Source organism: Schistocerca nitens, chromosome 9 (assembly GCF_023898315.1).
Source record: "Schistocerca nitens isolate TAMUIC-IGC-003100 chromosome 9, iqSchNite1.1, whole genome shotgun sequence".
NCBI lineage: Eukaryota > Metazoa > Arthropoda > Insecta > Orthoptera > Acrididae > Schistocerca > Schistocerca nitens.
The window spans coordinates 186050704-186122792 of NC_064622.1; positions in this window are offsets into that span (position 1 = coordinate 186050704).

Sequence of the window (72089 nt, forward strand, 5' to 3'; positions counted from 1 at the left end):
AGGCCTACAGTAACTTTGGTGTCCTACACAGCAAAAACGAAACCAAGTAAGAACTTACTGATGTTTGGCAACAGTACACCAAGATAAAGGCACTGTTGGAGGAGAGAAGAACAAAACCGAGATAAATGCATATTATAATTCCACTAAAGGTGGAATTGATACCATTGATCAAATGGCGCGTATGTACACCTGCAAGAGGGGAACAAAGGGATGGTGTCTATCTGTATTGTACTCTCTCATCGACATTTGTGCTATCAATGCAACCACCATATACATCCAGCAACATCCAAGATGGAATGAAAAGAAACACAACAAACGGAAACTTTATCTTCTGCAAGCTGGGATGGAACTAGTGAAATTGCAGTTAGAAGAAAGAAGTGACAATGCAAGAGGGTTATCTAACCAAATTGTTCAATCAATGGAGACTATTCTACAAAAGAAAATCAAAGAAGTGACACCAGAAGCACGTCAGCCTCCTGCAGGGAAAGGTCGATGCCATATTTGTGTAAGGAAAGCTAAAACAAAGAAGCAGAAGTGCAACAATCTAAGTAAACCAAAACAGTATTGTGGACAGTGTCATAAACATGTGTGTACACACATTCAGAAAAAATTGTGAAGTGTGTCTCTTGCCTTCAAGTTGAGGACTCAGAGTAGTCTTTGTATATGAACACATCTGTATTTTGTATTGCAATATGTCAACTTTTTATTCACTCAATCCAATATTTATAACAATTAACAACATCTATAAACCGATGCCTTAATTAAAATACATAAACCATTTTGAAAGTTGTAATTTTTCGCCAGTAAACTTACTAAATACCTGTGGGCTCGCCGAACCCTCCCCCCCTCCCCCTTCGGCATCCAAGTTGGAAAAAAAGGCTTGGGCGTCCTAGGGTGAAGTCGTGCCTTATACGTTGCGCTCGGTTCGCTACGTCCGGAAGGCGAGTCGAGATCGACTCCTGCCTCTTGACGAGGCGGCTCCCCAGATGGCGTGCGTCGCTCGGCCTGCCTCTGCGGCATCGCGTGATGAGACGCCAGGAGGCAGGTAGAGGACGCCCTAATGACGCGCTAGTTGATTTTAAATTAATAGTTTGCGAGGCTGATTTTAGATTAATAGTTTTCGCCGGCGACACCTGCTCGCGCTCCGGTCGTCGTTAGGACTGCCCCCGGGTCGTTACCGGCGCACTGAAATTGCGGGTTCACTGCCGCCCGTGGCCGGTTATTGAATTACGCTGATGACGACTTCCATAAGCCTTTGTTGGTTCTTCCACAAATATCCTTCTCGTTTTTTATTATTTCGCAGTTCGCCTCTTTCCGGAACAAGCGAGCACGCGCGTTTCCACTTGCATTCCGCTTCGGTGGTGGGTCTGAGAGGAGGGCAGCAAACGACTTCCTAAACATACGTCACTGAGTGGACGAACAGGTGGGGCTCACCTGCGAACCGGTCATTGAAGGAAAGCGGAAAGCAGCGGAAAACTGCTCTGAACCGTCCTGCTTAATGATAAATGAGTTAAAGAAACGCTGTTGTGAGCCTGATGGGCAGCGAAGTTAATTTCAAAAGCAAGCAAGAAATACTTATTCATAACAGTTGCTTCTGTTTGGTAGGTGATCATTATCAACAAACTTCTTACAAATGGTGCACGAAAAACAGATTACGTACAGCACCTAATACACAAATTGTGATATAACAGGTGTTCAGTAATCACAGTATAGCCCTCCAACCTCTCCGGCTAATTAGGCTTTTCTATATGACCGTGTAACTAAAGCCCCTAATCTGTGGGAAGAGGAATCTACTCCGAAGAATAATGCAAAATCGAGAGAAGTAGATGAAGTTATAACCGAATCGCCACTGCTCAGTTCTTTAGCAATGACTATTAGAAACGAAGTTCGGTTAACTTTATATATTTTTATTACGTAAACTAATTTTTAATTAACAGTAGTTAGTGGAAAATTTGAAAAAAATGTTTTCAAAGTATGTCATTAATGAAAATAACCAACGGTTACCAGTTCCTCAGCGGAATAAGCATAATTAAATTGAAACTGAACTTTATACTCGTAAGCAATCTTACGTAAGAATAATTACTGACGTCATGACGTAGGAACAGTACCTAACGCACACTTCCAGGTAATTCATACCACACATGTCGCAGTAGTCAGATAACAATCAAGAAGCAAGCACATACAACGTATTATATTAATTTTCAAAGATAAATTAAAGTAAGATTGTTGCAGAAAGATTGTTTGAATTTATTCATTGGTAAGGACTTTCATTTATCTATCAGTTACTCTGATATTTCATTGTAAAAAGTTTATAAATTATGCTACAAGCCATAAATTAGAAACCGTGCTTTAACAGTGAAATTCAGTGTCCAAGTTAGTAAAGTTTTACAACCAACTTTTTATTATGAAAGCTACTCTATTTTTAGCAAATGAATTAATACTGGCTTTTGCATCATTCCGTTTCTGACATTATTCATACAGCCAAAGACTTCATTGTTATGTAATCGTCCAAAATTGGGAAAAATTATGTTTTGATAATCTAATAAATTAATTTTCACTTCATTTTCAGTTTATTTTCTGATTATCTCTGTTCATAAAAAAAGGATAGGATGGATACTACTTCGATAATTATTATTTAAGTGACAATATGCACGAAAACAATGTTATTTAAGCAATAAAATTCCAACTACGCTGGTCAGCCTGTTAAACTTCTAGTTATGAAAAGTCTAGATCTTATTTCATTTTATGATGCCGTTGGTTAGTCGAGCAGCTTCATTTAGCGATAAGATAGGGCACAGGTTGATCATCTTGCCATACCATAGCCACTAACAATTACCCACAGTACTCTTGGTGTTATGTGTATTACTCTTTCTGCATTTGTACAGTGCCCAGTAAATGCCATACACATAGTTTGCCCATATTAAACAGCCACCAAAACCACCATTTCAGTTTTCACTGCTCCGCACTTCGGAAAGGGACTTTTTATCTCCGCACTTTCACATAGCCACATCGGCGAAAACACACAACCAACGACAACAACGCTCTCCTCGAGACCCCGAACTGCTACTTTTTAGGCGCACTAGCACGCCCAGCGATAATGCATTTACTTACAAAATGTTATTCTATTTCTTAAATAACAAATAACATTCGTAACTTGACAACATATTTGCAAGAATAATATTCAGCACAACTAATAAAACAAACTTCGTAAAACACGTGGAAAATATATGATCATCCCCGAGTTGTGGTAGTATAATAGGACTGACAGAAATTTTCAGACAGTGTTCATTCACATATAACCTAGTTATACTGGTCTTCGAGATAAACATTTGTATATGTTAATTATTATTATTGTTATGAATATGTTTTATTTCCATCCTCAAACTGTACAATGAAATGACGACATTGAAAATTTGTGCCAGATCGGGACTCGAACACTGATTTTCTGCTTGTCGCTAGCGACCGCCTTAATCGTCTCGGCTATCCGTGCACGCTTCACCGCTAGCCTCAAATTTTCATATGTCGTCGTCCATGCGTCATTAACTTGCACTCGTACACTTACTGTAATTCCCGCACAGGGCAGACATTGTGATCGAAAATCACTAGGCAGGTATCGGCGGATAATACGATAGTTCAGTACCTACGCATATTCTAAGGAACATTGCATCGTACTCATCACAAATACAATATCGTATAGTTTTATTTCTTTTCTTATCAGAAATTTACAATAACCTGTGTTTAATTTTCAGCACCTCACAATTCATTTCTGGCAGACCGGAATAAATTTAAGGTAAGTGCAACAATTTACAATATGTTTTCAGAAAACTTGACAGAACACGCTGAGCTGTATATGTTATAAAGGAATGTACATTAGTCATAAGGACAAAAACCAACATTAAGTAGCCCAGCTGTCCACGTAACCGACTATCTACACTACTGGCCATTAAAATTGCTACACCACGAAGATGACGTGCTACAGACGCGAAATTTAACCAATAGGAAGAAGATGCTGTGATATGCAAATGATTAGCTTTTCAGAGCATTCACACAAGGTTGGCGCCGGTGGCGACACCTACAACATGGTGACATGAGGAAAGTTTCCAACCGATTTCTCATACACAAACAGCAGTTGACCGGCGTTGCCTGGTGAAACGTTGCTGTGATGCCTCGTGTAAGGAGGAGAAATGCGTACCATCACGTTTCTGACTTTGATAAAAGTCGAATTGTAGATTATTGCGATTGCGGTTTATGGTATCGCGACATTGCTGCTCGCGTTGGTCGAAATCCAATGACTGTTGGCAGAATATGTAATCTTATCCGCATGGTTGTAACGGATCGTGCAGCCACGTCTCGATCCCTGAGTCAACAGATGGGGACGTTTGCAATACAACAACCATCTGCACGAACAGTTCGACGACGTTTGCAGGAGCACTGACTATCAGCTCGGAGACTATGGCTGCGGTTACCCTTGACGCTGCATCACAGACAGGAGCGCCTGCGATGGTGTACTCAACGACGAACCTGGGTGCACGAATGGCAAAACGTCAATTTTTCGGATGAATCCAGGTTCTGTTTACAGCATCATGATGGTCGCATCCGTGATTGGCGACATCGTGGTGAACGCACATTGGAAGCGTGTCGCCATACTGGCGTATCACCCGGCGTGATGGTATGGGGTTGCCATTGGTTACACGTCTCGGTCACCTCTTGTTCGCATTGACAGCACTTTGAACAGTGGACGTTACATTTCAGGTGTGTTACGACCCCTCATTCGATACCTGCGAAACCCTACATTTCAGCAGGATAATGCACGACCGTATGTTGCAGGTCCTGTACGGGCCTTTCTGGATACAGAAAACGTTCGACTGCTGCACTGCCCAGCACATTCTACATATCTCTCACCAATTGAAAACGTCTGATCAATTGTGATAGAGGAACTGGCTCGTCACAATACACCAATCACTTCTCTTCATGAATTGTGGTATCGTGTTGAAGCTGCATGGGCAGCTGTACCTGTACATGCCATCCAAGCTCTGTTTGACTCAATGCCCAGGCGTATCAAGTCCCTTATTACGGCCAGAGGTGTTTGTTCTGGGTACTGATTTCTCAGGATCTATGCATCCAAATTGCATAAAAATGTAATCACATGTCAGTTCTAGTATAATATATTTGTCCAATGAATACCCGTTTATCATCTGCATTTCTTCTTGGTGTAGCAATTTTAATGGACAGTAGTGTAAAAAGTTTTCCATTCCATCATGCAGGCTCCTACAGAAACCGGTTTAAAAGCGTTTCAGAACAAAAACAGTGTCGGTTGCGAAATTGTTAAATGTCAATGACGCGTCTCACCCTTTTGGGGCATCATCAGATTCTGTAGAAGTTGCTAGTTACGTGATCCATCAGTCATAAAACCACATATAACGTAAAATAGATACCAAGGTAACCGGATATATAATCCATCCGCCATGAAACTTCTGGACCTTGAAGGAGACTTCAGTGTACCAGCCGGCTCCGCTGTGGCAGTAGATAGGGTTACACTTACAAAACAACGGTACGAGCCGCATACGGCAAAATCTCTGTTTTCAAAAAAGAGTTAAACGCGTCATTGCCATTAAATAATTTCGCAACCGAGACTGTTTTTGTTCTGAAATAACCAACTACCCTTTTATATACTCAAGTCTTCATGAAATACCAGACAAAACAAATCTGAGAGTGTTGCCTCATATGTGGAGGGCCCACATCATGCTCAAAAAACATTACATTTCGTGTAGATAACGAAACATCCTCAAATTAATCAACTAAGTGTTTTTTAAAAAAGTGCAAGTAATCAATCCTGGCATTCTTACCCAAAAAAATTACATGATTTTAAAAAAATCACACCAGTCGTAGTGATTCGCTCTTTGATTGAGACTCGAACATGTACATTTGTTTCACGGCCCCATATGTGTTGTTCTGCCGTTATAAATACTTATTATGTTGGTTACTGAGTTCCCTCTGTAAAAATTTTGTTATGTTAAAATAAGCACATTGCGATTAGTATTTAACCAGTTATAAACTTCAAAAATTGCAGCACAACTTCAGTGTGAACTGGTCGTACACTTCAAAACAAATGAACTTTACTGCCTTTTGTTAATATAAAAACCACGATGTATCATGTCCGTGACTGGGTAAAAAAACGAAATTCTAAATGTAATTCATGCTCTTGTTATTGTGGAGATCACGTGCGCATACCTATGGTCCACATTACCGACATATTAATTTCCTAAGTATTTACCAAAAAGTTTAAAATAATATCTATTCTCCGCCAAAGGCGTTTGTGGAACAGATTCAATGTTCACACATCAGGACCGAAGAGGATACAACAAATGAATGACGAAATTTTTACTTCAAACATCCAGTTAATGCTCTTTGTAGATTATTAGTATTTCTTCCTCGTGTACTGTCTAGTGAGCTATGAAAAGGCAGTAATTATGTCTCACGGAAAACGAGATAAGTTACTTTAATATTGGAAGTGCAAAAGGAGGAGGCTCAACAGCTCGCCAATGACGAAATCGTGTGAGACAGGGCGCATTCACAGCGCTACACGGTATCGGGGATAGATATGGGACGTGTCTTTTTTCAAAGGTACCATTGCGGGTTTGATCTTAATTCATTTGCCGAAATTATGAAACCTAAATATAGCCGAGCAAACTAGATCTGAAAAATTAAATATGTTTTGTCTTTTTAAAACTGATGGTGAGGCCATTTGCCAAAACCTGTCAATGACACTTTCGAGAACTCAGCTTACAATTTCTTCTCTTTCTCTACGTATGCTTGAGTTGATTACAATACTGGTGTCATATAAAAGAAAAACTAAATCTGATTGTTGTATACTAGACGGAAGATCGTTTACATGTATGAGGAACGGTAGTGAACTTAAGATTAAACCTTGGAGAACACTCCAGTCTGAATTATGTCCCTGGACACAATTACTAAGTGACCCTTCCTGCATTCTTTTGATTAGATATGATATTATCGATTGGTTGTCCATTCCATTAATCCCATAAAACGTCAATTTATCTAGGACAATACTGTGATTCACAAAATCAAGTGCATGAGAGAGGTCGCAGGAAATACCATCCGGCGCAATTTTATTATTTACTGTTTCGATAATCTGCTGAGTGAACGTGTAAATGGCATTCTCAATAGAGCAAACCTTCTGAAACTCAAAATGTGCTCCGCTAAGGATACTGTCGTTGCTAAGGTGAGATACTGCTGTAGAATACAGAAGCTTCTCAAAAATTATGGAAAATGATATCAGCAGTGAAACAGGCCTGTAGCTATTGACATGTCTCTTATCACCTTTCTTAAAACAACGGTATATTTCAGTCTCTTTGGAAAAATACCTTGAGCCAGTGATATATTACGCGTTTCAGATAAGACTGGGCTTATTACGCGGGAGCAAATTTTTAATACTCTGTTGAGAACATCATGAAAACCAGATGAGCCTTTATATTTGAGAGAATGTATAATTTTCTTAATTTCAGCTGGTGCTACATTCATATGATTGAATTTTATGAATGTTACCTTTTAAACATACTACTGTGATTTTGCTCTTGAACTTTTTGTCCCTATGATTTCTACAATATTTAAGAAACGATTATTAAGTGTGTTTTCTAGTTGTGACTCAGCATGTATAACCCTTACAGTCAGTTCAATAATGGTATCGTCTTGCTCTGTAGCTGGTTGTCTTGTCTCGCATTTCAGTACATTCCATATAGCCTTAAGTCTGTTGTCGAAAGTACTAATTTCTGATATTACGTTCAGGTTCCTTGATCTTTTAATAACCTTTCGTAGCAATTTAGAGTGGTTTTTGTAGTGTGCAACTACTTGTTCTTGCCAAAAAATACATTTCCTTTTCCCTTTCACAAGGTACTTTAACCCCTCCAGTGATCCATGGTTTTTTACCTGGCTGTTTAGTGTCCTTTCTGATTAGCTTATATGGAAATCTATTTTCAAATAATGATATGAATTTATGATGAAATATATTAAACTTTAGGTTAGAATTTGGTTCATTATAAATTACGTCCCAAGCGATGCCCTGTAAATTATTGTTCAATACACCTGTCCTGGAGTCATTCATTATTCTGACTGCTAAAGAGGCTACGCTACGCTTATTCGTCCTTTGGCTGTCACATAAGATTGACGGAATACATCGAACAAAGTCCAATGAAGCGCAGCTCGTTTTGTATTATCTCGAAATAAAGGGAGGGAGTGTCATGGATATGATAAGCCAGTTGGGTGGCAGTCATTAAAACAAAGGCGTTTTTCGTTACGGCAAGATATTTTCAAGAAATGTCAATCACTAACTTTCTCCTCTGAGTGCAAAAATATTTCATCGATGTGAACCTAAATAGAGAGAAACGATAGCCGCAAGAAAATATGGTAAACAGAGCTCGTATGAATAGATTTAAGTGTTTAGTTTTCTCAAGCGCTATTGAAGAGTGGAATGGTAGAGATACAGTCTGAAAGTGTTTACACGAGTCGTCTGCCAGGCACTGTGAATTTCAAAGTAGTCATTTATATATAGATTTAGATGAATCAGATTACACTTGACGCCCTGCTGTTTCAAAGTAACAGAATACGTGTTCTCATTTGTTTACTGCCTTCTAAAGGGCGTTCGTAATAACAAAAAACTTCAGTGAAGAGATGTGGTCCACAGTAGCGTAGTTGGACAAGTGCTTATAGCTGTTGAGGTACTCATTTTAAAGTCCACGTCTACCGGATATATTTTCCACGTTTTGATCGATCCTACCATCTCTCGTTATACGCAATACTTTCTTTAACGCCTTGTATATACGAGGGCGTGCTGAAAAGTGGCAATGCCTCCAATTTTTTCGTGAAACTCTTAAGGGGCTCCGGAAAGGCTCAAAATCATGAAAAGTTCAATTTTTACTTTTTTGCGTTTTCTGAATCTGCAGACTATTACCTTTTAATAGATATATAATTTATTCAATTCCGAAGACTACAACTATTTTTTAATTTTTTTTGAAATGTGTTCTACATGGGCGTGACCCACTGTGGCGCTGTTAAACTGCTGTCAAATGGTGTTATTATTAACGTCCGTGTTCATCAGGTACATTTTAGTGATGTGAGATAAAGTATGTGTTGTGGCTAACCTGTGATGGTTCAATATATATCGCTGGTGTGATTGTCGATTGTTTCATGTTTATTTACTCGGTCGTTATCTCGAAAATATTCGTAATTAATTCTGTTTCTTGAGTCTCTGTTTTGTTGAAGTATAATAATGAGTAAAAGTAAAGTTATTAGAAATCCTCTGAAGGCTTTTAAGAAAAGGAGAAATGTTAGAAAGCCAAAGGTATGTGTTATTACTGTAAACAATAAAGACGATGAAAATCCCCAATGTAGCTTGTGTCCCAAAGAAGAAGACAGTTGGTGTAAATATAACAAAGGATTGCTAACTGGTGAAGTGTAAATTCATAAGCATAGTCTGCCTCATGCAATAATGGAGGTGATAAAACCTATTTTCAGAGACTTAGCAGCACCTGAACTGTTGAAAAAGTGTATTCACGGAAAAACTCAAAACCCCAATGAAAGTGTAAATAGTGTTATATGGTCGAGAATCCCCAACACTGTATTTGTTGGAATAGAAACACTTCACTTTGGTGTGTATGATGCTGTTGCGACTTTCAATGATGGCAACATTGTAAGGTGCAAGGTATTTAGAAATATGGGAATAAAGATAGGTTCTAACATGGTACGAGCGATGCTTGCTTTAGACAAGGAACGCCTTCGGGCTGCAGACAGGGCTGTAAAGAGTCTAGAAATACAAGCAAGAGTAAACAGGAGGAGGAACAAGAGGAAGCTGGAGGAGGAGTTTGCAGAGGATGAAGATAATCCATCCTATGGACCTGGAATGCACTAAAAAGTTAATCCAATCTTTGTCGATCGATTCCGAAAACTTTTATTTTCTCATACTAATTACATGTTTTCTAAGGATCTTCCAAACATATTTGTTTCAAACTTTCAGTAAATGTTACACAGTACCTTCTGCATAATTTAACACAGCCTTTTTCCAAAAAACTGTATATTTTTGAATATATAAATAAAAAATTGCAAAAAAATGTTGTGAATTTTCATTACAATTGGAAAAAAATCATCTTTAATAACTGAACTAAAATTTTGTAAAATCCCTGTGTTAAGTTGTAGCCCATATTCCAATAAATAATCTGTAAAAAGTTCAACTTCCTACCTCAAATACTTTGTGAGGAAAGATGTAATTTATAAGCGTTATTTTAACATTGCAAGTATAGGGCGTTCCGGAGCCCCTTGGCTTTTTAAATGAGACAGACTTTACTGAAGTTCTACATTTGTATTCTTCACGTCAACTTACTTTAAAAAAATGGTTCAAATGACTCTAAGCACTATGAGACTTAACATCTGAGTTCATCAGTCCCCTAGACTTAGAGCTACTTAAACCTAACTAATCTAAAGACATCACACACATCCATGCCCGAGGAAGGATTCGAACCTGCGAGCGTAGCAGCAGCGCGGTTCCGGACTGAAGTTACTAGAACCGCTCGGGCACAGCGGCCGGCTGGACTTATTTATCTCTCAACAGTCACCCAAATGAAGAACACATTTCTCCCAACGAATGACCAGTTTGCTGAGTCCTTGACCGTAGAATGTACGACTGTTGGCTGGGCCACAACCTCACCTCTTCTTGCACCGCATCATCACTATCAAACTGAATTCCTTAAGGCATTCTCCAAGTTTTGGAAACAGATGAATATGGGAAGGGACCAGGCAGGGATTTGTATGGAGGCTGATCGATGACAGCCAAATCAAGGCGATGGACTGACAGTTGCAGATGTCGAAGCTCTCGCGCGTGGTCTGGCACTGTCACGATGAAGGATAGGGTTCTCCGTTTGGGCAAAATTTCCTACTGTCAGAAACTCGATTACAGCACACTCACCGACATAGTCGCGTTACATAGTGACATGGTATACGCTACAGATCGGAGCCCTCTGGCGGCAAAGGGTTGCAACTTGGGTCAGCGAAGCGGGAAGGTCGACAGAGCAATATGCGTGACTTGTAACGCCGGAATCGTTATTGAGAACAGAATAAAAAATTAGGAAGCATTACTTTCCAGCATGCCCTCGTACCCACCGGTTACCATCACCTACTCTCAAAAGACACACTTAAGACATGGCTCACACTGAGCAAGAAAATGAGGCATTGCGGGCATGGGAAGAAATCCGTTTTCAATTTGGCGACTAAATCTACCATTCGGAGTCTTCCATCCTGCAGTATCATAGGACTCTGTTTATTATACCGAAACGCATTTGTATGTATAACTTTAAATTCTTGTCGTTTCCGGTTCAGAATGCCGCATCTCAAATACACTGCCGGAAAAAACTAATTAATATACGTGGAGAAACGACGTTGATTTTGATCCGAGGACGGCATATGCCACCTGGAGAATAGTAGATGTGTTGATAATGATTTCAGCGTCCTCCGCCAAAAAATTTGGAAATTTGTGGTAGGGTCTTATGGCACCAAATTGCTGAGGTCATCAGTCCCTAAGCTTACACACTATTTAACCTAACTTAAAAACTAACTTACGCTAGGGAAGACATACACACCCATCCATAGTTACCCCGTGTCGTCCGCCAACAGATAGCGTAGTGGCATAGTTACAGAGCTCCTGTTGTAAGTAACCTGTTTGTATGTTAGCAGCGCTATAGACTGTGTTAATATCGCTGACATCGCTCTGTGCCCTCGGCAAGAGATTCTGTGGTTGGACGGACTAGCAGTTAGCGAGTGGATAGAGAAGTGTATGGATATGTTTTTTTCTTAGTGGAGACTCTATGTTCGTAGGACACGCAATGTAAAGTGAGATGAAATTTTTTATAGGAAAAGATAGAAGGAAAGGTATGATAATGGATGTACGGTTGATAATGTTTGGGTAGTGGAATTATTTACAACTATATAATTTTTGGAACTGGATGTCACGTGAATAAGGTAAAATTTTCTAAATACATTGTTTGCTCTTCAACAAAATCTTTCATTTGCTGACCACATGCCTCCTAGTAGTTAGAGCCTATAGTAGTTAGAATCCTTTTATTCAGCTGGCTGTTGTGGGTACTTTCTGTAATTGCTGTAGTTCGTGATATGAAAATTTCCTGTTAGGTAAGTCACTTATAAATAAGAATGGCGTTTTCACTACAGGGATTCGTGATTGAAATGAGTTTAGGCAATTAACAGAGTTGGAGGTAGTTTCATATTTCTTTAATTTCATATTTTTGGATTTGTATTATTGTTAGGATTTCTTACAATTCAGGCTGTTTTTTGTGATAATTATTGGAAGTCAAGTTGTCAATGTATAGCAGTCAGACTTCATTGGGTTTGTATGTTGCGCCTAATAAATAAATAGGTTAAGTTTGAGTTGGCCGGCCGTTGTGGCCGAGCAGTTCTAGGCGCTTCAGTCTGGAACCGCGCGACCACTACGGTCGCAGGTTCGATTCCTGCCTCGGGCATGGATGTGTGTGATGTCCTTAGGTTAGTTAGGTTTAAGTAGTTCTAAGTTCTAGGGGACTGATGACCGCAGATGTTAAGTCCCATAGTGCTCAGAGCCATTTGAACCATATTTTTAAGTATGAGTTGTATTTGTCAGGGAAAATTCTGTTGGTCAGTACTTCATAAAAAAAATAATTAAAGAGTTAGTTCCATTGTGTCTACTCTTTAATAGGGAATGCTCACAGCCAAAAGGCTCAGTGTGTTGGAAACGTCTGAAGGAAGCAGGTAACCTTGCCATGGAGACCCACTCGTGCTTCCTACAGCCAATTGAGCGGGCTTGCAAAGGGTCAAATTATGGCCTTCCGAGAGGTGAGATTGGCCTTTCGGAGTATTGCCACACAAGTTAGATCTGCTGTGTCAGCTGTGTAACGACGCTGACACAAAAGATCACGTAAACATTCTCAAACCTGTAGGCGAGTTTCTGGACACCCACGCACGACAGGACCATCGTATGGTAAGGGCAGCAGTGGCTGATCGTACAACTACCACAGCACAGGTAAGAGGGTTTGTGACTACAGACGTGCCACAAAACACTGTTGCTTATCAGTTATTAGCAGTGGGACTAGGTGCACGCACCATGCTAGCCCGTCTTCCAATCACGCTACAGAATCGACGTGCTCGGCTCGACTGGTGCCGTCAGAGGATTGTTTTTTGAAGATGCAATGGCGCGCCATGGTTTTCAGCGATGATAGCAGATTCTGGCTGCATATGACGTTGACATGGTGAGAGCTGTCTCGTAGAGTGCATTCATTTAAGAAACAGTGGCCCCCTCCAAGCCTTTCAGTCTTGGTAGCGGTAAGCTACAACTCTCGTTCACCTTCGTTGTTTCTGGAGGGTACGCTAATCAATGCTGGTTTCGTGCAGAATGTTTTTAGACTCGCTCTTTTGTCGTTCTTGCAACGGGAAGGTGATGTATTGTTCCAACAAAATAATGCTTGTCCACACACTGCCCTTGAAAAAAATGGTTCAAATGGCTCTGAGCACTATGGGACTTAACATCTATGGTCATCATCCCTGACCCCGCCGGGAATCGAACCCGGGAACCCGGGCGTGGGAAGCGAGAACGCTACCGCACGACCACGAGATGCGGCACTGCCCTTGAAACTCAACATGTGCAGCAACTTCTCTGACCAGCACGATATTTGGACTTGTCTCCATTCGAGGACCTGAAGATTATGATAGGACGAGAAGTGACTCGTGCGACTCATCAACCAACAACTGTTTCCAAACTATGTGAAGAGGTAGAGTAGATTTGGTTTAATGCACCATGGACAGTATTAGTCATATGTACTATCGACTTGATGCTAGAGTTAACACCTGCATTGCGGCCTGTGGAGGCTACATCGCATACTAATATACGAGGTGCAACAATAAAGTAATGAGACTGGTTTTCTTTGCAAGATGTGGCAACCCTGCAGGCTTGCGCAGACACAATATCTTTGACCTGGGTCGATATGCTGCTTCTAGTCCAAGAGGCACATCGATGCAACTGCTCAGTCGTGAGTTGTGCTGTAATAAGTTAACACGTGTTTGTGTCTCTCGTCACGGAAATGGAACCGCATAATATTGCGCAACGGTGTGCCATTTATTTTTGCGTTAAATTGGGTGAAAACGCGACAACTTACGGTAAGCTTCAGAAGGCTTTTGGAGAGGGGGTTATGTCAAGAGCTCAAGTTTTACGTTGGCATAAAATGTTTAGTGAAGGCAGAACGAATGTTGAAGATGAAGACCTCAGTGGACGACCATCAACCTCATGGCCGGATGTCAACTTGGCCAGGGTGCGTGAACTCTTACGATCTGATCGAAGATTATCCGTGAAAAAGATTGCAGAAGAACAGAACATCAATCGTGAAACGGTTTGTCTAATAATAAGATCTTGGTATAATAAAGATTTGTGCAAAAATCGTCCCCAAAAATCTGACACCAAAACAGCGAGAAACACGGGAAAATGTGGCAGCCGATCTGTTAGAGCAAACGGAAATCAATCCAGAATTGTCGAGCCGTGTTATCACTGATGATGAATTGTACATAAAGAGTGGGTGCCTCCTTGACAAACAGTTAACCAATATTACTGGAAAGAAATTTTAGAAAGACTTCGTAAGAGAGATCTTCGTGTCCGTACCAACATTGCTGATAATTGGATTCTGGATCACGATAATGTTCCATCCCATACTGCTCCGTCAGTACAGCAATGTTTAACCTCAAAACAAATTTCAGTACTACCACAGCCACCTTATTCACCAGATATCGCTCCATGCGACTGTTTTTCTATTTCCAAGAAGTCAAGACGGCGGTCAAGGGACACCATTTTCAAACAGCGCAATATGTCCAAACAGCTGTGAGGAGGGCCTTGGAGGATGTTACAGAAGATGAGTTCCAGAAATGTTACCATCAATGGCAGAAGCGCTGGAAAAAGTGTGTGCAATCAGAAAGGAACTACTTTGAAGGAGACAACAGTAAACTTGGCTAAAACGGTAAGCAACATTTTTTTTCACGTCAGTCTCATTACTTTACCGTCGCACCTCGTAGTGTTTCAACATGGGTCGATACCTGGTTCCACGGAACCGCTTGTCCTATTGATCTATAAATGTAATCGTTTTATGTACTTCATGTGGACTGTTACAACAAGAAATCTTGAGTGAACTGCAAAGTTCTAAAGGGTGTACCATTTTCTTTCCAGCAGTGTAGACAGATTTTGATCACTCCATCATCCCTGAAAGTTTCTGCCACCATGACGGAAAGGCCGTGTACGTGCGGCGGTGGAACCGTTCTGCGCCACCTCCCCGGACTGGCTGCCGGCGGCGGCTGCACAGTGTGTGAGCCGCTGTGACAAACGCGCCACGGATCGTGATGTTGCGAGACTGTTCCTTACGCGCCTCGCGCACACAGCGGCCGCACGCAACTGGGAGGAGAACAGAGCGGCCGGGCTGCGTGGCGACACTAACCGCGGGCCCCGCGCGCCGCCGCGTCACGCGACGTTCCGGCCGGCCGGCCGCCACAATGGTGTCCGCGGCCGTAATGGCCCACCGCTTTGTTTCCACGGCTCTGCGTGTCGCGCGCAATTACCGGCCGGTCACAGTCACAGTCACAGTCGCATTCACAGCAGCAGTCGCGGTAGCAGGCGCGGGCGGCGCCCACTCCGGGTCGCGCCTCGCGGCGGCGCTCCCAGCGTCGTGGGACGGCGAACAGCCGACGCAATTGTCGTCCGTGGGGTACTGAGACACCGGATGCAACATACACTACCAGACAAAAAAATAAAAAAAAGACGCACCACGAAGGAATTATCAGAATGAGACGGAAATCAATAAATGTAACGCATTTGCACATGTACAAATGATTACAGTTTCCGAAATATTGGATGATTTATTCAAGAGAAAGACCTTCACAAACTGAGCAAGTTGGTCCAACACTGACCCTCATGCAAGTAGTTATTCGACTTGACATTGACTGACAGAGTTGTAGGACGTCCTCCTGAAGGACATCGTGTCAAATACTGTCCAATCGGCGCGTTAGATCGTCAAAATCCCGAGCTGGTGACAGTGCCCTGCCCATAACGCTCCAAACGTTCTCATTTCGGGAGAGATCTGGCGACCGTGCTGGTCCAAGGTAGAGCTTGGCAGGCGCAGAGATGAGAAGTAGAAACTCTCGTCATGTGCTGACGGGCATTATCTTTCTGAAACCCAAGATGGTTTGCTATGAAGGGCAACAAATCGTGACGCGTAATATCGTCGACGCACCGCTGTGCTGTAAGGATGCTGCGGATGACAACCAAACAGGCCTTCGACGAAAAGAAATGGTACCCAGACAATGGCTCCCTGTTGTCAGGCCGCTCTCCGGGGCGTCTCCAGACGCGTCTCCGCTGGTCTTTGGGGATCAGTTCGATGCGGGACTCATCACTGAAGACAATCCTACTCCAGTCCACAATTACCAGTGAAGACGTCTCTCGATGCGCACCAGACAGCGGCCAGATACTATCCTGAATGGCACCTGCCATAAGGCCCTGAGTGTTGGTCTGGGGTAACATTTCTTTTGATAGAAGGACACCTCTGGTTCTTATCTGCGGCACCCTTACATCACAACGTTACGTCGACGATATTCTACGCCCCATTTTGTTGCCTTTCATGACAAGTCATTCTGGTCTTATACAGGGTGTATCTGGCACGTCTATATTTCTGAAATTAATTAACATATACAATGAATTTTTTTAATGAATTGAAAACTTAAAAATTATTTCATACCATTTAATAGGTGTCAATATGCCCTCCTTGAGATGCACTACATATATCAAAGCGGTGTTCAAGTTGTTCCCGCACTGCAGCGAGCATGTCTTCAGTTACAGCTTCCACAGCTGTTGTTATGCGATATCTCGGTTCATTCATTATTGTTGATAACTGAGGCACATAAACAGAGTCTTTCATAAATCCGCACAAGAAATAATCACATACAGTCAGGTACGAAGGCCAGTAATATAAGGCTGAATCATTTGGACCAGTACGACCGATCCATCGTTCAGTAATCCTTTGATTTAAGAATTCCCGCACTTCCAGGTACCAGTGTGGCGGTGTCCCATCCTGTTGGTAAATGAAGTCTTTTGAATCAGCCTCCAACTGTGGGATACGAAAGTTCTCGAGAAATCGAGATATATGCTTCCTGTAATAGTTTTCTCGGCATACAAAAATGGATCATACAGCGTTTCCCATGAAACTGCACAAAACACGTTGCATTTTGGGGACTCCCTCTCATATTGTACAATATCATGTGGCTGTTCCGTACTTCATATTCTCGCATTATGTCGGTTCACCTCTTCATTTAAATGTAATGTTGCCTCGTCACTAAACACTAAGCGTGGAAGGAAACTGCCGTCCTCCATCTTGCCAAGAACGACATAACGTAACTCCGCATTTTGTCGTTTGTCATCCTCACGAAGAGCTTGCAGTAGCTGAATTTTGTATGGTTTAATGTTTAAACGTCGACGCAACACGCCAGACGGACATCGGGGGGCATGTTGAGCTGTCGAGCAGCACGGCGAACGGACTTGTGTGAAATTATGGCAGATGGGTTGCAGGTCTGTGCTGGGCACTCGGGGACGGTCCGGCGATTTGCCTTTACACAAAAAATATGTTTCTCGGAGTTGTTCATGCCATCGTTTAGGGTTCTGTGCTGTAGGAGGATCCACACCGTACCTAGTACCAAAGTCACGCTGAACAGTAATTACTGCCCCACTCTGTGCAAAAAGTAGAACGAAAGCAGCTTTCTGTTGTCCCGACACCACTTCTACTAGAACTGAAGTTGTAGCACACTGCTGCTACCTAGTTGGAACCATGTAAAAGTCGAGAGTTTCCTCTTTCCAACAGTACGTTGTTGACGCACATGTATCAAATAACATAATAGTTATAATTTTTTTAAATCGGATGATTCTTTTTGATACACCCTGTATATTTCACGAAGATAATGCCAGAGTTTCTACCGCTTGTCTTCGTACTTGCCGAACCCTACCTTGGCCAGCGAGGTCGCTGGATCTCACCCCAGTTGAGGCCGTTCAGAGCAATACACTCCGGGCCCTCCAATCAGCTTGGCACTTCCAAGATGCAACGAGCCAATTGCGCAGACTTTGGAGTAATATTCCTCAGGAGGACATCCGGCAACTCTGTCAATCACTAGAAAAATGTAAATGTCGCGTGACTAGGGCCTCCCATCGGGTAGACCGTTCGCCGGGTGCAAGTCTTTCGCCACTTCGGCGACTTGCGCGTCGATGGGGATGACATGATGATGATTAGGACAACACAACACCCAGTCCCTGAGCGGAGAAAATCTCCGACCCAGCCGGGAATCGAACCCGGGCCCTTAGAATTGACATTCTGTCGCTATATATCATTTTGTTCGGTTTTGTTCGATGCGTTTGGTCTGGGCGGACGTCACGAGACATCCGTTCAAGTTGATCGTTGACTCCTTTAGTCAGTTTTTTATTACAGAGGGCAACCAGCCCTCCGACCGAACACGCTGAGCTACCGTGGCGGCTAAAACCATCCACAGGCTGGCCGGTACTCCGGACCTCGATACCAATCCGCCGGGCGGATTCGTGCCAGGGGACGGCACGCCTTCCCGCTCGGGGACGACTCAGTTACCGGGGGCGGACTGTCAATCACCATCAAGTCTAATAAATGCTTGTATAGCGGCCAGAGGTAGACCAACACGTTACTGATTCGCTCAATTTGTCAAGTCCTTTCTCTTTAATAAATGAACCACTTTTTCTGAAACTGTAATTATTTGTTTGTCTATACACGTGCATCACATCTACTGACTTACGTCGCATTCGGATGATTTCTTCGTGGTGCAACTTTCTTTTTATTTTATTTTTCTTCACTGTCATTGTTCTTAGAGTAAGTCTAGTAAATAGCTCTCAAGTAACGCGATATTTAAAGGTGTTCGAGAATGCGGAAAGACACTATCTAGTGATAGTGAATATCCGCGCACCCCTGTGTGATAGGTATTTATGTGACACCTAGGTGACGCCGATAAAAACGAGATTTTTCCAAGGCTTGTACCTTAGATTCTATTGATAATACTAAGGTAGGATCGAGTGTTTTGGATATTCCTTGGACTAGGGACCGTTTATATACCTAATAGAAAGATCGTCTCACTGTAAGATCCTACAGGGTCGAAATTTATATACACACACTTCCTCTAGCTTAGGCAAATGGAGTACATCAATTTGTCCATTTTGCTTTACATGTGGTTTACGGTGCGCCTTAATGGCATTTGAAGGTACCATTTAATTCATGGGCAGTGCCTGAGAAAACCCAGAAAAGTGTTTTCATCATGTTTTCACCGCCAGAAACAGATATCTAAATAAATAACAGCAGCCAATTGGACAACCTTTAATGGTGTATTCTCTAGCTATATATAATTTCCATATTCCCGTTTACAAAAATCCTTTTTCAGTATAAAGAAACAACCCAAAAACGTGGGTTTTGGTCATCAAAACCAACCCACGGATTCCAAGACTGCTATACTCAGCAAGTGGCTACAGTTATTACACTGGGTGTTGTGTGCTGTCCTTAGCTTAGTTAGATTTAAGTAGTTCTAAGATCTAGGGGACTGATGACCATAGATGTTAAGTCCCATAGTGCTCAGAGCCATTTGAACAGTTATTACAATATATTCCTAAGATCTTGACCTCGAACAACCTTGAAAATTTTTCTGATACCCGTATCCTCTTCCGAGACACAGACTGAAATTTTACTGACCCATTAAGCTATTTTTATATGGATGACATGCCATGCTGTAGCGGGAAAAGAATGGAACGAGCGGAAAAATGTACCTATCGCAGCAAAGAAAGGCGAATATGCCCCTGTTTAAAAGTCTCTAACTGAAAAACGGGCTTCCAGCTGCATCTTTCTCAGCACGCTTAAATATTTCCAAAATTTTGTGGCAAGCGTTCATATTCGCGTTTTTTTTTTTTTTTTTTGTGCTGAGAGAGAAGATGAAAGTGGCAGTGACAAAGAAACGGAAAAGTAACAAATAAGATAGTAGACAGTGTTTGTGGCACAGAAGGAATAGAGGAGACAGTGACAGAGCGGGAGAAAGAGAGGGGGACAGTGGCAGTGGAACCTTGTTGACAGTGACAACGGTGCTAGGAAAAGAGTAAAGGAGACAGTGCCAGTCGAAGATAAATGAAAAGAAGGAGAAAGTGGAAGTGTGTGAGAGCCAGTGTTAAGGGGGGTCAGAGTCCGAGCAATGGCAACGAGGAATGGAGGGTTAGTGACAGTGAGGAGAGACAGCAGCATTGGTGAGGAAAGAATGAGATAGCAGCTGTAAGAGAGAGCAAGAGTGAGACAGTGGCAGTGAGAGGATGCAATAGTAGTAGGACAGAACGAACGAGAGGCGGACATGACAGAATAAAAGTCAGTACAGAAGCAGTCACAGCAAAATGGATCGTTAACGAAAGCTCAGTTACTTCGAACATGGACTAGCGGTTGGATGTCACTTGAGGAACAGAACAATGAGTAACATTTCAACTCATCTAAAGCTGCCCAAATCGACTGTTCGTGATGTGATTGTGAAGTGGAAACGCGAAGGAAACGTCACGTTAAATCAAGACCAGGCAGACCTCATATATTGACGGACGAGGACCGTCGAGTGTGATTGCAAAGAAACCACATGAACTCATAGGAAAGAATAACTCGTGACTTCCCAAGTGCTACCAGTAGCCCAACTTGCACAATGACTGGCTGTAGAGAATTAAAAAGAGTGGAGTATAATGGTCTATCAGCTCACTCTAAGTCATAAATGGGTGTAGTCAGTGCTTCAGTGCTAAGCTACACTTGAGACGGCGTAAAGACAGAAGCCACTGGAAAGTGGATGACTGCAAACGAGTCATTTCGAGTGATTAATTACACTATAATCTGTAGCGATCCAATATTATCTGTGTGACAAACACATATCTTTCTCAGAAGGAATTCTGAAGTGGTCCGTGCAAATAACGACATGCAAGACAAGAAATGATTGGACTGTTAAACACTGATTTATATTGTATAACGGTCCATTAGTATTGTGAAATATAAACATCTACATGTTATATTATGTTGATTTGAATAAAAAGAATTGTCCATCAGCACTATCTTTCACGTGTATTATTTTTTAAAAAAAAGACTTCAGTTTCCAGCTTTTAACGATTGAATATATTATCAAAACATAACATTACAAATCCACTCTCTTGTCTGAAAATCATATTTGCCTCATATAACAATGATAATAAAGATACTCAAGTGAAATAATGATACAAATTAAAAAGTTCGCTTGAGTTTCCCAAAAATGTGTCGCAGTAGACTTTTGGCCTTTAAAAACATACGATTCAGTTGTTTAAATGTAGGATATAGGTGTACAGGAAAGCTGCAACCAACAGTGCCTAAACTGTGGGTAGGAATGAAAGGAGACTGTCACACGATAAAGTGCTGGAAAAAAAAAGAAAAAAAACGTAATTCGGTAAAAGGCTTAGTCACTGAGGACTGTGTTTGATGGAAAAGGGGAGTGGTGATTTATTTTTGAAATGGTTGGAGAAAAATCCTGTTTTTCCGGGTAATAAACCATTATAATTTCACATTAAATACTGGTGATAAAAGTGAAGTCATTAATAATCCTGACCGAGCGAGGTGGTGCAGTGGTTAACGCACTGGACTCGCATTCGGGAGGACGACGGTTCAGTCCCACCTCAGGCCATCCTGATTTACGTTTTCCGTGATTTCCCTAAATCGCTCCAGGGAAATCCCAGGATGGTTCCTTTGAAAGGGCACGGCCGACTTCCTTCCCCATCCTTCCCTAATCCGATGAGACCGATGACCTCGCTGTCTGGTCTCGTCCCTCAAAACAACCCGACCAATAATCCTGATAAAAGTGATTGGACGTTACTAATGCTGATGGTGATGAAAGTGATATTTCAATAATCAACTAACATGACAATAAATTACAACAGATCATTAATAAAACCGTAAGGCCAAGTAGCTGACTTGTATAGAACAATAGTCTTTGTCTCAAGGAGGATATTGACCCATGACTTTGAAGATAAGGAGAGCTACTGTGTCAGCACATGCACTGATAAACCAAAACATGATTACCATTGCCCACCGCAACGTTAGATGCTGCCTGGTGGCGTTAAGGTACGTGACAATTTAACAAAAGTATGTAAGCGGAGCAGATACGGATAGGGGATCATCGTAACGAAAATATGAGCTGAGAATGTGTAAATCCATTGAGATAAGTGACTTTGACAAAGGACAGATTACCAATACGCAGAGCCTTTGAACGAGTATCTCTAAAACGGCGAAGCTGCTCGAATGGGCACGTGATACTTTTGTGAGCATCTACAGAAAGAGGTAGGATTGTGGAACTACCACGACTCTTCACAGAAAGTGATGTTCGGATGCTTGTCTGCTCTGTACAGTAGGATAGATGGCGATGTGTGGCACCTCTGCCGAAAGAGCACAATGCTGGTGCACGCACAAGTGTTTTGGAATACACCATTCATCGTGCAATGTTGAACACTGAGCTCCGCACCAGACCACCCCTACGTGTTCACATGTTGACCCAACGACATTGCCAATTACGATGGAATGGGCCTGAGGCCATCTGAATTCGTATCTGCTGTTCAGTGAATCACACTTTTGCAACACTAGGTCGTTGCTCGCCTCCACAAACGCCGTCACAGTGGCGAATGGCGGCTCGAAACGTGCAGCGCTCTACGGACGCAGGCTGGTGTGAGCAGTAGTATGGGAGACAGTCTCCTGCGCTTGCATGGGACCTGTAGTAGTAATCGAAGACACACTGACAACTGGGGAACCACCTGCATCCCCTCATGTTTGATGTCTTCCTCGAAGGCGATGTCATCTTTCAGAAATATAACAGTCCGCGTGTTGAAGCCATAACCATTTTACAGTGGTTTCAGGAGCGTTATAGTGAACTCACGTTGAGGTCTCGACGACCAAATTAGCCTGATGTAAATCCCACGGAACCCATCTGGGTGGCTATCGGGTCCCACCAGTGCGTACGCAAATCAGCAGCCCATTATTTACGCGAATTACATCAGCTGTGCGTATACATCTAATGCTACTTACCTCCACAAACCTACCAAGGAACTGTCGGATCTCTGATGTGCAGAATCGGTGATGTATTTCATTCAAAAGACGGACAGACAAGTAGGTGGTCATAATGTAGTGGCTCTTCAATGAAGACTCTGGAAGAATCTGACCACTCTCCTTGACCTTTGACCTTGGTGATAAGGGGGGTAATGGACCCATGGTTACAGGAACGGATTTCACCCGTTATTACCGTTAATCTTATATTTTGCATGGTTTATGCCATAAGAATTGTGAGCTGCGTATTGAAATCGTTCGAATTCATCACGACAGTACCTTATCATTTCGTATGTACCACAACCGCTCACCCAAAAAATGGAGCTGTCAGTATCCATACAAGGTAACGTAGGGTCTGCAAAATGAGTTTCTGTGATCTCTTAATGAAACTCATGAGTGTGAAGTCGTGAACTACACCGAAATCCTCTCCATCTCAAGAGCAACAAATTGTGTATTGAAGGTGGTAGCCTGTCCAAAATTTGGCTTGGCGGTCAGATGCCTTCTGCCACTGACTAAATAGGAATCGCAATGCTTTCGAATATTTTCTATGCTTTTCTCAAAAATTACATTTTCATTAGTTCATAAAATTTTTTTCGGGTGAATAATTTGTGGAAGCTTTCCTTTCAGTATTTAAATCAATGTCGTCCTTCAGCCAGGATGACAGATCGAATGTAATAACTCAATGGACTTTACTCAGTTTCATCCCCAGCTTCAGACATAGCTCAAGTTTGCTATAATGTACAAAGTATCTTGCTTTTCCCTCCACCATTACCATCAACTAGGATTGAGTATTTTACCATAGAACTTGGCGCTCAGTACACAGAGGTAAATCGTTGTGTACGTCATGCAGACTATTAGGATATGTCATGTCTACCTCCATGACCTACCATAGGATAAGCTGCCACAGCTGAAAAATCTCGTGATTTAACGATTTCATCATTAGATAACCGTCCAAATCCTTCCAATAGGTAGAAATTGCTGCATGGCGTATGCATACAAATTATTGACATCCGGATATGGAACATAAATTGAACTGACAGAATTTGGCTGAACATTCCATTCATTATCGGATATTTGCCTTTGCATGTCCGTACATGCACTGGAAAAGTCCTCTGTGAATAACGCGTTCAATATATTGTAATAAGTCAATATCTGTTAATACTCATAAACAAGATATATTTCTTTTCAGTATTGCATCCTACGAAAGCTGTGGTGCGGTATGGCAGAAATCAGGATCCAATTCATTGACTTCTATGCATACATTCCAGAACTGGTCGAAGATATCTGCAAGTAAGCAGACATAAGTATTCATATCAAAACGTGCATGATCCCCTAAATTAAAGATTGTAAACTAATCCCAAACACATGTGTTCATATAGTTACGTTGTGGAACGTTGTTTCACTGAATATCCCCACCGAATCTAAATATTCATATGGGAAAACTTCTATCCTCATTATTAACTGAAATTTATCATCATTGGGGTGTGTAGCTCGCGTGAGATGCAAATTCTCCTGATGCGTGGTTTCGGCAAGTTTCTACAACAGCCTGCATAAACATTAATGAGTCTAGGAATTGGAGCGTAGCACATACTGCATTCTCTTTGAAAATGAGATAAATTTTTCAGTGCTGCTGGCTGTAGCATTAGTCTGATCACTGCACAAATCGAATGTAGGCAATGGCTCGATGAGGATAAGAGCATCATACCTGCTCAAATCCTGCAAAGAATTGTATATGTCAGGGAAATTTATAATTCAAATTGCGCAGGAATTTATCTGTAGACGACAATTATGTTTCATCTTTATTAGCTAATGGCTGCCATAAATATGGCATTTAACTGTATCGTCATACACTGACTGACCCGCCAGCGCGGTGTTCATAGGAATGGTTGTGTGATAAATGCATAAATTTTCTTTACAAAAGGTCAGCAGTCTTGGAGAATTTTCCCCAATGTATGATTCAAAATGATGAAGAGTCTTTCTTTTTTTAAAGATTCCCCCCCCCACCCCCCACCCCCCACCCCTCACCCCGTCCACCACGAATTCCTCTCCTGTGCCAACCTTTTCGTCTCAGTATATTCCAATCTCTGTCTTCCTCTAGAGTTTTTACCCTTACAACTCCCCTATGTTATTAATCCTCCTAATTTTCAAGTCGTCTGCAGTACCGAATCTCAAATGCTTAGATTTTCTTCTTTTCCGGTTTTCCAAAGGTCATGTTTCACTACTAAACACACGGTCTCAGAAATTTCTTCCTATTTCTTTGATACTAGAGACTTCTCTTAGACAAAAATGCCCTTTTTACCAGTGCTAGTCTGCTTCTCCGTCCATTACGGGTTATTTTGATTACTAGATAGCAGAATTTCTTCACATCGCATATATCGTTGTCACAAAATCTGATTGAAAGTTTCTCCTGTTCTCTGTTCTGCTACTTCTCATTACTTTTGTCTCTCTTCGATTTACACTCAATCCATATCCTTTACTCATTACACTGCTCATTCCATTCAACACATCCTGTAATTCTTCTTCACTTTCACTCAGGATAACATTGTCATCAGTGAGTTTATCATTGACATCCTTTCATGCTAGATTTTAATCCTACTCTTGAATCTTTCGTTTATTTCCGTCATTGCTTCTTCAATGTACTGATTGAACAGTATGTAAGTAGGCTGTTTAGGTTTTTATGTTGCTAACGTCACCTAGCGCTCTGTATGAAAATCGCTGGCTGTGCTGTGTGAAGTCTGTGGCTGGTTGGCATTGTTGGAATACTCGCCATTGTAGTGTTTGGAAGTTGGCTATTAACAGCACGTAGCGTTGCGCAGTTAGAGGTGATCCGCCAGCAGTGGTGGATTTGGGGAGAGAAATGGCGGAGTTTTGAGAGCGGATGATCTGGACGTGTGTCCATCAGAGACAGTAAATTTTTAAGACTAGATGCCATGAACTGCAATATACACTCCTGGAAATTGAAATAAGAACACCGTGAATTCATTGTCCCAGGAAGGGGAAACTTTATTGACACATTCCTGGGGTCAGATACATCACATGATCACACTGACAGAACCACAGGCACATAGACACAGGCAACAGAGCATGCACAATGTCGGCACTAGTACAGTGTATATCCACCTTTCGCAGCAATGCAGGCTGCTATTCTCCCATGGAGACGATCGTAGAGATGCTGGATGTAGTCCTGTGGAACGGCTTGCCATGCCATTTCCACCTGGCGCCTCAGTTGGACCAGCGTTCGTGCTGGACGTGCAGACCGCGTGAGACGACGCTTCATCCAGTCCCAAACATGCTCAATGGGGGACAGATCCGGAGATCTTGCTGGACAGGATAGTTGACTTACACCTTCTAGAGCACGTTGGGTGGCACTGGATACATGCGGACGTGCATTGTCCTGTTGGAACAGCAAGTTCCCTTGCCGGTCTAGGAATGGTAGAACGATGGGTTCGATGACGGTTTGGATGTACCGTGCACTATTCAGTGTCCCCTCGACGATCACCAGTGGTGTACGGCCAGTGTAGGAGATCGCTCCCCACACCATGATGCCGGGTGTTGGCCCTGTGTGCCTCGGTCGTATGCAGTCCTGATTGTGGCGCTCACCTGCACGGCGCCAAACACGCATACGACCATCATTGGCACCAAGGCAGAAGTGACTCTCACCGCTGAAGACGACACGTCTCCATTCGTCCCTCCATTCACGCCTGTCGCGACACCACTGGAGGCGGGCTGCACGATGCTGGGGCGTGAGCGGAAGACGGCCTAACGGTGTGCGGGACCGTAGCCCAGCTTCATGGAGACGGTTGCGAATGGTCCTCGCCGATACCCCAGGAGCAACAGTGTCCCTAATTTGCTGGGAAGTGGCGGTGCGGTCCCCTACGGCACTGCGTAGGATCCTACGGTCTTGGCGTGCATCCGTGCGTCGCTGCGGTCCGGTCCCAGGTCGACGGGCACGTGCACCTTCCGCCGACCACTGGCGACAACATCGATGTACTGTGGAGACCTCACGCCCCACGTGTTGAGCAATTCGGCGGTACGTCCACCCGGCCTCCCGCATGCCCACTATACGCCCTCGCTCAAAGTCCGTCAACTGCACATACGGTTCACGTCCACGCTGTCGCGGCATGCTACCAGTGTTAAAGACTGCGATGGAGCTCCGTATGCCACGGCAAACTGGCTGACACTGACGGCGGCGGTGCACAAATGCTGCGCAGCTAGCGCCATTCGACGGCCAACACCGCGGTTCCTGGTGTGTCCGCTGTGCCGTGCGTGTGATCATTGCTTGTACAGCCCTCTCGCAGTGTCCGGAGCAAGTATGGTGGGTCTGACACACCGGTGTCAATGTGTTCTTTTTTCCATTTCCAGGAGTGTATATTATGACTTTTGAACACTATAAAGGTAAATACATTGTTTGTTCTCTATCAAAATCTTTCTTTTGCTAACTATGCCTATCAGTAGTTAGTGCCTTCAGTAGTTTGAATCTTTTATTTAGCTGGCTCGCTGTATTGCTGTAGTTCGAGTAACGAAGATTTTTGTGAGGTAACTGATTCATGAAAGGTATAGGTTGTTGTTAGTAAGGGCCATTCTTTTGTAGAGATTATTGAAAGTCAGATTGCGTTGCGCTAAAAGTATTGACTGTCAGTTTAGTGTTGATCAGAATACTATCATCGAATTTCATCCAGAATGTAGAAAATACACAGATTTTCTTTGTTTCGGCGTTTGTTATCAATTTCGGAAACTTCCTTTTGGTTCGAACATTTCTTCGGCAGCGTTCATTCGCGGACTAAATTCCATATAACCTGATTTCTTAAAAGTCCTGAAAAGTTAGAAGCAATGAGAGTCATTCCAGTTCCATCCACAAAAAAAAAAAAAAAAAAAAAAAAAAAAAAGTCCGCTGTTTTCTAGGTCTCATAAATTTTTACCGTCGTTTTCTGAATATGCAAATTCTAGTTACAACAAAACTTTGTTCTCTCACTATAAAAAATACTGTTTGGAACTGGGACGAACAAGCACAGTCGGAATTCAATTCTTTGAAAGAATCGCTACTTAACGCGCCAATACTAGCTCATCCAGATCTGTCACAAGATTTCTGCCTTAGCACGGATACTTCTAAAGTCGGTCTTGGTGCCCATTTATTTCAAGAAGCGATAGAATGACACTAATGTTCAGAAAACCATTGCTTTTGCTAGCCGAGTGCTAACAAAATCTGAAAAAAAAAATTATTCTGTTACTGAATTAGAAGCTTTAGCTATCGTTTGGGCATTTAACAAATTCCGTTTCTTTCTTTCTGGTAATCACGTAAAAGTATACAGTGATCATCGTGCATTACAATTTCTTATGTCTTCAAAGTTAAATCATGACAGGTTAAAACGTTGGGCATTGTTGCTGCAAGAATTCCACTTCACAATAGTCTACATTCCCGGCAAGGAGAACATCGTTGCGGACGCACTATCAAGCGCACCGGCTGGGCTTGAGAAAAGTAGCACGGAAGGCAACCTCGAGAAAAATTTCAGTATTCTTTACATTCAGAAAGTCGCCTTTGAAAACTTCATCACCACATCTTTATAGGACATTGCTCATGAACAAGATAAAGATCCGATTTGGAAAGACATCAAAAGTAAATGGCATGAAAAGACACACACTCAGATTCGGCATTATTATCTGGTTAGAAACAACATACTCTTCAAACGCTGCACTGTTGATGACAAGCTATGGGTACTTTGCATTCCAGACGATTTTGTTAATAAGCTCATTCGGTACATTCATTTGAGCTACGCACATTTTGGTCCACGAAAATGTTATCATATTCTTCGAACGACTTGCTATTTTAACAATATTGAAAAGAGAATACGAAGAGTCTTGTCTATTTGTAAACTTTGTCAAAAGGCTAAACCTTCTACTATCTCATATCGTGCTCCGTTGTTTCCTATCATTCCTTCTAAATTAAAAGAATTTGCTGCTGTTGATCTCTTGGGACCCCGTCTCAGAACATCGAATGGATTTTCGTACGTTCTAGTCGGTGTTGAACTTACTTCAAAATTTGTTTCTTTCACTCCGTTACATAAAGCCACTGGACGGTCTGTATCCAACGCCTTTGTTAAAAATTTGTTACTTGAAGTTGGACACGTTAGTAAAGTCATTTCAGGCCGGCCGGAGTGGCCAAGTGGTTCTAGGCGCTACAGTCCGGAACCGCGCGACCACTACGGTCGCAGGTTCGAATCCTGCCTCGGGCGTGGATGTGTGTGATGACCTTAGGTTAGTTAGGTTTAAGTAGTTCTAAGTTCTAGGGGACTTATGACCTCAGCAGTTGAGTCCCATAGTGCTCTGAGCCGTTTTTTTAAAGTCATTTCAGATAACGGACCGCAATTGAGATCTGCTGTTTGGTCACGCATGCTTCGGAACCATAAAATCAAACCTGTTTTTATTTCATTGTACTCACCACATCGTAACCCGTCTGAACGGATTATGAAAGAAATCAATAAGCTTTGCAGACTTTATTGTCACAGAAAGGATCAGCATTGGGACAGATATTTACACTTATTTCAAAACGTGCCGAATGAAATGCCTCATGACTCCACTGCTTTACCAACTATTCTTGTACTGAAGAATGAAGAACCACCGAACAGAATCAGAGAGCTTGTACCTTTCCCGAATACACGTAAACTTCGACACAAAGAAGTAATTGATTTGGCTATTAAAAATATAAAATCTGCAGCAGACAAAAGGAGGAAACTACACGGTAAAGCAAATGCAAAGAAATTATATATTGGTCAGAAAGTTCTCATTAAAGCTCATTCATTGTCACATAAGAAGAAACACTTGAGTCACAAATTCTTTCTGATTTACAATGGACCTTACAGAATCCGACGTATACCATATGATAATTGCGTTGAAGTTGAAACTCTGCATACTAGGAAGAGTAAAGGTTTACACCATATTTCACATGTAAAACCGTTTATTGAAAGATAATCTGCTTTTTAATTTAGTCTGGGCCATAAAATTTTTCACTTCACGCTACTAGTACGCTTTTTCACACTGAGAAACTGTTATCATGCAACAATGTTTTGAAGTTAACTATCCAGTCTAGAACATAGGGAACATATTTAGACAGTAATTAAGAATGCATTGTTATAGTGAACAGACGACACAGTGTTATTGTGTGTGTACATTCTTGCTTGTTAGTTGCACGATTACATAACGACTGTAAGACTCACATACTTAGAACATATACCGGTACTGCTAATGAGATTTTAATGCAACATTTTGGTTTACTTGAACAGACATTCTTTATTTGAAGTACTTTATCTGAGATTAAAGATGGCATAGGATTTGGTTTCTTTGACAGCTACACGATTATATCACAACGCTACTAATGTGTGACACAATTTACATTGTTGCTTTTGTGCTGTATCTGCTTCGTATCTGCACAGTTTTTCAGAATTCTTCTGGAAAGTAAAACAGGTTTTAATATTAACTTTTGTGGTATAGCTACAACGAGACAGCCTTTTTCGTAGCACAACAATACGTTACAGTATGCCTAGGCAAAGGTCCCGAGTTCGAGTCTCGGTCGGGCACACAGTTTTAATCTGCCAGGAAGTTTCATATCAGCGCACACTCCGCTGCAGAGTGAAAATCTCATTCTGGAAACATCCCCCAGGCTGTGGCTAAGCCATGTCTCCGCAGTATCCTTTCTTTCAGGAGTGTTAGTTCTGCAAAGTTCGCAGGAGAGCTTCTGTAAAGTTTGGAAGGTAGGAGACGAGATACTGGCAGAAGTGAAGCTGTGGGGACCGGGCGTGAGCCGTGCTGCGGTAGCTCAGATGGTAGAGCACTTGCCCGCGAAAGGCAAAGGTCCCGAGTTCGAGTCTCGGTCCGGCACACAGTTTTAATCTGCCAGGAAGTTTCATAACAGCGCACACTCCGCTGCAGAGTGAAAATATCTCATTCTGGAAACATCCCCCAGGCTGTGGCTAAGCCATGTCTCCGCAGTATCCTTTCTTTCAGGAGTGTTAGTTCTGCAAGGTTCGCAGGAGAGCTTCTGTAAAGTTTGGAAGGTAGGAGACGAGATACTGGCAGAAGTGAAGCTGTGGGGACCGGGCGTGAGTCGTGCTTCGGTAGCTCAGATGGTAGAGCACTTGCCCGCGAAAGGCAATGCTCCAGAGTTCGAGTCTCGGTCGGGCACACAGTTTTAATCTGCCAGGAAGTTTCATATCAGCGCACACTCCGCTGCAGAGTGAAAATTTCATTCTTGTTGATATTCTTTCGGAACGATTGTGATACTATGAGAGCTTTGAATGTCGTATTTGGTATGGGACCATGATTTTTAAAGTACGTTTGAGGTAGATGACACAATTGAAAAGAGCAGAGAATTCTTTTAGGTTTTGAAATTATTGGAGGAAGGTACGACGATTTTGATATTTGACTGAGGTGTTATGATATTATTACGACGACGATGTGTATTATGCTGTTGAGGTTTGTTTATGATCAATAATCTGGTGCTATATATGGAATTTGATTATGACACGTATTTAATATGACGAAATATTGAAGAAGTGTCGACGAATATACAGGGTGTTACAAAAAGGTACGGCCAAACTTTCTGGAAACATTCCTCACACACAAATAAAGAAAAGATGTTATGTTGACATGTGTCCGGAAACGCTTAATTTCCATGTTAGAGCTCATTTTAGTTTCGTCAGTATGTACTGTACTTCCTCGATTCAGTGCCATGATTTCATACAGGATACTCTACCTGTGCTGCTAGAACATGTGCCTTTACAAGTACGACACAACATGTGGTTCATGCACGATGGAGCTCCTGCACATTTCAGTCGAAGTGTTCGTACACTTCTCAACAACAGATTCGGTGACCGATGGATTGGTAGAGGCGGACCAATCCCATGGCCTCCACGCTCTCCTGACCTCAACCCTCTTTCATTTATGGGGGCATTTGAAAGCTCTTGTCTACGCAACCGCGGTACCAAATGTAGAGACTCTTCATGCCCGTATTGTGGACGGCTGTGATACAATACGCCATTCGCCAGGGCTGCATCAGCGCATCAGGGATTCCATGCGACGGATGGTGGATGCATGTATCCTCGCTAACGGAGGACATTTTTAACATTTCCTGTAACAAAGTGTTTGAAGTCACGCTGGTACGTTATGTTGCTGTGTGTTTCCATTCCATGATAAATGTGATTTGAAAAGAAGTAATAAAATGAGCTCTAACAAGGAAAGTAAGAGTTTCCGGAAACATGTCCACATTACATATTTTCTTTCTTTGTGTGTGAGGAATGTTTCCTGAAAATTTGGCCGTACCTTTTTGTAACACCTTGTATATATGTGTAATAAGGTAAGGAACAATGAGTAGTGGTTATGGACTCTGATTTGTGAAAAAGGGTGTTGGAAACCAAGAATGTATCACAATGCCGGCGAAATTTTTTTGGACACTGTTAAATTTATAGGATTCTGTTCCTACATATTTGTACTGTAGTTTTTCGACTTGTGAAATTTTATTTGTATCAAACTGTCACTGTACCGGAAACTTCTGTTGTAAATTTCGGTAAGAAAGGTAAGTGACCTTGACGTAATGCGTTTGGGTGCCCAGCTGAGAGATAGTCGCCTGAAAAAATAGAGCCATTAGGTGAAGGGAAAAAGAGGCCATTATCCTCGCTATTGATATTTCTTTGTAGAAATCATCGCAAATACGACACACCCAAACCTGTAAACATATTATTACACTGTGGAGCTCTTAGTTTATGATATTTACTAAAATTCCTAATGAAATGATGAGAATCATTTTGACATCTATTGCCTTTCTAGTTGAGAGATTTTTTTTTACTGCATTTGGAGACGCCATTTGCCTAGTGAATGACTTTTGACGAATTGCTTTGTATATATATTTGCCTATTTTGTCTAATATCTAGTTTCTAGCTGCACTGCAGCACTGGTTAAAATAAAATTTAATTTATTTACTAATATAGATATTTTATGCCTACAGATCCAGTAAATATTAATTTTATGATCTATTTCCAAAAAAACGAGGGAGTACAAAAAGACATTTCCTTCCACAGGAATTGCAGACATAATTTTTTGTCAATGACTGGGTAACTTTTTTCATAGAATAAGTGAAGGCGATGCATCGCTCTAGTGTTAAGATGTGACATAGTTATTAGACATTTCCTATCTTTACTGTAATATTTTTTCTGCTTGAGCTTTGTCATGTTTAGGTATAAGTTATAGCATTTGCTGCTGCTGTTTCCCAGGCATAGTGCTACTAAATTTCACTTTGCATTACTCTGTTAAGCCAGTTTTACTACTGATTTATTTTCCTTGTTTGCTGCACATTGCCTTATATTAGTTGTAATGTAGCAATTGCTTTGCTAATTTAGATATACTGGTGCTTGCTTTGCCAATTTGTATTTTTTTGTCATTGCTGTTTGTGTTAATTGTTTTGTGCTGCTGCATTGCCTCATCCCTTAGTTTATGTACCTGAGCTCAGTAGATTTACGTTAGCTTAAGAGGGGGGAATACTATACATGAAACTAACTATGCAGAATAAGGAACGAATGCCTTGAGAAGTTATATGAAAAAGATTTGGGCCAAAATGTGTATTGTACAACGAGAAATAATAAAGAGGATATGAACAAAACAGTAGGGTTTAGGGACGACAGGTTTAGGTAGGATTTTCGTGGAAATAAGTGAAGAGGTAAGATAATGGAAAATAAATAATGAGGTAAGAAATAAGTGAACATATGAATACAGAAAGCATGCTTGGATAGGATTTTTGTGTTGGAACAAATGTAGAAATAAGAGGAAAGATATGTGGAATGAAGTTTTGGGTTGGACTGCAGTACCAAATGTTACACTGAAAACGAACCCTGTCATTTCCTTTTGTGTTATTCCGCTATGTGTTTGTGTACTCTTGTGTATTTGTTTTTTTCCTGTCTTTATGTGTTTAGCTGATACGAGTTACGAGTATGTTGTAGAATTTTTCTAATAATATGTTTTTTTTTTGTAAAAATGTTTAGACATTATTTATTCTGTTCTGTTTTAATGCTCATGTGTGAAATTCATGTTTCGAAAACTATTTTCATTATTTTATATATTTACTTATGTCATAATTCCAGTAACACTGATGTATATGTCTATTTCTATTCTTTTGTAAAGCCTGTATTACTACAAATGTTATCTGTATTATTATGTTTTAATGATGTTTTCTGTATCTTTGTAATTGTATTCTCATGTTATAAAATTGTAATTGGGACCAGTTCATCAAATTAAGTAACTTGTAATCATTCATTTCACTGCAAACATTCTGTTCATCATAGTATATGCACAATATGTGAGAAGTTGGGACTGTCAGTGTTTGCACGTGTGTTAATAATTCAGCAAGGGACTGGTTAACAGCATTGCTGGTTCTAAGGAAAATTCCAAAAACTTTTTGAGTGCACAAGTCGTGGTTAATGGATTTGCTATATTGTCCACAAGACTTTTCGATGGTGATTGTGCACCTGCACAGTCGCAACAGATGGCTGCTGGACTACAGTGGGTCTGCATCCTTGATGGCCCACCAATACCATTATCTCTACAAGGACTGCAGTAGGTCTGCACCTCTGGCGGCCCACCAATACTGTAATCTCTAACAGGACTACAGTGGTCTGCTCTGTGATGACCTACCTACCAATATTCTTCAACTTCGACTGACTCCGCTGTGGGTTTGCTCTGTCTTGGCCCATTACCTGTCTGCATGTCAAGAATCAGCACTGTCTTTCCGTTGGAAGGACAACACTAATTCTTCAAGATTGCATCGCAATCCACTACTTCCGTGTGCATTTTCTTTTACTAATGAGATTTCATAAAAAACTGTAATTACTATTGTGATAAATGATCAGGACTGTCTTTATGAGAACAACAGTGTATCAATAAGTGTGCACTTGATATCTTTGTTATTGTAATTATGAAAAATTTTTCAATTCTGTATTGGCCACTGTCCAAAACAACTTGTAAATTTTTTTGTAGGGAGCATGGGGGCTATGTAAGTAGGCTGTTTAGGTTTTTATGTTGCTAACGTCACCTAACTCTCTGTATGAAAATCACTGGCTGTGCTGTGTGAAGTCTGTGGCTGGTTGGCATTGTTGGAATACTCGCCATTGTAGTGTTTGGAAGTTGGCTGTTAACAGCACGTAGCGTTGCGCAGTTAGAGATGAGCCGCCAGCAGTGGTGGATGTGGGGAGAGAAATGGCGGAGTTTTGAGAGCGGATGATCTGGACGTGTGTCCATCAGAGACAGTAAATTTTTAAGACTGGACGCCATGAACTGCTATAAATACACTCCTGGAAATGGAAAAAAGAACACATTGACACCGGTGTGTCAGACCCACCAAACTTGCTCCGGACACTGCGAGAGGGCTGTACAAGCAATGATCACACGTACGGCACAGCGGACACACCAGGAACCGCGGTGTTGGCCGTCGAATGGCGCTAGCTGCGCAGCATTTGTGCACCGCCGCCGTCAGTGTCAGCCAGTTTGCCGTAGCATACGGAGCTCCATCGCAGTCTTTAACACTGGTAGCATGCCGCGACAGCGTGGACGTGAACCGTATGTGCAGTTGACGGACTTTGAGCGAGGGCGTATAGTGTGCATGCGGGAGGCCGGGTGGACGTACCGCCGAATTGCTCAACACGTGGGGCATGAGGTCTCCACAGTACATCGATGTTGTCGCAAGTGGTCGGCGGAAGGTGCACGTGCCCGTCGACCTGGGACCGGACCGCAGCGACGCACGGATGCACGCCAAGACCGTAGGATCCTACGCAGTGCCGTAGGGGACCGCACCGCCACTTGCCAGCAAATTAGGGACACTGTTGCTCCTGGGGTATCGGCGAGGACCATTCGCAACCGTCTCCATGAAGCTGGGCTACGGTCCCGCACACCGTTAGGCCGTCTTCCGCTCACGCCCCAACATCGTGCAGCCCGCCTCCAGTGGTGTCGCGACAGGCGTGAATGGAGGGACGAATGGAGACGTGTCGTCTTCAGCGATGTGAGTCGCTTCTGCCTTGGTGCCAATGATGGTCGTATGCGTGTTTGGCGCCGTGCAGGTGAGCGCCACAATCAGGACTGCATACGACCGAGGCACACAGGGCCAACACCCGGCATCATGGTGTGGGGAGCGATCTCCTACACTGGCCGTACACCACTGGTGATCGTCGAGGGGACACTGAATAGTGCACGGTACATCCAAACCGTCATCGAACCCATCGTTCTACCATTCCTAGACCAGCAAGGGAACTTGCTGTTCCAACAGGACAATGCACGTCCGCATGTATCCCGTGCCACCCAACGTGCTCTAGAAGGTGTAAGTCAACTACCCTGGCCAGCAAGATCTCCGGATCTGTCCCCCATTGAGCATGTTTGGGACTGGATGAAGCGTCGTCTCACGCGGTCTGCACGTCCAGCACGAACGCTGGTCCAACTGAGGCGCCAGGTGGAAATGGCATGGCAAGCCGTTCCACAGGACTAAATCCAGCATCTCTACGATCGTCTCTATGGGAGAATAGCAGCCTGCATTGTTGAGAAAGGTGGATATACACTGTACTAGTGCCGACATTGTGCATGCTCTGTTGCCTGTGTCTATGTGCCTGTGGTTCTGTCAGTGTGATCATGTGATGTATCTGACCCCAGGAATGTGTCAATAAAGTTTCCCCTTCCTGGTACAATGAATTCACGGTGTTCTTATTTCAATTTCCAGGAGTGTATTATGACTTTTGATCACTATTAAGATAAATAAATTGTTTGTTCTCTGTCAAAATCTCTAACTATGCCTATGAGTGGTTAGTGCCTTCAGTAGTTTGAATCTTTTATTTAGCTGGCAGTAGTGGCGCTCGCTGTATTGCAGAAGTTCGAGTAACGAAGATTTTTGTGAGGTAAATGATTCATGAAAGGTATAGGTTATTGTCAGTAAGGGCCATTCTTTTGTAGAGATTATTGAAAGTCAGATAGCGTTGCGCTAAAAATATTGGCTGTCAGTTTAATGTTGATCAGAATAGGTAAAGAGCGAAATGTCTGAGTACGTTGAGTTCTGCTACTGACGAAACTAAAATGAGCTCTAACATGGAAATTAAGCTTTACCGGACACATGTCCACATAACATAATTTCTTTCTTTGTGTGTGAGGAATGTTTCCTGAAAGTTTGGCCGTACCTTTTTGTAACACCCTGTATATTATCCGTCTTTCCCTATAGGTTACACCTATTTTTCTCGTAATTTGGAACATCTTACACAAGTTTACGTATTCGAAAGTTTTTTCTAGGTCGCCAAATCCCATGAATATGTCTTGATTTTTCTTCAATTTTACTTCCCTTATCAACCAAAATGTCAGAATAGTCTCTCTGGTGCCAAACTGATCGTCATATTACACATCCTCAATAATCTTTTCCATTCTTCTGTATTTTTCTTGTCAGCTGCTTGAGTGCATGAGCTGTGAAGCTGATTGTGCGATAATTCTCGCACTTGTCGACTCTTGCTGTCTCTGGGATTGTGTGGATGATGTTTTTCCACTAGTCTGATGGTATGTCCGCCAGGCTTATAAATTATACATATAAATGTGCATAGTCGTTTTGATACCATCTCCTGCAACGGTTTTAGATATTCTGTTGGAATGTTATTTATCCCTTCTGCATTATTTGATCTTAAATCGCCCAAAGTTTTTTTTAAATTCTGATTCAAATATTCGATTCTTTACACCTTTCCTGTGGGCTACTCTTTTTTCTTCTATTATTTTAGACAAGTCCTCATCTTCATAGACCCTTCAGTGTACTCTTTCCAGCAATCCACTCTCTCCTCAGCATTCAACAGTGACAACAATGTTCCCACCCTTGCCTTTAATTTCACCGAAGGTTAATTTGATTTTGCTACAGTCTGAATCAGTCTTTCTGACAATCATTTTTCTCCTTCGACTTGCTGACATATTTTATGCTGCCGTTTCTCCTTACCTTCCCTGCACTCACTAGTTATTTCATTCCTAAAGACTTGTATTTCTGTATTCTTTAATTTCCCAGAACATTTTTGTACTTTCTTCTTTCTTCGATCAGCTGAACTACTTCTTCTGACATCCATGGTTTATTCACAGTTACCTCCCTGGTACCTACGTTTTTATTCCAAAATTCGTGATTGCTCTTTTTAGAGGTGTTCATTCCTCTTTAACTGAACTGTTGACTGAGCTATTCATTATCGCAGTATCTACAGCTTCAGAGTTCTTAAAGCGTGTTACTCCATTCCTTAGTACTTCTGCATCCGGCTTTCTTGGCTCATTGATTCTTCCTGAGCAGTCTCTAAATATTTAGCCTATTCGTCATCATTACTAAACTGTGATCTGAGTCTATATCTGGTCCTGGTTATGTCTTACAATCCAATATCTGCTCTCGAAATCCCTGCCTGACTCTGACATAATCTAACTGGAATCTTCACACATTTCCCTATCTTTTCGTAGTGCACCTCCTCATCTTATGATTCTTGAATAAAACATTCGTTATTACCAGCTAAAAATTATTGCAGAACTCAATTAGTCTTTCTACTCTTGTCATTCCTCCTATCAAGCCCTCATTCTCCTGTAACCATTTCTTCTACTCCTTCCCCTACAGTCACATTCCAATCCCGCATGATTATCAGATTTTCAGCTTCCTCTATGTATTGAATTACCAGTTGAATAACCTCATATACATTCTCCATCTCTTCATCTTCTGCTTGTGACGTTGGCATGTATGCCCCTTTACTATTGTTGTCAGCATTGGTTTGCTTTTGATTCTGATGAGAACAACACTATCACTGTACTGTTGACAGTAACTCACTCTTTGCCCTACTTCCCTGTTCATAACTATTCCTACTTCCATAATACCAATGTCTGCTGCTGTTGATATTACCCTATTTGTGTCTGACCAGAAATCCTTATTTTTCTTTCCGTTTCACCTCACTGACCCCTACAGTATCTAGCTGGAGCCTTAACATTTCCATTTTCTAATTTTCCAGCTTCCCTAACACGTTCAAATATCCATGCCCCGACTCGTAGTCTTTTTCTCATTGTCAGCTCTCCCATTGCAGTCCCCAGGGATCTGAATGGGGGACTAGTCCGCAGTCTTTTTCTAATGGGGAGATCATCATGAAACTTTTTCAGTTACAGTTTATGTTATGTATCTATAATGGAGTGGTTCTAGTGCCTTCTGTACCCTCATTACGCTGATTATTGCTGATTCTTTCACCTTTCAGGGTCAGTTTCCCACACCAAGGGAAAGTGGTTGCCCTAAACCTCTATCCACGCACCTACCCTCCGTAACAAGGCCGTTAACTCAATGAGGATGACTTCTTATGCCAGAAGTCTTCGGCCACCGTTGCTCATGGTTTTTATTGAAAATTTGAGCACTGTTGTGTTTCGAACCTGGGACGCAGCACGTTTTCGTTCTTAGTAAAGACACTATCCTTTTGCCTTTGGTTTAATTGTATGAACACACTACTTAACTTGCACCTGCATTTGTCATGTGTCATTATGTTACGGTAGTGTGTGAGATAGAGGGATCACCTTGACAGTACACCACAGGAGTGAGAAGACGTTCAAGGTCAGTATGTACAGCGAATGATACTTGCTCCAGCAGAGAAAACTCCAGGCCTTTCATAATTTATCTACCTATGTAAGCATATCTGTATGTACTGAGGCTTGTGTACAGCAATGCTGGTGATACTCTGTTGATGTATCACTAGTAAAAACCAAGTGCAGACACCTAGGACGAAAATGTTGTACATGAACATATTTAGTTAAATGTATTGATAAAAAAGCATAACATGTTTATCCAGCAGTAATACTGTTTGTTGTCATCAGAGATTCTGCATGATGTGCCTCAGAACAGTGAAATGAGAAAAGTGAAGAGTCTTATGTACAATCTTATTATCATTAGACCTGTATTCACACAAACCATGTACATGAATAGATATATTAGAATTCTGCCTCTCTAAATTACTGATGTCCTCGCCATGGATAATCTATTCTATCGTATTTATAATATGTGGAAACATCATATATCTTATATTAACAAGTGTGGTATGTATGTTTCTTGAATTTTCTTCTGCAGACCAGAACGTATCATCCAATTTCATCAGCAGTTTGAACATTAATAACAACCATTTTTAGAGTTATATATTTTGGAAGCTAATACACAAAGATCCTCCTATACATGGATTGCAAATGAGTGTGTAGACGTCCAAAAACAAGACCAAACTTAGTGTTTTCTTGAATATATTTGTTAAAATTCAGATAATCCACTCTGTAAACGATTACAGATATGTTTCTTGTACCATTCATCGAATGGGGAGCCTTATTATATCACTTCAGTTTTGCTCCACATATGTAAGTATAACTGGTGACTCTGGAATGCCATACAGCTTAGAAATTGTGAAATCACAGCATAACACTACATTGCATTTAATGGCAGGGTATTTCAGTTTATTAATGATATTGTAAACTCATCATTCTCAAATAAGTTACACACATATAGGAATATGAGGGACTTACCATAATGAACAATATTGTTGACTCAGGCCTATGACATTCTAGCCCTAAGTGGACCTCACTTCAATAAATATTATAAATCTGTGGTTCAGCGTATCACAGACACTTCGTTCGTATTGTGGGCAGAGGATCTACAGTTGGCATTATTATTATTATTATTATTTTGTTATTATTATTACAATTATACCCTCTATCAATGGAAATGCTTGGCCCAGGTTGAGACACGGACCAGCTCAAGTAGCTGGGTTGTGGTGTCAGGTCTATCTGTGATGAGACACTGGTCAATAGTGCACCAACACATGGAGGCTTCAGAAATGGCACCCACTGTGAACCGCTGGCCTGTAGCGATGGCACACTGATGTGTAGGGACTATGGCGATAGCATTCACTGAGAGCAGCAAGGTTTCAGTTACAGAATGTTAGCTTCAGCTGTAATCAGACATTCCTTGAAGAATGTAGGTGCTTTACCAACTGTGAACACCTGAACATTGAAACAGAGGGGGGCAGGGGGCAGTTTAGGCCACCTCAAGCTATGGTGTGGTGGTTGCAGAGTAAGAATGAGCTCTGATGATGAAAGCTTAGGTGATAAAACAAGCAAAAATATACACATGTCTTGCTACTTATTCTGAAATTCATTGGGGGACATTACATTCACTTTGGATGTCAGCAGTTGTGAATGCAGCAGGGCATCTATTAGCTATAGCATCACACATTAAGAAAGGCTAGGATATAAGCTGTTTTGGAGCACACTGACTCATCCACAATACAAGCCAGGCTGTAGTGATTCAGTAATTTCTAAAACAAGCCAATGTGTAAGTATCACATTACGCAAAACGGTTGACACAAGGATGACACTTACCCATATTCTCAGTCTTAGAAATATGAAACGCTTGGGGGTTGTCCAAGCCCCACAAAGATATCAGAATTTCATTTTCTAAATAAGTAAGAAATCGTCTTGCATATTTGTCACTGGTACAGAGTCATCTGGAAACAGTTTTGTATGTTAGAATATTTATAAACAAATAAATAAGAAACTTTCATGCACATGCAGAATAATGTATCAGTAATTGCTAAATAATGAATCAGTTATCTCTTTAACATCAAGCTATTGGTGCCACACTGAGGCAGTAACCACGTCACCTCTTTCTCTTCTACTCAGATACAGTTTCCATATATATATAAAATCATACTGTATAAAATGAACATTATATATGAAGGGCTTATTTCAATAGTGGTACTAGTCCATTACCTCCACTCTTCTGCCTATAATGCTTCTGACATTATTGTTCCAAACAAACAGAAAGTAAGTTTCACCTCTGGCAAGAAGCCATATGCCTGAACATTTATGGTACCTCAACTGCAGATTTTTCAGCACTCGTTTAAAGTTAGCACTCTGTGTCTCAAAATGAACAAAATGGATGGATATGTACAGAATACAACATGCACAATTGAAAATATCCAGTTGAGTTTATCTGTCTCTTCTGAAATATAGATTGTAATCCTCAGTGTGATATGTCGATAAAGCAAGTATAGAAAAGATAAAAAAATTAAATACTGACAAAAGTGCGAATGCTGACACTCATGCCTTCCTTAGACCCATCTGCTCAGTGTAGTTTTATGTTGAGAAAGGTGGTATATATATATATATATATATATATATATATATATATATATATATATATATATATATATATATATATATACCAGGTAATGACAACGTAACATACTTATTATTAAAGCAGTTTCAACATATGATTAAAATGGAAGGTTGATGTTTATGTAGCAGCAGCATAAGAAGCTTCCACATAGATGTTACAAACTAAGAAAGACGGCATTGTTAAGAAAGTTTATCTCTCTTTCCAAGCATTATTCCCGACTTCCATGGTCTGCTGGTTAGTCATATGTGGCAGGCTAATGTTTAAGAGGTGGACGGATGCCGTTCCTGTCGCCACCCCATACCCCCAAGAAGGAGTTAGTGTACCCCAACTGTCTGCATCCAGTGTAATCCATGGAATAGTACGAACATGTTCAGATGTCTGCAACCCATGTAACTGAAGCGGGATGTTGGGACCAGCCTGTTATTCCCCCAGTGGGAGGTGGAAAACCGCCTAAAAACCACATCCAGGCCGGCACACCGGCCCTCGTCGTTAATCCACCGGACGGATTCGATCTGGGGCCGGCGAGCCTACCCGAGTCCAGGAAGCAGCGCGCTAGCGCTGTCGGCTACCCTGGCGGGTTGTTAAGAGAGTTTATACAGCTAGATAAATGTATTTACTCTAAAAGCAGTTGTTATAAACTAGATATAACTGCTTGTTACTTATAGACCCTCTTTGTCAACACGCATAAAGAAAACTTTTGCCATTGCCATGTCCTGCTATATAAGATCTTTATAAGGAAACATATATAGAGATGCGAGTAGACATGTGTAGAATATAAGATGACATATACCTTATGCTTGATAACCATTTTCATATAATGACTCATTCCCACATACACGTACAAGAATGATCATTTACCATTGGTTAGTGTGCTAGAACATAAGAAATATTAGACAGTTACAGGAATTAATACAGCAAGATAAATATATCTCTACTACAACCCAATTACAGTGTGATAAGCTAGCCATACCCAGTTGCCATTCATAAGCTCAGCTGATGAAATGCAAGAAAATATCACTGATACTGCCGAGGTCTTACGTCATAACATTCTGTGCCTGGATTCTGCAACGTAAGATATTTAAGAATATATACTGAAAGTTGGACATCTACGATTCTGCTGTGTGCATACACAAACTCTCAGCCTGAGACATTACTATCGCGAGTAGTAGCGAGCGAGCAGTTGTCGAGGGGAGTCGGAAGTGGTAGGACGGGGGGTGTAGTGGGGAGAAGCCGCGCGGCATGAGAGGTCGCAGCAGCCTGCCGTGATCGTGCTAGTAGCGCCGGATGAGACTTTGGTATTAAGTGAGAATTTTTGGCAATTTGCCTTTTCGTTGTCTGTAGTTATAGGTTGCTTGCGCACTGGAGGAATTTTGTCACATGCATACACTCAGAATCATATTCGTATTTTTCCTGTGGTCAGAAACGTGTTTATTGAGTATAGACATTATGGAATAATTGAAAGTCTGTGTAAAGTCTGTCAGCATTTAAATCATCAGTTTTCTGAATATAGTAAATTAAAAGTTTGTATTGGTTTCTTTAATTTTTCCTTACATCATTTAAGGTTAGTTGACCAAACCCCTCCTGATAATTCAATTTCTATGTATAAAAGTATGGCAGAAATTATTGCAATTAGTCCATGCACTGCACTCTGCCTGGAAGGCAGAATTACTTTTTGAAGTAGTTGAGCATGTTGCTGATCACGAAGGTGTAGCGGCAAGACGAGGTAAGTTGTATGTTTCGTACAGGAGCATTGCAGAACAGTTGTTAGGATACGTTAAAGGATATTTTAAAACTCGCAGTCAGATGGGTGAGAATTGATTTCTTATAATTCGTGGGAGTTCGTGTATTTGTTTGTTCTCGGTGAATATTGCAGTAGTAACAGAGACGAAACGTCACATACACTCGTTTACATCATATACTCGTACACTTTTACGCGCATCTGTTCTTATACTTCCTCATCATTATCATTGCTGTAAAGTAGAGATGGGCAAACTGAAACACGTAACTGTTTCGAAACAAATGAAACAGTACAATGTAATGTTTCGGTACGCTGTTTCGAAACAGTGAAACAATTTGTGTTTTGTAATCTAATAAACCTACACATTTTATCACCTTGAATGTCTACTGTATAAGTACGTCCATATAAACACAAATGAGGTGCGAGAGCACTAATCATGTCGCAGAAAGTATGAAACTATCACTTAGACGTCTTGGCAGTTTCGTATTTCCTGCAGCAAATGCACTGCTTTCGTGTCGTATGACTTTCATACTTTTCAATTGGCTGAGGACAGCCATAGCAGAAGACAGAAGAACCACCACGAACGGTACTGGAGGTGGGAGCAAACTGCAGAAACAACGGATATGCTACTGGGGTTCCCACATTCCATTAGTATGGGTAATATACCCATCCTGCTTCTTTCCATGCACACAAAGGGAATCATTGAGGATAATAGGCACAGTCACTATAGACTCACAAATAACGCCAAATAATTCGAATAAATAACAAAAAAATTTTGTCTTTCAAGGTGTTTCGAACCGTTACTATACATTCACCATGCTTCCTAGTCCTTCCCGTTCACCATTACACTATCAGTGATATGTCAAACAGATGCTTGCAATTATACCTACATCAAATTTATGTATATGTCTAATAACTGTCACTCTACGCCTTTTTTATTCAAAATGTTGCAGGCTTACTTGCGTTTCTTAATATGATTACAGTACATGAACAGAGAAGAATATGTTATAAAAAATTGTAATTTAACTGAATGATTTTCACATGTTTATTATTTTGAATGTGAATAGTATGCGTTGTTTTATTGTTTAGTTAGTGTTTATAAAGCTGATGTTACGCCATTTCGGAATAGGATAGTCAGCTAGAAACGAAGCTTTATTTTCGGACATCTTAAGCTTCATGCTATTGCTTGTCAAAAAGATTTCGACACTCTTGAAAGTGTTTCCCGAAGTGTTATGCTGTGTTTCAGTACCTGTGCCGAGCCCGAATCTCGTCCGACACAGAGCGGAATGAAACATCACTGTTTCGATACAATCAGTCCGTTCCAAGCACAGGTGGACTGAAACAGCCTTATTTTGAAACAACGATACAGTTTCTGTGTCTGGCTCGAGATCGAGACAAGGGCGGAATGAAACACCGCTGTTTCGAAACAGTGAACCACAGCCGTTCCGAAACACTGAAACAGTTCCACGTATCGATACACTGTATCGAAACACAGAAACAGTGGCCAAGTCTACTGTACAGTACGTCTACTAAACTTCCGATCCTGGGTGGGTGAATTGTCATGTATCCGGCCCCAATCAACCTATCGTGTCCTTTCACCCTAACGCCCCAGTACCGCCACAATGGTAGCAGAGGGCGCGCGATTGGCTGATTTGTGTTGCAATATGTCACTTGTGTATTATGTTACGACTGCTGTGTTGGCTTTATTTTTCAGAATGTTTGGTGATACGGTGGGCCCAGCTCTGTTCCGTGGAGAGGAGATTTCCAGTGAATTGAAAAGATGGAAGATAGAACAGAAAGGAACTGTTCGGGATCCAGTTGAGCAATTACAGCAGAAGAACCACATGCCTGTCACAAAGTTTATCTATTGCTGCAATCAGCACCGTCTTGGAAGAAATTTTACAGGTTACTGAAATGGAGGCAGGTTCTACTCCGAACCAAGCGTGAAGGTCGCAGATCCTCCATTTTAATGACAATGTATACAGAAAAGGTGACCTGGTGGGCGTATGTGGAGACCACGAACAATGTTTCGAAACTTACAGCAAAACTATCACCGATTGGATTCAGGTTTGTAATAGGAAGTTAAGTGCATCTGAAAATGAAGCATATCAGAAAGAGAAATGTCGCGACGACGAGCAGGCGATACCTCAAAGTCTGTTCGCGAAAATTCAGAATCTATTCAGGAACTTTGGATTGAATATACCGACCTATATTTGTATTTGCTATGCCAGATTATTACGTTTTTGTACTATGGAATTTCAGAACAGAACATGTATTATGGAAATGAGAGATTTGAATATGGTAAGGTGGACATCACTATAGATGAAGGATGTGTTACTGCAAGAGATACTGCAGCCTCCGCGGAAAAATAATATTTTCAAGCTATTTAAGGGTAGAATAAGCCCAATAATTTCTCCCAGAGAGCTGCAGGATTTACTGTAAAGTCATTATGGCCACGAATAAGGGACTCGGGAATTAGTGGTAAACTAAGCAGAATGCGTTAATAATGTGGTAGCTTCGGATCTCTCCTACGGTGAGGAACAGATGGTACATCATGTTTTACGTGGGTTAGCACGTGACACTAGATAAAGCGCCATATTGGGTGCTCTGCCCAAAACTCTAGCTCAGCTACATGCAGTCAGCGAAATTCAGACCGTTTAGTGCGTTCATCCACGAAGGAATAATCTGATCAGAAACAAAGGTTGCCTGGGGGAATGAGAAGCTAGGTGTACGGCAAAGAAAGGACTGAAAAAGCTGGTAGTTCACAAGTAAACCGAGAGAAAACCTATCCAAAAATAACCTGTTGGTACTGTGAAGAGTCCAGTCATATAGAAAGGGCACATAAGCAGGAAAAAGCCGAAGGTACAAACAGTTACAGCTATAGCCTAGAAATGCTAAATTAATGAATGTTATTAAAGATAACGGAACACCAGTTTCGCAATTTGTTTATGCTTAATTGGATAAAGAACCAGTTTGTGTATTGCTTGACTTGGGCAGTACTATTTCTGTAATATCACGTATCGATACCCCGTCGGCAAGACTCAGCGGAGCAGCGCCTCTGAGGAAGTCCAGCGCAGTTCTGGACGAAACGTAAGGAGCAGAAAAGTTCTTGGACCACGACCTCACATCCCGGAAAGTATATAAACAGCCAATACACTGAAGAGCCAAAGAAACTGTTACACCTGACTAATACTGTGTAGGGTCCCCACGAGAACGCAGAAGTACCACAACACGACGTGGCATGAATTCGACTAATGTCTGATGTAGTGCTGAAGGGAACTGAAACCATGACTCCTGCAGGGCTATCGATAAATCCGTAAGATTACAAGGGGTGTAGATCTCTTCTGAACAGCACGTTGCAAGGCATCCCAGATATGCTCTATAATGGTCTTTTCTGGGGAGTTTGGTGGCCAGCGGAAGTGTTTAAACTCAGGAGAATGTTCCTGGAGCCTCTCCGTAACAATTCTGGACGTGTGGGGTGTCGCATTGTTATGCTGGAATTGTCCAAGTCCGTCGGAATGCACAATGGACTTGAATGGATGCAGGTGATCAGACATGGTGCCTACGTACGTGTTACCTGTCAGAGTCGTATCTAGACGTGTCAGGGGTCCCATATCACTCTAGCTGCACACGCTCTACACTATCTTAGAGCCTCCACCAACTTGAACAGTCCCCTGCTGACATGAAGGGTTCGTGAATTCATGAGGTTGTCTCCATACCCGTGAACGTCCATCCGCTCGATAAAATTTGAAACGAGACTCGTCCGACCAGGCATGATGTTTCCAGTCATCAACAGTCCAATGTCAATGATGACGGGCCCAGGCGAGGCGTAAAGTTTTGTGTCGTGCAGTCATCAAAGGTAAATGAATGGGCCTTCGGCTCCGAAAGCCCATATGGATGACGTTTCGTTGAATGGTTCGCACGCTGATACTTGTTGATGGTCCAGCACTGAAATCTGCAGCATTTGCGGAAGCGTTGCATTTCTGTCACGCTGAACGATTCTCGTCAGTCGTTGTTGGTCCGTTTCTTGCAGGATCTTATCCCGGCCGCGACGATGTCGGAGATTTCACGTTTTACCGGATTCCTGATATTCACAGTACACTCGTGAAATGTTCGTACGGGAAAACCCCCACTTCATCTCTACCTCAGAGAAGCGGTGTCCTATCGCTCATGCGCCGACTACAACACCTGGTTCAAACTCACATAAATCTTGATATAATGCCATTGTAGCAGTAGTAACCGATCTGACAACTGTGCCAGACACCTGTTGTTTTATAAAGGCGTTGCCTACCGCAGCGTCGTATTCTGCTGTTTACATACCTCTGCATTTGGATACGCATGCCTGTACCAGTTTCTTTGGCACTTCAGTGTATTTTACAAGGAGAAGTTATTCAGCTTTCGAAATCTCATAACGCTGCGGCGATTTTTCTAGTCAAGAAAAATCTTACGGCGAGTATCGGCTGGGATTTGAACAAAAAGGTTCCACTGCCCAATTAGCGTTTCTGTTTTGGAGGTTTAAGGGAGCATTCGTCTTTACTGCCCTTGATCTCAGTCAAGCGTGTAATCAGATACTGTTGGAGAAAATCCCATAGCCTGTTTCAGCATCTGAAACTGAATGTAACATTTTTGAAATCAACAGCATCCCCTTCGGTTTGGCCATAGGTTCAGCGGTGCTCTCTCGGTTAATGTACAATGTGTTTTCTGACACTAAATTTTGGTATTCTGTCTCCTCCCTGACGACTTTTTGATATGTAGTTTATCCATTCCAGAGCATATTCACTGCTAAGGGAGGTAGGTAGGATGGTTAATCTGCATAAAGCATCTATGAATTTTGTATAGCATATAGTTTTTGGAATGGAAAGTCTAACTGATCAAGAAAGACTAGAAGTGACTAGTCAATTTCCTACCCCACAGAATGTTAAGTAATTTGAAAGATTCGTGGGTACAGAAAGTTCGAGTGTAGCTTTGTTCAGTAGGTGACACTGGCTACTGAATTAAATAAGAAAGGCTGCAAGTCTGTTTGGAATCCCTCACACGAAGTCCCATTCCTGGTACTAAAGAAGCCCTGAAATCAATACCCGCGTTACTCATACTTGGCTTCAATACCAAATTTAGCCTTCAAACTAATGCATCAGTATTGGGAGTAGGAGCTGTTTTGCTTCAGGTGGTGAGAAGGCAATTGCTTACGTCCCAAGGGCCTTCAGTGATTTAAAAAAAGAAATGCGCCATTTATGAGACAGAAGCGTTATACTTGGGATGCAGAAATTTCACTTCTGTTTAGTAAATCAGAAATTTACTTTAGGAGAAACATCCAAGCTCTCAGCTGGGTACGAATTAGGACAGGAAAACAAATTTGAGGGGCTCAGTTCTAAGTGGTCCAATAATTTGATAGCAGATAACTTGAACCGCTTGTTTTAACAAGACGATAATTAAGCGAATGAACAGCCCATAGTAGACAGAGGTGAGATTCCTTTCAAAAGTCCGATTTTGACGCAGATATCTCAATCATTCTGTGGTATAGACGATTTTTAAGATCGCGATGACCAAGCAAGGAAAATTAAGCATAGATTAGAGAAAGGTGAGCAGGTAAAGTTGTGTTTTAAGACAAAAGGTCATCTGTCAGAAGTCCCTGCCTGATCATAAATGTAACGTCGTTAATTCGTAGGCGTTGGTTCCAAAGCTCTTTCCATGTTTTCATGACTCGCCAGTAGGCGGGGCATATAATCACATGTAAAACTCATAAAAAAGAAAACGCCGCAAATTTATTTGGCATGGCATGGATAATGATATCTGAAAACCAGTATCCCGTTCTAGCACTTGTGTTGCTAGGAAACTGACCCAAAATGTCAAGGTAGGTTATTTAACATTGAAGAAGGCGAATAGGGCCTTCCTGAAGATTTGTGTGGATTCCTTAGGTCGGTTACTGAGAGCTGTTAACCGCTAAATTTTTGTCTGCGTCGGTATATTTACGCGTTTTTTATGTCTTATACCCACTAAAGCTGCTACTGTTCAAGCGGTAGTAAAGAACTTGCAAGTTATTTTTGGAATCTTCAGACCACCTTGACGTCTGGTTACTGATAAATACTACATCTTTTATGACCCATAGCTATGAACCATTCTTGTTAGGAGTGGGAATTCAACGTACAACAACTATTCCTTACTACCCAGATCCCTCGTATGCAGTCTCTTTCGTAGTTAACCATGGCATTTCATACGGCCATCATGAAAGCCATCAATCTACTTCCGGTAGTTTGCTCTTGGGTTACAGAGTAGCTACCCACTGTGTAACTTATGGTCGAGTGATAATCTGTTGCCTGAAAAGAGCAATGCTTAACAGGTGGTTACTCAGTGGAGAAAGGACAAGAGGAACATTAAAAAAACCATCAAAGGTAGGTTAAGTGATACAGCATGCAGTGGCAGCCAAATACCTACTGAGTTGTGGATAAGGTTTTCCTTAGAAACTTCCAGGTTTATTAGTTAATCCACTGAAAAAGTGACTTACAGCTTTTGCCCAGATTCAACGGTGCCGTCCAAATTAAAGTAGTTTATAACTCCTCTTAGTCTGTTGGTTGATCTTCATACTGTAAGGTAAGTGACGGCTCACCTCTCCCAAATAAATATGTGCCCTAAAGATTGATATGGTTGCTTAGTAGGATCTAACCAAATCAGAGGAACATATAATGTTTGTTACAATGTTGGCACCACTCAGTCCTGGTGAGTTACTGAGCGAATGTAGATTAAGCGCCGTCTGGCGGAAAGAGAGATACATCAAGCCTCTGGGCCATGTCGTGGCAGTTGGACTGTGAGCCAAGTTCTGAACTGTTGTTGACTGTGGAGTCATGAGCAGCAAGGCGCTACACCAGAGGATGCTGTTCTCGTCTCACTGCAGTGACACTCCGTATTGGTACCAGACAAATGTTAATAGCATATAACCCTGAATTAGTTTGTCTGGGATTCAATTCAGGTGCCATCAATGTTATTCCTGAAAGGAAGTTACTGTCATTAATTTATAACAATGTGTCAGTTATTCTGAAGATCTGTTCTCATAGCAAAATTGTTTTGGATGCTTCTTTTTATAGTTGTTGATGTGTTCATTTGTTTCTGTTACATAGCCTTTTGGTAATACTATAAAGGTTTTAAGCAGTTTGTTTATTTCACCTCAGGATTCAAAGATATTTTACTGCACTCCTGCTACAGTTTGATGTGATTGTATAAAATTTTGCTATGGATAACTCAGCTCAATTAATCGAACCTACTCTTCTGTCCTAATGTCTAGTTCAGACTCACCTAATTACTGCTTTAAGCTCATTGAAATGCTGATGAAGGAGCAAGAATACATGTTGTTCAACTTCCTTTGAGGTTTGCAGGACAACAAGGGGAACTGATAACTCATATAAAATTTATCCCAGCACCCAGTTTAACTTTGGCACTCGTTATTTTATCAACAGCTAATTCAATGCATCATTGTACAACACCAACGTCGTTTCTTGAATGTACCTCCTCCGCCCTGTCATCCAAAATGCAATCAGCTGCATGCAGTTCTGTAATATCTTTAGTTCCAGTGTATGAGGTATTGTATTCATGACAGGCTTTGGCTACCACATTAATACTTTCATCATCTCTTGATAATTGTTTCAAAGCTCTGTCTTGTGCCACAATAAATTTAAGTTTGAGTATGTTCTTCTACAGGAAGCTTCTCGGCAAAATTATCACTCCTATCTGCTAACATTCAAGTTAAACAACTGTACACTTTACTGGCTTAGCCTTGTTAGTTATCAAGTCTTTGGTGTCAATCCAACCATCACATGTTGATGTAAATCCAAGCCATTGCACCAGTGCCCTACTTCCTGGGCACCTGACGACATGTTCAACGTGAAACATGTCTGTTTCACTTGTTTTCTGTATTGCTTCTGTGTAGAAACTGCCTCCTGTTTCATTACCTCTGCAGTTATTCAGAATGGATGTTCTTTGCATTTTTTGTTGCTTTTTTGAATCTTCAAACACCTCCACTGACCACTTTGGTAACTATGATTTCCTGAAATTAAATTTCAGTTGACAATGGTCCAACATTTTAATATGACTCTCAACTATATTTAGAATCTTATTATCATGAACATCAATTTGTTTCATATCTATTGTTCTATGCACAGAGTGGTTATAGTGTAAAATGAGATTTGGAAGTTCGTCAGTCCATTTGTATGAACCACAAAGATTGAATTGCTTAAACATACTCTTTTTATTGTTATGTTTAGTCATTCCAAAATAAATGCTTCCAATGTGAGAATGCTGGATAGTGATTTATTCCATACCGCTTCTGTAAGGGCCTGAAGTAAAACTCTTCTGAAATTCTGTTGATACCAGTTGTAATAATTGTTCCATTGTCTGTGTGACTGCAGTTACCAAGCTACATTTTTGCAGGTAAGTCCCATGCTTATTTAGAGAATGCATCAATGATTATTAAACAATATTTGGAACATTTTATGTAATATGTATACTGCTTCATATTCCATAGAATAGCTGTCATAAAACCTCATTTTAGAACAAATTTTTATATGCAAATTTTTGTAGTTCATGAATGACCATTTCCATAACCATTTGATAATGCATCTTTGCGATTGTCATCATAGTTAATGAATTGTGTTGAGAAATTTTTGATTTCCTTATACTGAATCTCAACAACAATACCACTACTAACGTCATAATTTCATAATTTTTTGTATTTATTACTACAATTGTTTATATCACATCATTTATTTTTGGATGGAGCTATGTCATATGTAGTACTTCAGCACGCTTCATTTTGTCTTCTAATAAATGGCTGCGGAGATCATATGTTTCTGAGAATATCAAATTTAATAAAGAGGGTGCGAATGAAAATTCTCTTTCTCCAATATGTATTACTTCCTTCTTAATTTTACTCAACATGCACCTAGTCTATATGGTCGTTCACAGCTAACACCATATATTCTATCTAACTCTATGGTTTTGAGTCCTTTAAGAAAATGGTCAATCTTATCCCATCGTAGTGGTCACACGATTTGTTGCCAAATGACTGTGAAACGTGTTAAGTGCCTTCAATAACAGGTTTAAATTTTCTTTGAGATAGTCATCTCTAGTCAGCTATCCTGCTCTCAAATATAGTAATTTTTGATGAATGACTTTACATGTGGCAATAATTTGCTGTTTTGTTTTCCTTTTTTCACCTATTAATCTAGCATAAAGAGTGCATTTGAAGACTACTTGTGGTAGACGTTTCTCCCACACTTTCAGGTGTGATGACAATGCTTGGAGATTGTGTGTCGATTAACCTTTACAAACTTTCCAATTTTTTCTTCATCTGATTACCAGCCTTATTAATTTTTATGTTGAGTATCTTTTTCATGTTATCTTTGCCCACTCTTAGATGTCTAATACTCCTTTCAATCATTACTAGTGTTGCTTCAACATAAAAAAGTAATTTTTGTCTTTAAACCCTCTCAGGATGTTTATGTGAGCTTCTTGCAAATTTGTTCATAGTGTGAGATACTGACATCACTCCTCCATTTACATATATTTTAGCCCAGTGTACACTATCTGTATGTTTTTAAAACACTCAAGAAAATTTCTTCTATAGTCTGTTATTTATTATTTGTAATTTATCGATAAAAAGAAATCATACTGTGATGCCAAGAGTTTCCACAAATGTTTTTGCAGTTATTGTAGGTCATATCAATACGAATGTGATTTTCATAAATGTATTTTATGTTCATGTTATCCTGTTTGAGAGCGACAATAAGATTTATATTACTAGAAATGAGCTATTTAAGTATTCTTGAATGTGTTCCAGAAATACAGAATAGATGTGTAGTGTTATGCATCTCAAAGCAAAAAATTTTTCTTATCTGACCCTGCTTCTTGCACACTTCGTCAGCTGATTATTAAACTGCATTTGGTGTTACTTCATCTTATGGTGGTACTGACACGTTTTCAGTGTGTTCATTTTATGTTACACCATCGATTCCCATAAGTATCTCTTTTAATGGCTGATATATGGGATAAAATAGTGCTTTTGAAAAAACAGTGTACATATTCGAAATGGAGTCAATCTGGAAGTGTTAATAAATGTCATAAAAACATTTCCCTTGACACAGTCTCAAGAACTGACAATTATTGATGGTGTATTGCTAGGTAAGATGCTGCATTTTCTGTCAGTTAGCTGTTTGGAGAGCGGCTGCTTCATCCATGTTGACATGTTGCAGAATACATGTTTATATTACTTTGTAAGAATATTAAAAAAACTAGATCAAGTCACATAAACGGTTTATACTTTTTATTTATTTCAAAGCATTTTATATATATTTGGACAGAAATCTTTCTTCGATAATATCTCAATTCAGTTTGTCTCCTGTATGGTGGGTTGATGTACAGTATCACCTATTTACATACAACAGCTATCATAATGTCTGGCTTATTCTGCTGGATAAATTTCCCAGTGCACACACTTGCAATAAATCACATTATTCCATTAATTTTTGTATATACTATTCATATGTTGCTGCTATGTTCCAGCACATGTATACTTTCATTATCATTAGAAATTTCCATGCAGTGTGGACAGTCACGTTCACATACCATGTGATGTTCTACTTTTACTACCAGAGTTTGTATATTTCCGCTAACATAGCTGACATGTGAACATTCAGACTGTTGTGATTCTTGAGTTTCTCCCGGCGTATTTGATAATCAAAATATCCACGGGTGTGCTGCCGGTCTATAGTGTCCAACGGGCACAATATTTCGGCGATCATACATGTCGCCATCATCAGGTGAACTGACGGACTGAGCTCCTGTGTACGTGCCGGCACGGAGATCCGTACGCTATGGCTGCTCAGAGGGAACTGGGTTCGGTCGCGGTGGCGGCCGATTTAAATACCCTCCGCCCGCGGCGCGCTCCCTCCGCCGTCCGCGCCCCACGTCACGGTCGCGCGGTGGAACAGGTTGCGACGGCGTCTGAGATGACGTCGGTGTGATGGCTCTGTCCGCCGTGGTCGTCACAACTATACGTTTGCTCGATTTACTCTTGATTAACCCAATCGCTGGTTCCCAAGCCTTGCTAAGATTATAGCCACAGTCACGGTTTATGAGGTCGTCATTGGTGCGAATTTCGATGGCCTCTCTAACAACGCTGTCCCAGTATCTCGACGTCTGTACCAGAATCCTCTTTTTCCTAGGATTGGATTGATGGTGTCACCTGGGTGTCAGCTGATGCCGCCCATAAGAAGGCTACGGGACGTCAAACAGCTAAGTTCTCACGTCACCTTGACAAACCATCTCTGCACGTTCCGTGCAAGACTGTCATCAATTTGAGTGGCATGGTGTTGAGTGATGATGCGGTCTCGGTTTTGCAGAAGGGTCTTAACTTCGCTCCCACCCCCAAGTTCACTCCGGTCGCAGAAATTGTTAGTGCTGTTGAACAGGTTGCAGCTCGACTTCCGCCAGAATCAGCCGAGGAAATACGTCGTGAAACTTGTCGTGCGTTGACGAAATCCAAGCCGATGAAGTCAAATATCAGCAGTAAAGAGAGGGCGGCCATTCGTGATCTGAGGGAGCGCTCTGAAATTGTTGTCTTACCGGCTGACAAAGGCAATGCTACAGTTGTTGTCTCCCATAAGGACTACACTGTGAAAGGTGGCTACACTGAGCCACAGCGCCAGAGATCGCGCTAGAGAGCATTGTTCCGCCGCCTCCACTGGCAGTGATTATTGAGAACTCGTAGTGGGCAGTGCTTTGGGAGAACTCGTGGTAGTCAGTGCTGAGATGTCGTAGTGAGGAGTGTTTGTTGAGATGAGCTAGTAGGCAGTGCTTGCTGAGATGTGATACTGAAAAGTTCTTGTTGAGATGTGATAGTAGCGAGTCGGTGTGGAGAGATTGTAATGTCTAGAGTGCTTTTCATCAATATAAATTAAGGTAACAAACTACTTTTCTTTTCTTTCTCATTATTTCAATGTCCTGAATAATGCGTCATTACAGGTTCAGTCAACAAAGCATCTGGCTTGTGTTCTTGTATTAGAGTGTAATTCTGGTTTTCTTGAGTAATTATGGTATTCCTATTTTCTTTAATTAATTCAGTATAAATGATATTTAAAATTTCTTGTGTTGTTGAAGAAGAACCGTGCCAGATGCGTACGTTGAGTCATACTTCCACACACAGAACAGTTACACTTGTGCTTTGGTTTCGTAGGTTTTATAGTTGCTGGGGACTTAATTAATTAATTGTGTTAATGAAAATTTCCATTTCATTCTTTGTTGTTGTTCTATGCAGTCAGATTGCGTAATAATACTAGTCAGGGCCAACCGTTACGAGACTTCGTAACCGAACAGACAGCTACTGAAGCAAAAAATTAAAATTATTTGCATTCTATTTTAATTAAGCCCCCATGCAACTGATAAGATGCAGAGCCTGCTAAATGACGATTCCTACCGGAATATCAGCGTTGACCCTACAAAGAAGGTGGAGAACAAGACGAGGGCGCTTCTCAAGGACGCAGATTTACCGGAGGGTGACGCTAAGAAATTGTTACCCCAAGGCCCGGTACCGCCTAGACTATATGGACTCCCGAAGGTTCACAAAGAGGGGGTACCATTACGTCCCATTGTCAGTAACATCAGGGCAACTACATATTTGTTGGCCAAATACCTGACGGGAATATTAAGTCCTTATGTGGGTAAATGCCCTCATCACATCCGTAATTCCGTGGATTTTGTTAAACGCCTTGATAGCTTCAGGTTGGATGAGTCAGATATCATGGTGAGTTTTGACGTCGAGAGAGTCACTAGAATTGATTAGTCAGAAGTTTGACGAGAAGACCACTGAACTTTTTAGGCATGTCTTGACTTCCACATATTTTCTTTTTCATGGAGAGTCCTACGAACAAACGGAGGGAGTCGCCATGGGTAGCTCACTCTCACCGGTGGTAGCGAATTTGTACGTGGAGAACTTCGAGGAGGAAGCCCTGTCGTCATCCATATGGAAACCTACTTGCTTTTTCCGTTACGTGGACGACACGTTCGTCATCTGGCCACATGGTATGGATAAACTCCTTGACTTCCTTACACATCTAAACTCCATACACCCCAACATCAAATTCACTATGGAGACTGAAACGGAGGGTAAGTTACCTTTCCTTGACGTCTTGGTCAAGAGAAGGGCTGACGGCACCCTAGGTCATGGGGTGTATCGGAAGACATCGCACACTGATCTGTATTTGCATGCAGACAGCTGCCACCACCCTTCACAGAGGAATGGGGTACTTAAAACTCTAGTACATAGGGCGCGCACTATCTCCGACGCAGAGAGTCTACCCCAGGAATTGGAACATCTGAGAACTGTATTTCGAAAAAATGGGTACTCAGAGTGGCAGATTCAACGTGCTCTCCGCCCAACCACTGCAGCACAACCTGTTGAGATGGATGAAGTCACGAGGGAGGAGGTAGGCATTGCATTTATTCCATACACCGGCGCACTCTCGGGGAAAATCGCCCCCATTCTGAAGAAACACCGGGTCGGAACTGTGTTTTGTCCTCCGAATAAAACTCGTGCACTGGTGGGGAGCGCCAAAGATGACTTCGGTTTGAGGAAGGCCGGCGTGTACCAGATTCCGTGTCAATGTGGCAAGTCGTATATTGGTCAGACGATGCGTACCGTCGAAGATCGATGCCGTGAACACCAGAGGCACACTCGACTGATGTATCCGAGCAAGTCGGCGGTCGCTGAACATTGTTTGTCGGAAAATCACGCCATGGAGTATGACCGCACGAGGATTGTGGTGCAGACGTATAGATACTGGGACAGCGTTGTTAGAGAGGCCATCGAAATTCGCACCAATGACGACCTCATAAACCGTGACTGTGGCTATAATCTTGCGAGGTGCCGGGGCTAGTAGTGTATTTATCTCTAAATTCTACTAGAATCCACATGTGTAAATCATGCTCTAAGCCCCCCCTATTCTAACTCCGACTTTTGCTGTTGCACAAGGATAAAACAAATACGCGAACTGACTCTAATCAACCCTGCTAGTGGAGTAGAAGAGAGTTTGGCACCTGCAATAATTTAATTTGATAAATAAGTTAAATAAACAAAGGTTTCATTAGCATAGTGAGGAATGATAGGGTTGCTCTATTGATTAACAGAAAGAAAGTTCTGTCCAAAATAACAATATGATTTATTAAGATTAAACGCAGAATAGTAAAAGAGACACAGGAAATGTAAAACATCAAATTGGCTAAAATTGGAGATTCATACAAACACAGTAAAGGTGAAGTTGTCCCTAACTTAGATCGTGAGGTTTAAGACGAAGTGGTATGTGGAGCCAATTCCTTTCCACTCAAATCTCAAGAGAGACACACAGCTAACCCAATAGTAATTGCTGCTACTCGAAACTGAACAAAGTTAGAAAAGGATGAACAGGCGCGCTCTGCTGAGCTCTGATTATCACCTAGGAAAATCCCTATCTGCCGGTGCTGCGGACGTACATTACCAACAGTCTTCTTATCTCCCAGAACACGATCTGGCGTACCGCAGGCGAGGGCTGGTTGATCCCACGTCCTCGACCGAAAGGCGACCGCCGACTACCCAGAGCACCCGTACAGGCCGAACACCGAACATTCCCGCCCCCACGACAGTGGCCGTGGTTACGTTCCAATCAGCAACTCGAAAACCGGCGGAAATTCCACTCCATTGCCGGAGCACTACCATTCCACCAATGGAGATTCTTGGCGCCAATTTCTGTGCTGATTTTGCAGAAAGTGCGGGAATTTTCCCGCCACAACTGCGTGGGTACACAAGTCATTCCCACGCCTCGCTGGTAGCCCGCCAGAAAGTGTTTTCGCAAGGTTTCTCTGAAGTAACGGAACCTCTAGCCCAGCCGCTACTTCACACCCCAGCGGGCGTGTCTCTTGACAATGTCGGCGTCTGAAAAGCATTCACTCGACTGCCTCACACACGTCGGCTTAACTCTCTCCTGTTCCACAGAGCCCGCCTGTCACCGGCCCACCCGGGTGACGAGAGACGCTGCGTGGGAAGTACGCGTGTTAAGGAAAAGCAACCCTCCACCGCATGCAACTAGAGAGGAGAATCGTAAGATAGAAATATGAGAGGGGGCTCATGCCACCTCTCATTGCCCCTACGCCATTTTAGATTGTAATTGGTGAGCGGTTGGCTCACTTAGGAGCAAGGTAGTGAGTCAATCGCCCAAGAACAATCTTACAAAGTGACTCCACATACCGCACTCTATAAAAAAGATCATTGCAACTGAAAAATGCAACTCATAGAGGGAGGATTATTTATGATGTAGCCAACTTCACCTTCTTAATATGGAACACTAACACTCACATCACACATCCATACCCAGGGAGCCCCTTCCAAACACCGATTCACGCAGACATTCACGCTCTAAACATGGCCCGGGCATCTGAGCCAAATATGGAGCAGTTTATTCTTTACAATCAGAGTTGGAGTGCTCCGCAATTAAATGCCCAAGATGTTACAACAATTTTAATCATTAAACTAACCTGACCTCATTCACACATGATAATATTTAAGTTAACAATCTCTTTGTGAGTTTTCAGAATCTAGTTACAACCTCCGATTCATTCTGTCTCCCTGCAGCAAGAATAACCTTTACAAAATGTTCCCTGAACTGATGGTCCATTCACAATGACAGTGGTGGTATCTGCTTCAGTTTATGGGGACTTCAGGCACACTGTTAGCATACACACAACAATAAACACAAAATACAAAAAAAAACATGATGTGGAGAACAATACAGTAATCTGTAATAAGAATTACAGTGTAAAACACAAACGCATACAAGGTATAACATACATTACAGAAACAACATAAGAGAAAGAAATTTAAGAAAAACAAAAAAAACAAGGTTCATGGGGCATCAAATTGTGCGTGCACATTGCACAAAGTTCACGACTGTGCTGAGAATGAGGCACTAAATCACATTGTTAGAAATATCCGTGGCACTTCACTGATTCCACTGTACTGACATCACATAAGGCTAAACGTCGGTTGTAGTTGCTACGTTGTGGCAACAGCAATAGGGAGTTCTGGAGTGTCTGCAGTACGCTGTTGAGATTGTAGTCAGACCCACGCATATGATCACGGCAGTACGGTAGGAAGACACAGTGATAGGTTCTCCTCACGTCGATTAATTGTCTCTGAGATCTCCTTGTTGGGATACATCACTAGTCTAGGTCTCTTCTCTCGCTGGACAGAACTTTACGTTTCCCAATATTGCAGTTCGACGAGGGATGATGGCACGTGGAGTGACTCCACAAGTGTGTGAGGTCATCCATACAGGATCGAACTAGGAGCGACTATTGTTAAAAACTGCTCTCTAATAGAGAGGAGAAGTAAGACATGAGACCATACATTTGTTGGTGTGGCACGATACTGCTTTGTGTATGCAGATCGGCCAATGCTAGTGAGTTGTAAAAACCCAAACAGGTGAGTATAGAGCGTCCCTTTCTGTCCTGAGGCACATGAGGCGCAGGTCCTGACACGATATGTGATCTTCTTCGTGTACTCACGACAACGTGGTCTGCCGCAGGGAATCCCTCCAAGCGGCTGCCGCGTCCGGAGAGCTAGCAGGCTGTCGCGTGTCAGGGTCAACGGCCAGCCCCACTTTCGCTTGTGGCGGGGCAAGGGTCCCGTGTAATCCCTCAGGTAGGCAGCCGGGTGACTGTCAGCGTGTAGGACGGGACGCTCGCCCTCTATCAGGTAGCCGAAGACCTCTTGTTTTTGCGCTGGCTGGCCTCTGCATTGCCACGTTCCTCGTCATCTGTACAATTCTTACAAAAGTCTTATGCCTAACTTTTTCCCATGACCTTCTATGTTATAATAAATTTACCTAATGAAACATTGATGGTCTGTCATTTCAGACACTCTTATTTTACTTTTATAGTTATTAATCTATGGCAATCATTATAACATCTAATCTAGACATGGAAATAATTTATTTTGATATATGTGTAGAGACCGATCTCAGTATGTACATGGTGTGTGATAACTGATGCTTTGTGATGGATGAACAACTAAATGTGCGGGCCCGCACTAATATTACTATTAATTATATAGATCGACAGTAGACATGCTTCAAGAATTAACTACCATATCCCAACGATCTACATTCTACGTCTTTTAATTAAATTATGTTGTTATGCAGGTCTAAGTTTTACTGTGCTATAAAGAACATGCAACTACGCTACTTTCGCTCGCCCGTCGTCCCTCCATCTCGGGTCTGTGGATTGGTGACCTGAAAAATAGCAACTCAACAGGCGCGCGCCACACTTGTGGTAGAAAACCCCCACAATATTAATCTAGTTATTGTTAAATCCTACAGTTTAACTTATCCTAGTATCGTACTTTCCCTTTTATTTATTTATTTATTTATTTTATTTTATTTATTTATTTATTTATTTATTTATTTATTTTTTTTATTTACCTTATACAATACCCTTACATAGTTCCTGTTACGCTGAGATGTCTTGCTGCTCGCCGCTATTGACGACAGTGATGTGCGCGCCGTACGACATGACCTCCGAGTTTTCATTACGCCTCACTGAAACTCCAGAGACTGGGTTAGCCATGGCTATACACGACAATAAATTTATAGTTGCAACTTCCTTCTCTATGTGAAGCGGCTTTCGCGATCGAAGTACACCTTTCCAGAAGCAATGTAATATGACCAAGCCAGGACTGGTTCCTGTTGAGGATTCAGACACCCAACACACGCCAGCTACACAGTATGTCACGAATATCCAAGTACAATTCCTTGGTGACTCAACTGTGACAAAAAACGAGCAGCACGCTAAATCCCCAACCAGCACATTAGCATGGTAGGCTTTTATGCCCTCATTTCTCTCGTCTAGGGCACCATTAGAGTCAAATGCTCACAGGTTTACCCCGACTTGCAAGACAACGATACCGGCGCAGCTCTGCAAAAACTATACTGCCCATATTCACCCTCGAAATCGCGCAATATACCACAATCGTGCAGTGCACTGACGCGTGCCTGCAAGCATTGGTATGAACGTCTCACGAACTGGTTGTGGCCGCTATGGAGCGTATCACGACCTCTCAGAACGCTTCTAAGAGCACGTTCTTGTATGCGCCCGTTTGTGCGACGTCTCGTCACTCATCCTTATCCCTTAACATGGACACCAGATAGGAAAGGACAAAAACATTGCTCATGAAAAGGTAGTGTCTCCTACTCCATCGACATTGGAGATCGCAAACATAAACAAAAAGAGGATAGCAGCAGTAAATTCTTATGCAAGACTACGCAGCGTGTTAATACTTTAGCAATCTTAATCTATTAATGTAACGATTATTGTTCCCCGAACAAATGTTCATATATTTGCCTATTCTACTATGTGCATTTCTTACACTACTACTATTCTACGAACTCCTTTATGTGAGATATGTGGTGGAGTCCTATGGACTTCTTTCCTTTCAGCGTCTCCAATTCATAAGCATTGTGGTGAGCTGCTCTCCTTATACGGTACGGGCCGTTGTAAACAGAATAGAATTTTTGGCATTTCATTTTTTGTTTGTTCGAAAGTCGGAAAGACTTAACGAGCACCTTTTGTCCAATTTGGAAGTGTCGTAGACGAGCTCCCCTGTCGGCACGTCTCTTCCTGACCTCTGCTGCAGCCCGTATCCTCTTGAGAGCCAAATCCACTATGGCTTGGTGCTGCGTTCGCGCCCTTGGTGGGAAGTTTACGACCTTGGTTATCAAGTCCTTAGGAATCCGGTTTTTCAGTACTGTAATGGGTGCCAATTTTGTTATCCCATGGGGTGCCTCATTGATCACCTCCTGGAAGTCTTTAAGGAAAACGTCCCATGTCGTGTGCTGTTTGTTACAGTACAACCGGCACAAGTTTCCGAGTTCTTTGATAACCCGTTCTGCAGCATTCGAGCTCGGATGGTGTGAAGATATAAAAATGGGATCAATTTTACATCGACGCAACATCTCCTTCCATGTTTTTGACTTAAACTGTGGCCCGTTATCAGAAATGATTCTACTCACATGACCAACCTGTGGTAGGAAATCCCGGATGAGGGCTCGTGATACAGTTCGTCCTGTCGCCCTCTTCAGTGGCGTAAAGGTAACGTATTTGGACGTTAGTTCAACAAACACTAATACGTAAGTATATCCTCTTCTTGTTCTTGGCAAAGGTCCCATCAAATCTGTTGCTGCTAATTGTCTTAATTTGGTCGGTACGATTGGGTATAATGGTGCCTGCATGCTCACAGTAGCGTGCTTAGCCTTTTGGCAGTCTTTACACACCGACAGTACCCTCCGAATTCGACGCTCCATGTTTCGAAAGTAACACATGGTCCTTAGCTTGAGATTGCACTTGCGTGGTCCGAAGTGTCCATAGCTGAGGTGAGTATGCCATATAACCTTGTTTATTAGGTGTTCAGGGATGCATACCCCCCATTCAGTGTCATTGGTATAATTTCGGTGGAAAATTATGCCTTTCCGCAAGAGGTAGAACTGCCTGATGGTGGCGTGTCTTCTGTCTATCCATTTCTGTTTCAATAACACCAGGGCAGGGTCCTTGTCTTGCTCCTCCTTGATGTCCTGCATACTACAGGTAATAAAATTTTCAAAGGCTACTTTCTGCATATAGTAAAGGCAGTAGTGATTTTCCTCCAGATCTTCTTCCATGTTGTGCTCAAATCCGATCGGTGACCGTGATAAGGCGTCTGCAATGATGTTCTGACTGCCGGGGATATATTCTATCGAAAAATTGTACTGCTGTAGATACGATGCCCACCTAATGAGCCGCCTGTGATTAAGCTTTGCAGTCATCAAGAACTCGAGTGCCTTGTGGTCTGTGTAGACCCTCGTCTTGCGACCAAACAGAAGGTATCTGAATTTTTCAAACGCCCATACAATAGCCAGCGCCTCTAACTCGGTTACTGAGTAATTCCTCTCACTCTTGGCTAGTACTCTGCTAGCAAACGCAATTGTCTTCCACACCCTGTTTCCTTCATGTACATAGTCTTGGAACACCATGACACCCAGACCGGAGTATGAACTGTCCGTTACTATGCAAAGCTCTTCAGCTAAATTAGGGTGTGATAGGATGGGTGCTTGTAATAATGCGAATTTTAATGTTTTCCATTCGGATTCGGCCGCCTCATCCCATTCCCAAGGAATCTTCTTTCCTGTAAGTTGATGCAACCGAGGACTGCTCTGAGTTTTGACATGTATAAAGCGGTTGTAAAAATTTATGATCCCCAAGAACCCCCTTAACTGCTTCTTTGTCGTAGGAATGGGAAACTTTTCAATCGCTTCGATCTTTTCGGGATTTGGCGCAATGCCCTCACCCGTGATGATATGTCCTAGAAATTTCACAGAGGACGTCCCAAAATTCGATTTTTCGATATTGATAGTCACACCGTATTCCTTGAATGTCGCTAGGAGTTCACCGAGGACCGCATTGTGCTCTCCCCAAGATTTCTCCGCGATCAGCAAATCGTCCACATAGCTGGTGACATGACGTTTCAAATTATCGCTTAGTATGCCGTCCAGCCCCCGAATGAATGCGGCAGATGAAACGTTCAAACCAAATGGTAGACGACGAAACCGGTAACATCTTCCAAATGCTAAAAAGGCTGTGTACTGTCTGCAATTTGGATGGAGCTCGATCTGCCAGAAACTCGATTTTAGATCAACTGATGAGAAGATTGATATTCCATGGAAGTTTTGTAAGAGTTCCTCTAATCGTTCCGGTCTGTCTGTTTCGGGTTCTATTACGGTATTAATTTGTCGCGAGTCCAAGACTAAACGAATACTACCATCTGCCTTCTCGACTACTCTTAACGGGTTATTATAGGCTGAAGCCGTAGGTTCTATTATTCCTTCACTCAGCATTCGCGTAATTTCAGCTGCTACTTTCTGTCGATATGCCAAGGGGATTGGATAGGGTGGCACACGAAACTGGTTGTGCGGACGTACACGAAATTCATATTGGAAGTTCTTTATTGATCCTGTCTTGGGAAGGAAGACCTCCGCATGTTCTACTAGTAATTTATGAAGTTCTTTGCGGTGTCCGCCCCTTATATTCTTTATTGCTTCCACTTTTTCTCCTATTTTCTCCTTTATTTCTCCCATTATTCCGACTTCATTCTCATCCGTGTCCTCTCCCCTATCCGCAACGTCGTCCTGTTCTTCCTTTCTGTCTTTCAGACACGCATAGTTTATCCGAACACAGTTAGACGGTAGTTGAGCTGGGATCAGCTGATCGTCGAACTTAATGTGGACGGGATTCCCTTTCCTCAAAACCACTTCACCTCGTCCTAGATCAACTATCGCTTCATGTTCATTTAGGAAGTCCGTTCCTATTATCATGTCGATCGCCAGATTTGGCACGATCCAGAAGTTAGACTCTATTTTGTGTCCTTGGCAGGAGAATTCCAGTCTTGTTTGTTGGGTGACCTCCGTACATTTACCCGCTAATGCCCCTTTTATTTTGGTTTTCTTAACCGATAGGACAGGCCAGTCCATCTCCTGAGAGCACCTCTTGTATGCTGCCTCAGATATTGCTGTTATGTAGCTTCCACTATCTATTATCGCATTCAGACTCTTTTCAGCTATTGCTACTGTGATAAGAGGCTGCCGATCATGTCGAGGAGTTGCTTTATGTTCCTCGAGCAGTATTTCTGATAAATCTTCGTAATGTATCATCCGTAGTTGGCCAGGTCCGAGATTACGTGCGAAATTCCGGCGGCCTGTGTTCGCACTAGTCTGGCGTCAATCCCTAGTTAGGCTCCCCCTCCTCTGACGTGCATTAGGATTTGCGGGTCTGGTTTCAATCTCCTGGTTCCACCGTTGTCCTTGGTTTCGCTCTCTCCAATTACGGTCGCTTTGCCGTTCGTTATTCCTTCTATCCCAGATTCCTTGTCTAGATTGACCCTGCTCCCTGACGTTCTGGTTTCCGTGTCTTTGGTTTCCATAACCTTGAATAGCGTAACCTTGACTTCCGTAACCCTGGTTTCCTAACTGACCAGTGCGATTATGCAATCTGCTGTCGTCTTCTGTTCCTGGCCGGTGGTATTTGTTACTTTGCCCCTTCTTCCTGTCCTTTGCGTCTTGTTTATCAAAGACTACTTCGAGTTCGCGCAATAGAATCTTGAATGCTTCTATGTCAGCTCCACACTTGCCGACAAGTGTCTGTTGGTACCTAACTGGCAATTTGGAAAAGCAAAATTTAATGATTTCTCCGTTACTATATGGACTATCTAAAAATTGATTCTTCTTGAGTAAATCATCAAGAAATTTGGTTGCGCTCCTATGCCCGGACACTTCCAGTTCAGGACAAAATATTATTTCCTCTTTAATCCTATCTTGCGTTTCCTTTGACCAGTAGGTCCGCAGGAATGCACCAACAAATTCCTGATAAGTCCGACACGTCACTGCCACACCCCGCATCTTTTCCGCGGCTTGGCCTTCGATGTGTCCACACATGAATTCTAATTTTGCCTGGGTTGGCCATGATGCCGGTAATGAATTTGTAAACTGCATCACCCAGCTCTTCGGATGCATCGACCCTCCATTTTCTTTGAACTTCTGGAATTTCAGTATCGACAGGAAGTGATTGTGATCAAAATCCTGTCTGATCCTCGCACTGGTGTTGTCACTCGTTTCCGATACTTGCACGTCTGCTGAGTGTCCTGTTCTATCTTGCTGATAACTGTGATGTGCAACCTCTGTATCACAGTGGAAGTGGCACTCAGAATTCACTCTCCTAAGTGGGCTATAATTATTGGAGCTATTACTTGCTGTTTCTGCGTGTGCATTGTTAGTTCCGCACTCTGTCACTGGGCTAGAGCACGGCGGGCTTTTCCTCGGAGACACAATTCTGTGTACTCCATCATGGGTATCCGAACGCGCAGTGCTCGTGTGCCCGTTTTGCTCTAGTTTTGCTATCCGACTCTCTACTTCTTCCATTCGTTTCGTGGAGTTCGCAACCGCGATATTACCTTGAGTTTTTAAGAATGCTAGGGATTTTGAGTGGGATTGTGTTGTACGTCGCAAGCGCCCTGCGAGTTTAGAAGTTGCTTCCGCGACTTTCATTGCCCCTGTTGCTGCAGTTTTGGCAAGGCCTGCTACTTTTTGTGCTACCGTTGACATTTGTTTTGCTTCTCCACATTCTTTCTTTATTGTTAATAATTCCCCACGAATTTCCCCTATATGCGAAATTATTGCCTCCGTGTCCTTCTTACGCTGTTCGTCAGCTTCTTCCTTCTCCTTCTTACGTTGTTTCTCCTCTTCTTCCTTCTCCTTCTTACGTTGTTTCTCCTCTTCTTCCTTCTCCTTCTTACGCTGTTCGTCAGCTTCTTCCTTCTCCTTCTTACGCTGTTCGTCAGCTTCTTCCTTCTCCTTCTTACGTTGTTTCTCCTCTTCTTCCTTCTCCCTCTTACGCTGTTCGTCAGCTTCTTCCTTCTCCTTCTTACGTTGTTTCTCCTCTTCTTCCTTCTCCCTCTTACGCTGTTCGTCAGCTTCTTCCTTCTCCTTCTTACGTTGTTTCTCCTCTTCTTCCTTCTCCCTCTTACGCTGTTCGTCAGCTTCTTCCTGCTTCTTACGCTGTTCGTCAGCTTCTTCTTTCATTGATCGTAGGAAGCTCAGTATTGGGTTTACGTCATCTTCTTGATCCTCTTCAAACATGGGCGATGTAACTCTGGACACCTGGGCGCTAGAGCTCTGACGTGACCGAGCTGGCCTCTGTCTGCACTCGTTCGTTTGACTATAAACTTCTGCTACCGTCTCGACCTGTGTGCCTGTCTCTGTTTCATCCTCTACTTCACTATCATAATCACGGCCGCAACGCTGCTCTGAGATCGCGTCCAAATCACCTTCCTCATCAATGCCCCTGGCGTCCTGTCCTGCTAAAAATGTGCCCATCTCATCTCCGAACCTATTCCCGTCAGTAAACTGCCCCTTATCCATTATGCTATCCTCTTTTGTTTTAGCTTCCCCCGATAATAGTCGTGCCTTACTTCTCGTTATCATTCATAAAAACAAATTCATCTAAAATGCACAATAAAATTAATCTACTCCATACATTTTTTACACATAAACATAAAATTTCAACAACGCTGTTCCAACGCTGTAATCACAAACACAATTTGATGTGGTACAGAAACCGCACACAAATCCGACAAAGTGCGATGCGGTACAGACACCACATCAGCGCAACACAAAAAAAAAACAATGAACAAAAAATATATACACTGAAAACAAAAACTGTAGTCATGCGCCGCTACTTAAAACTAAACGCGGAACTACCAAAAAAAACTTGGGTATTAATCATTAAAAAAAATAGAGAGAAAAAAAATTGAATGTTCCTACTAAGAATCCTGTTTGTTTATCAGAGATTCACAGGAAAGATCCGAGGCCAAGGGTCGCCATATTATGCGAGGTGCCGGGGCTAGTAGTGTATTTATCTCTAAATTCTACTAGAATCCACATGTGTAAATCATGCTCTAAGCCCCCCCTATTCTAACTCCGACTTTTGCTGTTGCACAAGGATAAAACAAATACGCGAACTGACTCTAATCAACCCTGCTAGTGGAGTAGAAGAGAGTTTGGCACCTGCAATAATTTAATTTGATAAATAAGTTAAATAAACAAAGGTTTCATTAGCATAGTGAGGAATGATAGGGTTGCTCTATTGATTAACAGAAAGAAAGTTCTGTCCAAAATAACAATATGATTTATTAAGATTAAACGCAGAATAGTAAAAGAGACACAGGAAATGTAAAACATCAAATTGGCTAAAATTGGAGATTCATACAAACACAGTAAAGGTGAAGTTGTCCCTAACTTAGATCGTGAGGTTTAAGACGAAGTGGTATGTGGAGCCAATTCCTTTCCACTCAAATCTCAAGAGAGACACACAGCTAACCCAATAGTAATTGCTGCTACTCGAAACTGAACAAAGTTAGAAAAGGATGAACAGGCGCGCTCTGCTGAGCTCTGATTATCACCTAGGAAAATCCCTATCTGCCGGTGCTGCGGACGTACATTACCAACAGTCTTCTTATCTCCCAGAACACGATCTGGCGTACCGCAGGCGAGGGCTGGTTGATCCCACGTCCTCGACCGAAAGGCGACCGCCGACTACCCAGAGCACCCGTACAGGCCGAACACCGAACATTCCCGCCCCCACGACAGTGGCCGTGGTTACGTTCCAATCAGCAACTCGAAAACCGGCGGAAATTCCACTCCATTGCCGGAGCACTACCATTCCACCAATGGAGATTCTTGGCGCCAATTTCTGTGCTGATTTTGCAGAAAGTGCGGGAATTTTCCCGCCACAACTGCGTGGGTACACAAGTCATTCCCACGCCTCGCTGGTAGCCCGCCAGAAAGTGTTTTCGCAAGGTTTCTCTGAAGTAACGGAACCTCTAGCCCAGCCGCTACTTCACACCCCAGCGGGCGTGTCTCTTGACAATGTCGGCGTCTGAAAAGCATTCACTCGACTGCCTCACACACGTCGGCTTAACTCTCTCCTGTTCCACAGAGCCCGCCTGTCACCGGCCCACCCGGGTGACGAGAGACGCTGCGTGGGAAGTACGCGTGTTAAGGAAAAGCAACCCTCCACCGCATGCAACTAGAGAGGAGAATCGTAAGATAGAAATATGAGAGGGGGCTCATGCCACCTCTCAATCTTACCAAGGCTTGGGAACCAGCGATTGGGTTAATCAAGAGTAAATCGAGCAAACGTATAGTTGTGACGACCACGGCGGACAGAGCCATCACACCGACGTCATCTCAGACGCCGTCGCAACCTGTTCCACCGCGTGACCGTGGCGTGCGGCGCGGACGGCGGAGGGAGCGCGCCGCGGGCGGAGGGTATTTAAATCGGCCGCCACCGCGACCGAACCCAGTTCCCTCTGAGCAGCCATAGCGTACGGATCTCCGTGCCGGCACGTACACAGGAGCTCAGTCCGTCAGTTCACCTGATGATGGCGACATGTATGATCGCCGAAATATTGTGCCCGTTGGACACTATAGACCGGCAGCACACCCGTGGATATTTTGATTATTCAGACTGTTGTTCCCATTCACAGCTGGTTAATACAGTTTTGCTTTTAAACTATAACAGGTTTCTATTCGCTATTATTCAAACAGTAGGTGCTGCCTTGTAGCAGTTTTGGTATAATTGCAGGATCTGACATCTTTTCCTGTGTGTTTTCCAAGACGTAACCTGCCATGAAGATAGCATTATTATCAGTTGTTATGTAACATTCATACAAAATATGAGTTGATAGTACATAAACAAAATCTTATAGGATGGGGACCACATATGGTATGATATTAATGCAGTTGGTATTATGTTGGTGGTTCCATTCTTTTACCCAACTGAAAAAAAATCTAGTTGTTTTTAATATTTATTTATAATGTTATGAATGTGCGTTACCTATCGGAAACGTTCAGAAGTTAGCCAAACATATTACCACTTTCAATGCCATATCCTCATTGTAAGGCTACCAGCCATTAGGAATGACCTTTCACATCCCACTTTCCAGGAACTTTTTTTAACTTACTGGCTGGATATGACTTTCACTGTGTAAATACAGTGTTTCTCCAGAGTGCGATACGAGAATACACAAGTACCAGGTAAGAATGACTTTCGATGTGCACAGAGAATATTTCTGCAGGATGCAATTAGCCTACGCACTTGTACCAGGTGAAAATGACTTCGTCCAAGATGATAATTTGTATAAGGGAATCTCAGGGCAGCAGCAGTGTTCCAGTGATGGGTGAAACAAGGAGGACATAAAAAGCAGACCAGCACAGGCAAAAAGAGCGTGCCTGGCCAGTACTGTATCAAACATAGACATTAATTTGAGGAAGAAATTTCTGAGTATAGATGTTTGGAGCACAGCATTTTATGGTAGTGAATAATGGATTGTGTGAAAATCATAATAGAAGAGAATCGAAGCGTTTGAGATTCGGCATGACTAGATAGTTTTGAAAATTAGGTGGACTGATATGGTAAGGAGTGGTCGGGATCTCCACAGAATCGGCGAAGAAAATAACGTATGAAAAACAGTGACAAGAAGAAGTGATCGGATGAAAAGACATGTGCTAAGACATCACGTAAAATTTCCATGGTACTAGCTATAGAAGGTAAAAACTGTAGAGAAAGGCATAGCGTGGAATAAATCAAATAAATAACTGCGGGCGAAGGTTGCAAGTGGTGCTCTGAGGTGGAGAGGTTAGCACGGCAGAGCAATTCCTTGTGGGCTGCATCAGATCTGTCGGAAGACTAATGAGTAAAAAAAAGTTATCTGAGCATTTCGCATACAGGGCCTTTCAGTCACTGATCGTTGAAGATGACGAGAGTGTCAGTAATGCAGTGAAAACATAGTTACGGCCTCAGGACAAGAGCTTTTACCAGCAGGGAATACATGCTCTTCCATAACTTTGGCGTACGGCCGCAGAACGTGGTGGAGACTACGTAGAAAAATAGGACATGGACAAGACATGTTGGTGTATATTGTCACCAAATCCTGACTCTCAAAAATAAATATGTTATTGATCGACCCTCGTATGATCGAATCCGACAGCAAAAGGAAATGTTAGTGAGGGAATATGTGACTTGCAGTCACATGAGCACTGAACCCCTTAGTCCTTGTGCTAAAAAAGGTGTCGTGGTCCAACTTACAGATTTCAAAAAAATGGTTCAAACTGCTCTGAGTACTGTGGGACTTAACTTCTGAGGTCATCAGTCCCCTAGAACTTAGAACTACTTAAACCTAACTAACCTAAGGACATCACACACATCCATGCCCGAGGCAGGATTCGAACCTGCGACCACAGCGGTCGCGCAGTTCCAGACTGTAGCGCCTAGAACCGCTCGGCCACCC